The following is a 72,089-nucleotide window of genomic DNA, read 5'->3' as shown; positions in this document are numbered from 1 at the left end:
TTACAGAGAACACATTTCCTTTCAAAGCATTCCCTTGCCTGTCTGTTACTAGTCCTAGTAAATTTAAGGGGTTTGTGCGGAAAATTAAAATCTTCCATAACAAAAACCACGAGGGGGAGCTCATATCACCATGGTTTGTTTTCTTTTTTAATACACTGACCAAGTGATCCTCTGTGGTTTAAAGAATTAAGCATGAGGTTTTTTCTTTAGCAGTTACAGGTCTTCAGCCTTCTGCTTAACAAGACCCAATGAAAAGTTATCTGATGCGGACATTTCTGAATGTTACTTTTATATAGGGGAAGAATTAAACAGGTAAGATCCTTATTTTGTACAAAACCAGTAAAGAAAAGAAGGTACTGAAGCTCATTTGACTCAGCTGGTCTCTACTGAGTTCAGAAATTTTTCTTTCAAACTTCATTTAGGTTTAGTATTCTTTTTGTGTCACTGCACTGAAGAGGAAAATGTTCACAGGCAACAATTGTCGTTGATGTACTTTTGCATTATCATACGATCATAGAATGGCTTGAGTTGGAGAGGACCCTAAAGATCGTCTTGTTCAAACCACCTGCCATGAATGCCTCTCATTAGATCAGGCTGGTCAAAGCCTCATTCAACCTGGCCTTCCAGAGATGAGGGACATCCACAACTTATTTGGTGAACAGAAACATATGTAAAAGCAGAAGAAATCCATTCTCAAGGCCTCATGCTACAAAGAAAACATATTGCATTATCTGTTAATTAAATGTGAGCATAGTGTAAGACTGGGGAGCTTAGATCTATAGTGAATTTCTAGAGAACTGTCTCAGAATTATAAGATGGCACAGAGAATTTGCTGTTTGAAACATATATAATTAGGAGCTGTTATATGGAATTTGAGTATATTTATTAACCAGATAGCCACATATTTCCAGAGTAGATATAGCTAGAACATTTTATCCCTAGTTACAGGAAGTCATTCTACAAAAGTGGTAATAAGAGGAAGATAAAAAAATTGTATTATTTGGACAAGGAAAGTGATTGACAGACAATGTGGGAAAAATATTTACATCAAATTTTGCATAAAGTAAATACAGTCACTTGGATAAAATCATTGATAACAGAGATAAATGGGTAAGTGCTCAACTTTGTGTAGGGAAGATAGAGGTCAGATAACACCTGGATAACTTAGATGTTTGCAGCTGACTGGGTCTTTGGTGCTTCGTCCTGACTACTGCTCCTACAGTGCAGGCAGATAAAACCTCAGCAACAGGTATAAAGTCATAATTGTGGAGAAAGGGGTTCTGGAAGACTAAAAGCCCTTAACCAGTGCTTATTTTTGAAAGGAGGAGAAGCAAGCCCAGAACTTTAGTGTGCTATGCATAACTTCCATTCCTTCCAACTTGAGAATTTTTTAGAGAAATAATCAAATTTCACTATTAATGGTGAAGGAAAAAAAACCTAGCAGACGGTAACAGCTACTGTCTTCCAATCAATCTTACCCTGTTCTGCGGTATGCTAAGAGACCTTGCAGAGAGAGTAAGAGTAGATATCAAGTAAGTTTTTGGCACTGTTCTCTTTGTTGTTCTCACAAGCAATCAAGGGAAACATGCCATGTGCAAATATTTACAAATAAATGAAAAAATGTTTGGAATCTATTTCAAGAGTAGATGGCAGTGATGTGTTTCAGCATACAAAGAATTTTTTTGGCTTTTCACAGTCTTTGTTCTTGGTCCTCTACAGTTCAGAGCTTTTGGTGGTGGTCCTTATGTTGCTTCTGGCTTTACAGCTGAAACCAAACTGAGGGGGTGTGGCAGGGCTTTGCCAGTCAGGATTAGGTAACAAATCTGAGTGTGTATCAGTAATGTCATGTTGCTTTACAAAAGGCAAGAAGTGAAGAAATAAGATAGCTTTTGACATTTCAACTGTTGAAATCTCAGAGCTGCTACTGCTTACTGTTGTGGTGGAAAATCTCTCAAGAACAGGACTCAAGTAGTCTTGTTAGAAACTGATACTTCATATGCAGCTGGGTAAGTGCACAGTTGCAAACACACAGGTATAGATAAACTATTTAACATGTTTCATATATGTATTATGCCCCAAATTAGTAGTTTGTCCTGGGTAACAGCCAAGTAAGGTGAACAAATCCTTTAGCAGCAAATCCAAAGTTACTGGTAACAGAAATTATTTCATAAATAGGTTGTCAGTTACATAAATTTACTAGTTTTCTTCCAAACATTAGCTGTGACTGCATGCTTCCTAATGAGAGTCTAAGGTTGCACAGTAAAATTATTTTAAGACATAGAAGATTACTAGGAATAATTCATGATTAGGAATTGATTTCTGCAGCAGTTCATTTTTGTGAAATAACTATTTCATTATATATCCTCTTCTGTACTCTTCAGATGAGTGACTTGAAAAAAAATCCATTGTGATAAAGCAGTTATGGGATATATTTACCAGCACTTAGAAGGACTTCATTTGGTAGCAATATAAATTCTTAACTCTGGTGCAGGGAAATTGATGTTTTATGAAATTTGGACTACATACTCTTTCTACTCATAGCTTATTTAATATATTTCAGACCAAATACAACTTCAATGACTGGAAATAGAAAGGATCCTAATGGTTTCAGTGAGAGACAGGTTCTTTCCTCTTTATTTACAGATTTTGAGGTTCATCTTAAGTTTATATATGTTCTTCTTCACAGTGTTTTATAGCAAACCTGAAAAAATCTGACTGGTGGCACAGGTCTGTAGCAATTCAAGAATTCCCAAAATCATCTCTTCGGTTCATATTTTTATTAACTGCTAAAGGGACTAATCATGACACTGTTGTTTTCAGAGATCACTGGAAAGATATGGTTTTTACCTGTCAAATTTGATGATAACACAATCCTAGAAAATACAAAATTATCTTGGCTGATGAGTAGGGGAAGAATATTGGATTAAAATTATATATAATTCTAGATCTTGTTAATATATCTATTATGTAAAACATGAAAGCAAGAGAAGGAAAGAAACTGCAATATTTAACTAGAGTACAATGAGCCTCTAGAAATATTTTATTTGTAGTACCTTGCAACTTGAAGATTGCATAGGTGAAGCATTAATTGGTAATAGATTTCAAAATTATTAAAAATGCAACAGAAGCCTGTTTCAGTGCTTTATTCCATAGGAGAAAAATGAATCTTTTATAGATTAACACAAGTTTTCTTGTTCTTGCTGGAAATCCGTGTTTGTATCCTGTCCTACAGAGAAATGATTTGTGGTACCACAGTAAATTTCCTGGCATTTACAATTGGTTTCATTCTACTGGAGTGAATAGGTTTCAGAGCAGGGATAGAGAGAATTCTGTTGCCGAGGAGACTGAATGTCAACCATAGGAAAACCATACGGGGTATCTGAGTGGGGCAGCACATAATACCTGGCTTCAGTTCACAGATGCTGGCATTCAGTAATGTAACCAATGCCATTCAGGACTGTAACCAAGAGAAAAAAAAAGAACTTAGGAAGGACTTTAAATTGCTTTGTGAGGAGTGATTAAGGGCAGCCTTGTAATATGGTTATCAGCTGTGAACCTGCCTTCTGTTCAGAGGACACAGCGGAGAGCAGGTCCCAAAGGGAAATTGGTTGGGATAGGGGCTTTAACTGGCTGAACAGGCGGCGAGGGAGGACACAAACCCAGGTGCTGGCTGTCTTTACACACGCTGTGAATACACACAGTGGTTGCCCACGTGAATGTGTGGTGAGTGCTGTCACAATGAGAACTAACTATAGATGAACTGACAGTGGGCTGGGAGAGAAATTGCTTGCTGTTGCTGCCCACTGCTCGTGCTTCATAACTCCTGAGGATCAGCAGAGAGCAGCATGGGGTCTACACATTTCAATTTACACTCTAAACTAGTGTATGTAGCTACTTACCATTCACCCTGAGTAGAGCATTTCTACAATTAATTTGTTTTAAGTTGAATTAAAACTGCTTTAAACTTATAGCTGGGGGGTTGGACTTTTAAAATTGATAGAACAAAGTATAAATGCCCAGCTTCTTCCAGTTTATAATTTTATTTGTAACAGTAGACCAAAGAAACAAAAATTACCTTACTGTCCAATATTTGCTAGTCAACATCTGTGACTTTAATTAATGAACAAGTTATACTGGCCTAGAATATAGAGAACAAGGGCATTGCTATAATAATACCCCAAAGTATAAAAACTTCAACTCAAACTGAAGTCAAGCTCAGCAGCACTCAGCCACATCAATAAACAGCTAGAGTTTTGCAAAGGTGCATCCTATTCACACCTACAGAAATACTTATTTAGTTTTGCAACTTATAAAAAATGTAACTAAACACACATAAGGTAATGCAAACACAGCTAATTTTTCACATCTAAGTCTACACTTTGTATATAAAAAATATGCAGTACATGAAGTAGGTTTATACATATACACATAGGTATGTATTTTCAAATGTGCTGCTAGAATTCTATTAAAAAGAAAAATCTGACGCCAGTGAAAATGTCAGCTTTGGATTGTTTGTTGGTGTTGTTATGTTTTTTCATTGTTGTTGCTGTCCTGTGTTAGCTTTTTTCCTTTTCTTTTCTTCCTTTTTTTTTCTTTTTTCCTTCCAAGACTGGAAGACACTAATATTTGCATTTCAGTTTTCATGGTACTCCTGCTCATTGATGACAGATTTCTGATGATACTTTAAATATTCTAGTTGAAAAACATGGTAAAAGATAACTGACATTCAAATGACCATATGGAGATGGCACAATAAAATTATCACTTTATTGTGACAATGCAGTTTTTTGGCTTAAATATTTCATCTTAAACGCTTAAAAGCTTTTGTCTTGGAAGTTTCATCATCTTTCCAGAGCTGTCTCATTAAAGGTGTGCACAACTGTGTTTACATTGAAGGTGGATAGTAATATAATGTCCAAGGAACCGTTTTCTTAACTATTCCTGAAATGGGGATGTAGCTGCTGCAAAACTGTGCTTGTTTTGCAGAACTGTAAAGCTGTATTCTATGCAGAATAACACCTGGTGTTACCACCTAGTGGTTTTGACAGCTGGGTTGTGATTACTTGAGGGTATTTATTATTGCAGCTGGTTGGAGGTGTGTTTTTCACACTCCAGAAACACAGACCTATGACAGACCTTTTAATGTAGATTTAACTTTGAGTAAGTGACCTGACCACAGGTTTGCAACAAGTCAAGAGATAAGGCAAAACTCCATCAATTTCTGTACTCTCTGGTAGTCCCTTAACATCCCTTGCCCTTACATGTATTTACATCCCCTTGTGAGAGATCAGGTTTCATTCCAGACGTGTTTATGAGTTATACATTGAAACTAAACAAGAAGAGTCATAACACGAATTACTTCTGCTTGAGTATGTCACCATCTGACTGCTCAGATATAAGACCACATGCATTTTTCTCTGGGAGGATTCTGTGCTGTAACAGAGCTAATCAAACATGGAAGAGAAGAACTGAATGTATGAATGGCTTATTTCCTGGATTTATATAATTTCAATTGGTTGATATGCCATGTAAGAACCTGAATATCAACCTATGTGAATTTTATGTTTAGGAATTCATAACAGGTGAAATTTACTAGGATAAAGCATCAAACTGTGAAACATAAAGAGTTTGTTAACAGCAAAAGCTATGTTAACATGATATTTGGGGAAATAAAGCAACAAGATGCATTAGAATCAGAGAAAACAATCTAATTTTTGCAATAAGTCAGTGTTTTTATATTTTTCATAATACACAAATCTAAGAAGCAGAAGGAGTATGCTCTGCATATGTGTCTTACACATATATTACTGGTTAAAAACCAAACATTTTTACATAAAAATATTTTGGCAGTAAGTTATAAGAATGCAGGTGTCACCCTGTGATAAAAGGAATCTTGGTTGTGTGGCAGCATAAAAGGAAAAATTAAGGGCATGAATTGTGGCATTTTTTTTACTACCCAGATAAAGGAGTACTCCTGAGCAGTCTTGCTGGCCTGTCACTGAACTTCCTTCTAATACAGGGAATCAGAAGACATCTAAATTTGTTGTGGTTTGTATGTGTGTGTTTTTGACATTCCATTCATTGTTGCAAATAAGTGTGACGCAGAGGACAGAGAAGCTCAGCCAGATGAGACCTATTTGTCTTTTGTTTATAGCCAGTGGCCAATCCCCTTCCTCAGATGCTTGCTTAGGGTGGAGAGCAGCAAATAAAAAAATCATGTAAATGAAGTTAAGGGTTATGTAGATATCGGAATAGGTTTCTTTTGAAATGTAATGGAGCTGAGTTTTAGGTAAAAAACTTGTTTGGCTGGAGAAGAGGCAGAAGATTTAATAGCTCTGACAGTCAATATATTTTATTCAGCAGCAAATTTCTTACTGTGATTTGTTGGGAGGAAATGCTGGTCTCTAACTTCATTCTAATAAGGAGTTCATTCAACTGCTTCAGAACATTCTCAGTGTGCAACAAGGATAAATGAATTGAAATTCAGTCATGAAATCCAGTCTTGACTCTGACACCTGTCTGACTTTAGGGGACAGAAAATTTCTCTGATAGTGTTTGGGTGATGGGTGAAAATACTAGTGAAGGTCAGTCTTGTGAGTCACCTGATGCAGTGTCGAACTCAGTGCAGGCTAAACTGATGATTTCTGCTTGTTTTGCACGCTTGGGATCTATACAGGGGCATGGAGCATATCAGTCCTCCTTGTTTGGACTAACTCTTCCAGCTGAAGGAGCATGTCAGTCTATTTCTGATGATAGCTACCCATTTTTAAACTCACACATTATCCAACCAGCTGTCAGGTATTACAGAATCACAAAACTAGTTAGGTTGGAAAAGACCTCTGAGGTTATTGAGTCCAGCCTTTGACCAGACACCACCTTGTCAACCAGGCCATGGTGCTGAGTGCCACATCCAGTCTTAAACGGCTCCAGGGATGGTGATTCCACCTCCTCCCTGAGCATTCTGCCCCATATGCCTTAGTCATGTAAGTCTTTTTTGTTCATATCTTCTTGGCAGGATTTTTAAAATCCTGTTTGCTTTCCAGGGTTGTGGGAACTGCTTTTTTTTTGTTGATATTTTTTGGTGGGTTTTTGTGGATACAGTAAGTACAGAATTGTTCCATGCTTATTAGCTACTTAAAAGATGAGTAGTACTCAAATGATCCTCTTAATATACATGTTTTTAAGCAATGTCCTGTAAGGAAATTTCTTTCTTATTCTCATAAGCATGTGAATGGTTCCACTTTAGTCAATCTTAGTGTAAAATTACAATCTTTTACATCAATATATACAAATATATACAATTATATATACATACATACAGATGAATACGCAATAAAATAACTGCATTATATTAAGTCCAAGATGTAGCGCATCATAAAATGATTATTTTTTACTAATGCTAATAGCTAGTACATTTTACTCACTCAAGTATGTTAATTGATAGGGTGAGACTGTGAGTTACCTGTGTTTTACTTAAGAAAAACTGACATGTGAACACAGGCGCTTCGTAATGGTCAGCTCATAGGTAGCAAGTGGAACAAGATTTGAACCTACTGTGCTAGATGTACTGATTGAGTACAACACATGCAAAGAGTCCAGTGAAGGGAAGATGTGCAGGCTCACTGCATGTGCCACCTCTATATTTGCAGAAGCCTGGGATGTCCCAATGTCTGGTAGCCATAGAAAGCCGCTGCCTTGATCAGGCTGCCAGGAATGTGTAAAATCCTGTACAAATGGTCAAATTATTTTTTTCAATTTGTACAAAGTTTCTGGGGAAAAACAGATCTCTAGGGGGAAGATGATGCACATGGATTACATGTGGTAGCCCCCTAGTAAGTGTCATCTCCTTTTTAAGACTCAATGCTTTGAAATACTTTGAAAAAAAGATATACTCGTATATCTTATGAACTTGAAAAGCAGTTCTCTGTGTAAAAAGGGGGAAATATCTGACCTTTCTTAGGGGTAGGTAATTGATAGTTCCTAAAGGCTGCATTTTGTAAAAGTTTTTGGAAATTTCATGATAGTATCAGTTGTTTTCAGTTAAACGAATTGCGAGACATTGAGCAATATGAAAATATTTTTATCTGTTTGAAGCAATTAATACCTGAGAATTCAGTTTATGCAGTATTTATTGGTAAGGATGACACACTTCAGATATTGTAGTAATATCATTCAGTGAAAACTATTACCACTTGTGCTGCACATTCCAGGGAAGGATATTTTTTCATAATTTGACAGGTTCTTTTGTATGGCACATTCCTTAAAATAAATTACACTAGTAACAAGAGAGGCAAGTGCTAGTAATCTCCCATCCTCAAAGCAGTTTGTCAACAATCTGTGCAGAGAATGTTATAAATTAGGATGATGGAAACAAAACCTTACCCATCTATCTGATTTTCTTCAACAAAGAAATCATGCGTGTTTTGAAACCTCTGAGGATGCTTAAAAGTTTTCTGTTAAGCTTGCATCTGACTGAATTATTTATTTAGACTGACATGATTCTTTGATTCTATGACATAAAATTGTCTTTATATGATGAACTGCTGACCCTTCTTCTGATCTTCCTATTTCATATCATCCACTACCACGTATTACCATAAATTAATGCATATTAAAGCTTAGGGCAGGACTCTGCTCCTCACAGTGAATTGGAATTGTTTGCAATGGACTAGAGCCCTGACCAGTCTAAAGGAAACCCAATAGGATACAAGCGCTTGTCATAGGAGCATCTAACTCTTCGTCTGCCTCTCAAAGGTCTATCTGATTTGTTTGGGTGTTGGGGTTTTACATTTCTTCGTGGCAGGCTTCAGTGTAGTTTTGACAGTAGGAAACACAGTTATTGGTTAAATAATACTATTTTAGTAAGAAGACCTTTCTAACATAATGAAAACATTATCTTCCTTTGTAATTATAGCACAATCTTTAGTCTGTGTTTCCTCTTCCAAGGTTAGACATCTAAAATTAGTTAATTGCAGAACAACTTTAAGATTGGTCTGATTTTCACAGCTGGCAAATGTGATCTGTGTAGCCACTGCACGTTTCACAAGGCTCACTGAATTTCATGGTTGAAGAAAATGGAAGCACTGAGTTGACTCTGGAGTGGCCAGCAGTGACAAGGGCAGGTGCCTGTGGCAGTCTGATGGCTGGATTGGAACGGGAGCACAGGGGCTCTGCAGGCAGCTCTGCGGGGCTGTGCTCCAGCTGCCTCTAGGCAGGACAGCACAGGGGAAAGGAGAAACTTCTGCTTTCCTGGACTGGACAACTCAGTCACTGTTATCCCAGGAAACTCTTCACCATGACTGGTAATGTGTCCTTTAGGGACATCTGGCTTTAAAGTAGCTTGGTTAAGCACTGGGATCATACGCCAAGTACTTGACCATTGAATTCTTCGGTTTCCTATATGTCTAGATATGGCTGCATGACAGGTGGTTGCCAAGTGCAACCAAACACAGACAAACCTGACAGGATCCATATCCTGTAATTAAAGTTTCAGTGGCATTCCTGACAGTTCTTCTCCAACTTCTCTTATACCAAAGACCTGTTCCTCTGCTTACATGTAGGTCTTGTACTAGATATGAATCTCCTCTTACCTCTGTCTCTCACATTTTTTGACAGAAGTGATTCTATTCATCTGCAAGATATGAAGACAGATGGAAGTGGTTATGCAATGCATGGAGAGGGGACCCCTTCATGTTCTTAAAATAGTAGAAATTACATTAGAGGCAGAGAATACGAAAAAACTGATTTTGTCTCTTTTCTTCTTTAGATTGAATGAAAATATTTGGAAGATGCAAAAAAATAATAATTATGATAATTTCAAAAAGAGATTTTTTTTTATCAGAGAGAAGGAAAGATGTTATAGGAAACTAGCAATAAGAACAGAGAATAAAGTTTTAAATAATAGAAGAAGTAAAAGTAAGATATACTTCTGTTCAGGAGAAATGTTCTTCTCTTTTGTATGCTACTAGATTCAGGAAACAAGCACATCATAAAGTTTCCAGCACACTGCAGGTTCAAGCTCATGATGAGAAATTTAAACAGGGACTTTCTTATCTGGGTGTATATTTGCCATGTGAAAGCAGCTTCAAAACCTATTACCCTGTCCTGTGTGGCTCCTTTGGGATGAATGAAGGACAGTTTAAGCTGTGGTCTGGTCCATTGCAGAATACAGAAAGTGTTTAGTGAAGAATTCTAGTTAGTCCCTGACCATAATCTTTATTTTCAAGGCAGTTTGATCCCTATGAGGCTTGAGTTGCAAGTTCAGCAATGAGGTCTCTGGTGGCTCCTGTTGCACAGCAGTAGCTTTAACAGTAAACCGCCAGAGAAGCAAGTGAAGGAGTTGAAACCAAAGCAACGTCTTTTGCCTTCTCTTTTATGTCACCTTTCCTTAAGTAAAAGCAAAATAATGTAAGATGGTATTATCTACTTATTTCTCAAAAGAACTGTGAAGGGACTCTAAGTTGCTTTTGGAATACCTCTTTCTAACTCTATACACTAAAATTCTCTGTTAGCTAACACTTTCTTCAAATCTTGCTGGTTTTGCAGAGGTTTTTCCTTTATCAACTTATACATTATTTCCTTTTCTTTCCTTTGATTTTTCTAAAGTATAGAAAATTAAATTGAAATTTCATCAACATTAATAATGTTGAAATATTCTGTATTTAATATTTATTTATGGTTTTCCAAAAGTAAAGCTGACTCAGCCTTTAAATGGTGTTATGTGTAGGTCTCTAAGCCTATAGAACCTATGAAGGTATTTTTAAAGATAACTGGAATATAGGGCTATCTTGGTTTCTGTTTGTGGGTCTTAGTGCTGCTGGCCAGATTTTTATTGGTCAGTCTGGAATGTGTGAAGCTCAGTTTCTGCAGAGATCTCACTTTAGATGCCATTAAAATACTCTTTAGTAATTGCAGAAGACAAGAGCGTGCTTTCTAGATAAAATATCCTTCAGTCTTTGACTATGGCTGCAGCATTCCCTTTCAGAACCTGAGAATTTAATTTAAATATGAAAGCATTACCACTGTCATTAAATTCAAAATACATTTTAAAAGCCATTCACAGCTGTGGTGGCTGGTGAGCCTACGTTACAAGGGACAGAGAGTTTTCAGTAAGACAAGTCCCCAGTACCACAAGAACCGTTTTATGTTAGGGTGACCAAAAAGGCTTCTCCCGGGATGCTTGTTCTGTTATGTTAATCTGTCCCAGTCTGAATTCCCTGGTTGGCTGTCAGCCTCTACCCCTTGTCACTCCTCCAGAGCTTCTCCATTGGTCCCTGTTCCCTAGTCCCGCCTTTTCCCCGCCCCCAGATGAAACTGTGAGCTTCAGCATCACGTTGGTCTTTGCCTCTGCAACCTTTGACAGTGCAGCAGCAATAAATGCTCCTGCCAGAACGCACACAAATGCCCTTCTCGACTCCTTGCTACCGACTATAATACTGAACCCACCCGTGCTTCTGTGCGGGCACACGGGACCCCATGGAGCCACGACAGGGACAGTATTACACAGCTAACTTTTAAAATGCAGTCAGACTGTGTTACTCTTACAGGAATTTTTCTGCACTTTCGGATGCTATATTCATGTTACACTTATTCATAACAACTGCTGTTATCCACTTTTATATGCTGTCCCTTACTTTTTCAAAATTTCAGCTCTCATGGATAGAATTTTTTACAGCATTATGATATAGTTAAGTAGTATATTTAAAACTGCATAGTACAGAAACTCATGAAGAGTAGATTTTTTAATAAAAGATTGTGTTTTATTTAAATATCACTTTTTAAAAAAGTTTATCATGAAAGTAAGAAAAATTATAAAAATCGATGTCACTACTGGAATGGATGATTTAACAAATTGTTTGTTAAGAGCAAAAGTTTTTTTGTTGCTCTGGATTGCCTGTGAACAGTTTATATTTTTTTTCTTTTTTTACCCTCAAATTCCCTTGTTCAAGATTATCCACTGGTTCATCCTTAGTTTTAGTTTGACAGTTATCAGTTCACAATAACTATTTGAAATTAGAGCTGTCCTCACTTCTACTGAAGACAAAGTCACATGAGGTGTTTTTCCTGCTGTATCAGGGGGGAGAACGTGATGGCCTATTTGTGCTGAGAAAAACCCCAGGGGTCAGCAGAGCACATTTAACTGCCATACAGCTATAAAGTGGTATGAAATATAATATCCCACAGCTTTTAGTCCTGTAGTATAGTCAGCTAAAGCACTTAGACCTCGTCATGGCTAAATCCTAATTCAATGCAGCTGAGCATGCACCAGCTGTTATTTTTGGGTTTCAGAAATCAGGTGCTTTAGGAGGAGGGTCAGCCTGTCACCAAAAGCACTTACATTACAAATGCAGAATTAACTTTTCATAGGTGTTCTTGAGTGTTTAGTTGGAGACAATTTCACCTGTAGAAAAATAATACATTGGAATATTTCTTTTTGTAGTCCTCTGTGTAAGTAGTGAGGAAAGTGTGTATCAAGTCTGTTAATGGATTTGGGCTCATAAGAACATACTTTTCTTTATGCTTTAGGGGCAGATGAGAGGCAACCCTCTTTTAGTAACCTTTTAGTGGAAGAAATGTTCAGTAGAATTAATTTTCTTTTTTTCCTTTCTGATTTTATACTGTGTTGCTGAGCTGAATTGTCTTTTCTGCAGTTTCCATGCTGAGAAAAGAAGATTCCTTAAATTGGTAGAAACTTTGGCAAGTGTTTTTTCTAAACCTCTTTCTAAACCTTTTCTAAACCTCACTCCTCTTTCATATTAACAAGCACAGTATTTTATCTTCCATTCCAGAAAAATTAGTGTGACTTTATAACTTTGTGATTATTTTATGGTTTGTTTTACTTTTCCAGTCTGAGTTATGTAATCTTTAATCTCTTTTGGTTTAAATCCCTCACTAGTTTTGTTTAATGTTTTCCTGTTTCGAAGATTCTTTAGGAATGCTTTACTATATCTCCATTTTTGTCCACCTTTCTAATATTTTATGGCAATATTTTTTGGTCGTACATTGTAATAAATAATTACTTAAGGTTTTTGAATACACTTATTTTATTTCTCTCATGATACAAAATTAACCCTGCTTAAGTGGAGAAAAGTAAAATTAGCTATGTTCACAAATATTCAGCATTTAAATTTTAACTTTTGTTAAAGTATGATATATTCAGGAAGTAAGTTCTAATAGGATTATAATCTCAAATGTTATTCTGACCTTTTATAAATGAAAAGGTTATTTTCCTACCCTTGTAAATTTAAAACACCAGAACTGTTCTCTGGCACTGAGGTCAGTGGGCATGGCAGTGTCTATTATTGAACTGGATGTACCTTCCAAAACAGGGTGGCCACATTAAAACTGGATTATCCCATCTCCCAAACAGTGTTCATTGAAACAGAGAATCATGGGAGATGCTAGCTGTGCTGCAACCAGTGCCAGGGATTGTTCTAAACAATCGAACAGTGTAGGTAGCTGAGTTTCGAGGCTTTGTCTGGGAACTGGCACTTACAGAATCATTAGCTGCAGCCAAGGGGACTGAGAGAAACCATCTGATTTTGACTGGGGTAGAGTTAATTTTCTTCACAGTGGCTAGCATTTAGCTCTGTTTTGGATTTGTGCTGAAAACAGGGTTGATAACAGAAATTGTTATTGCTGACCAGGGCTTGCACAGAGCCAAGGTCTTCTCTGCTTTTCCGTATGGCCACACTGGTGAGGAAGTTGGGGGTGTCTGGGAGCTTGGGAGGGCAAACAGCCAGGACAGGTGACCCCAACTGACCAAAGGGATTTTCCAGACCATGTGACATCATGCTCAGTATATGAAGTGTAAGGAGGAAGAAGGGGTGTTTGGATTGATGGCATTTATGTTCCCAGGTCACCTTATGTGTAACTGGGCTCTGCTGTCCTGGAGATGGCTGAACACCTGCCTGCCCATGGGAAGCAGTGAATTAATTCCTTGTTTTGCTTTGCCTGTGTGTGTGGCTTTTGCTTTCCCTATTAAAGTGTCTTTATCTCAACTCATGGGTTTTCTCACTTTTACCCTTCCAATTGTCTCCCTGACCCTGGTGGTGGAGGAGTGGGCAAGCAGCTCTGTGGGGATTGGCTGCTGACTGGGGTTAAACCTTGTCACCATCCAAAACTACTGTCACTGGGGCATTGATCAGTGATGTTTTCCCCAGGAATATTGCCCAGAAACCTGAAGCTGTAGGAATGTCCAGTGGCCCTGTGGGCACTGAGCAGCTCAACAGCAAAAAAACCCTCTTGGGATCCACAAGTGAGATATTTTTCCCTCATTCTTTTGAGCCCTGCACTGTTGACAGTACACAGAGTTTGCCTAACCTGCAGAAGGTTTCACGAAGTAAAACAGTGGCAGCCACTTTTTGCCCAGAATAAAGTAGGAAGAAATACCGAATTTGTATGTCTTTTTTATGGAGCAGCCTAAAGGTAAGAGTATTACATACAATATTAGAGATGAATACAGTCTTCTTCTCTGTCTGAACAGATTTAAGTATTTCTTGCTCCAGGTAAGCAAATATCTTTCAGACTGTCTTACAGCTGCTCAAGTGATTGAATAGATACCATTTAGTCAGAATCTGTGAAAATAATATAAGATTTTTTTGGACAAGACAGAGAGAAATAAAAGGTGTATTAGTGATCCACTGGCATATAGAAAATTGTCCTCCAGCATCTTCACCAAAGACTCTTTTTGGCTAGTTATAATGCACTGTAAAACACAGATGCTGGAACAGTGGCTCTGAGCAGCTGTGTGCTTCTCAATTCCATCACTGTCTCCAATATCTTTGTGGTTAGGACAATTGCATGAGGAAAAAAAGAAAGGTAACCTTAATTTCTGTCAGGCAAGGCAGTGATTTAAATTTGATTCCTCTGCTTCTGGGGAAATGTTCCAACACCTTCAGCAAGAAAAGGAGATAGGAAGATGGTGAAACAGTGACCATTGTGTTTGCACAGGAAACCTGGACTTTGCTATGTTTTTGAAGGAGCTTTGGCATCATTTTGCAGAAAAAGGTCAAAGCTAATCCAAACTGGAAGGAGGCATATCTGTTTGACCAAACACTGTTCATCTCTGTCCTGAAAAGGACACTTCTATCCTCTGTCTTCAGCAGTGCTCATTGCTAACAGGATTTGCACATAGGGAATTGCATTTTGAGATGTCCATTTCTTTAAGAACAAAGAAGTTTCATCAGTAGGTGTGATTTGGTTTTGACTATTAGAATTGAAAAAAATACACAGACTACCAAAACCAAGGAAGGCTTCCTGTAAAACATGCAATTCATAAGTATTTATTGCTGGCTGCTTTATGTTATTCAAAAGCATTACAGATTTTGAGAACTGCCAGTGTAATAACATGTCTTTAGAACAGTCTTTTAATGTTATTTTGGGGCCTGAAGTAATCATTACAGCAGCATGAGGGTTACAGCTAACATGTCTAAATTAGGCCCAGCAGTCATTATCAGTCATTTCAGCATCTCCCCAGCTATTCTGTTGATCATACAGACAAGCTTTTAAAAAGACTGCCAATACTTAATAATTTCTGCAAAAGCACCTTGGGTGCTTTGATATTTCAATATCAATGGTCTCTTTTGTCTTTTGCAGGCTGAAGATGATTCAGCTGAAAGGTTTACATTTCAGTAATGATCTGGAGTTTGTTAAAGTGTTATAATACCATGAAGCTGTTTCACAACTTCACTGTCTGAACTGCTAAATTTTTAGGACAGCAAAAAAAAAAAAAAAAAAAAATCTGTGTATCCTGAGGAAGATTTTTGGCTTTTAAATGTACCTCTTCTTAAAAAAAGAACTTTTATTTTCACTTTTTTTCTCATTTTTTCACAAAGTCAAATAATAAAATGTCATTCTTTCAAAATATTCTTTAATTTCCTGGACAAAGTTTTTAAAGATATAGACTATGCCTTTTCCCCTTAAGAGGTCATAATGATGCAGTCTGTCTGAGAAATATAGTCTACATGATGTCTGCTACCAAATACATTACCCTTAGTTTTCAATTGCAGAGATTAAGGGTGAGTCATATTCAGTAGTACTAAAAATTATGCAGGAGGGATGAGAGCATGCAGAAATGCTGTATGATCTATTCAGACTTGGCATTTAATACGTGCACCTATCCTATGGGTTTCACACAAAGTGCATGCCAGCATAGAACCAGGTAAACAGCTAGTTTAATGCCATCAAAGCATAGTTTAATGCATCAAAGCAAAGAAAATGCCATCTAAGTAATAAAAAGTGGAAAGGAAGACACCATATGAGAATGGCAGAGAATGGAAACGAGTGGGGAGAAAGAACCCATCTGCTGGAGACCTCCCGGACTCTGCTCTGCACATCACCCTCCTCTCCCCTTGTCCTTCGCATGCCTGCACACACAGTGCTTCCCTTCCTGATGGTAGGGGTGATGAAGAAGTCATGGGCAGCTACAGGGGCAAAAGGGAGAGACGGAGTGCCACACTAGGATTGTGAGGCTTTGAGATGCATCGTGGCTTGTAGAGGTAGTAAAGTTTGTGTCAGTGGGGGAAGAAATTTGAGTAGATTTATGTAATTAATTTTCATGGTGTTGTGGCTAATACAAAACCTGTGTGTAATATATGAACTGTTTTCAATATCACTGGTCGATTCTATTTTGCATATGCTCTGCTTTGCAAGTAAATTGCACAGTTTGTGCTAAATTGCTTAAATTGTCCATATTTCAAACAGAAAAAGGTGAATAAGACAGTTGCAACCACAGAGGGATCCATTTTCTTTTTCAGCCAACGTAATGCTGGGAAGTTTAGTTCACGTATGCAGGAACTATCCAAAGGATGTATTCTGTCCTCAGTAGAAGATCTGAATAGTATGATGACATTGTAGATAATGCCCAAGGCCACAAATAATGATGAAAACTGTATCAGTGAATAATTGTTACAGTTTATGTTCTAACTTTTAAATGCTTGATATTCCAAGTTAAAGATCTTCTTTTAATATGCATGTAAGATTCTTAAGACAATATATAGAGAAGGATGGGAAGAGGGCTGCTATTTCAGGCATGGAATCTGCCTGGAGCACAGCACTCCAGCTTTTTTGGGCTTCTGCATAGTTCTGCATAGTTACTTTCAGAGACCACATATATTCAAATAGCATTCAAAGGTTCTGTAGCTTATCCCACCGGTCAGCTCAGCTCCTCTGCTCTTTTCCTTCTTGGTGTTGATGTAATGCACTGCCACACCTTCCTTTTCTGGTTTACCTGTCTCTTCCAATCTGTGACATTTAATCTCTGTCTCTATAACAATGTCAAAATCCACCTTTTTTCCATTCAGTACAATAGGACACTTCAGGTAGTGACACAGTGATACAACGAATCCTTTCTTGTTCATCTGCTGTGGTAGATCTCTTTAAAGTTCCTGAGCACGATTCAATTTTCTCTTCTGCCTCTTCAGCGAAATAGATGCTTGGGCTAGCTTGTGAGTGTCATGGCACAGTGAAGCAAAACAGACAATAGACAGAAAATTGCATGCAGGGTATATCTGTATCTTCAGTATCTTATGCATGAATTTAAAACTTCTCTTATGAATTTAAAACAACTATGCCACAGAAACAGTGCTTTGTGTTTGCTTATTTATTTAATTTAGAGCTGGATTTGAAGAGCAGATAGTTCTAAGAACAGGGACATGATTTCAGAAGAAAGCACTGTTTTGCCATTGCCTGCTGGGAATCCTGGTCTCACCACTCATTCTTTGGTCTTCACAAATAAACCATATGTTTTTGTTATCTTTGTGCAGCTGTGTCAGAACTATTCAACTAAACCATGGCCTGCCAAGTAAGCATGGGCTGTGTGGTATCGCACAATACTGCAAGCATGATCTCTTTTGCAGAACATACCTATGCCATGGCAGTGCTAAATGATACACTGTGCTTCATGCCAGTGCCTGAGATTTGTGTGACAAAACTTCTCTAACAGGAAAAAAAAAAAAAAAAAAGAAAAAACCTGGCAAGGACTACATGTCCAAAGTCTGTGCCCTCTACTTAGCAGCCCAAGGTAGTGACTACCACTAAAGATACACACAAGAGTGCGTAAAAGAGTGGGTAGGATAAGGATAACTGACCAATGTCAACTCATAAATCTGCAGCCATAAAAGCAAATAAGGTGAGCACATTGACTATAGTGGGAATTCCCTGTCTGGCTAGTCAGACACATTCAGCCCTGGATGAGGCTGTTCCAGTTCACCTCATGGGCTTGTCCACTCTGAAAACCAAATGTCCCAGCTCCTGTGAACAGAGAGTGGAGTTGTATAAGCAAGATAAGTTTGTCTCTTTTCATGCCAGAACAACCCTTCATCAGCCCCTTAGGGGCTTCAAGACACACTTTAGGTATAAAAATTTGATGGTTAGATAAGATTGATCATGGAACAGGAAGAATACTTTTGTTAAATGAATTCTGTTTTACTAAAACACTAAGAAACAGATTATGATATCACTTTGCTGCTATTAGTAGTTTTACAATTGTGTGGTGGAAACGTAGTAAAAAAAACGTATAAAATAATAAATTTAAGTCTTTTGGTTATCTCATATTTTTAAGCTAAAACTTATATTCCAAATTGCTTAACAGCTGTATTTCCTTAAAGTGTGGGCAATATTTTACAAAACATTATATTGTCTAGAGAAAGATTGTTGTCTGTCTGTCTAATCCTGATGGGTTAATAATCAAAAGCTGTAAAAAAAAAAAAAATCCTGTGAGGGCATTCCACGTCTCTTAGGCAGAGGAGTATTTTATAGTTCCCATTTACAGTATGTTATTTACTTTGAGGAGAGGTCAGATGGACTATTTGTGCTTTGCTGGATCACATACTTAGGCTATGTTTTCGTCAATAAGGAAATGCTGTTTTGACAGTCAGATTTGTATTCTCTTTATCATAACTGTGGTATGACACAATTTACATTTGCAGATAGACATAAACAAGAATAAGTGTAGGGAAATAAATAATGATTTAAAAATATCTCTTAGATTCAAACAGAATCTGAGTTTTGAGTCTGACTTCAACAAGGAAGGCATCTTGACTTCTGTCAAGAAAGACACTAGTTCTTCACAAAGCACTGATAAGCTGTCTCCTTCGGTTTATTGATTTGAATGCAGCTTTTGCATTTTCAGTTTAAGATAGTATTTTAACAATCCACATTTCTAAATCACTGGTGTTGAGACATCTGTGAGCATGTACCCACAAGGTATAACTCCAAGACTATTCGCGTCAGTGAGAATTTATCTGTTGCAACTTTTGTCATCATGTGGGCTCTGGGTCTTCCATAAACGTGAGGAGTATTTTTATCGTGTTGGAAAACGGAAATTAAGTTTAACACCTTACGGTGACCGCAGGGATTCACATTTGAGTGCTGCAGGGGGTGAGACATGTTTTCTACCCTACGGTGCTGCATAAGTTACCTGTGCGTTCGCAACATGCTGGGCCAGAGGGGATCCCTGTGCCCCTGCACCTCCATGAAGCAGCGGGGGCCCTGCCGGCTCGGTACCGCCCTGCTCTCTCCCGGGGGGCGCCGGCAGCCCGGGCCGGGACCTGCCCCGGCCAGGAGCCGCCACCTGCGGTCCGCCTCCCGGCCGTGCCCGGCCCCGCGGGGAGCCGGGGCGGAGCAGGACCCGGCCCGCCCCGCTGAGCCGCAGGTAGGGCAGCCGCCCACCCCGTTCCATCCCGTTCCGTCCGTGGTCGGAGTCTCGGTGCCCCCGGCGCTGGCCGATGGATCCCGAGGCGGTGGGGGACGAGCTGTCCCGCTTGCGAGCCCTTTTCCTGGCGTGCGACGCCAGCGGCTCGGGCCGCATCGAGCGGGAAGACTTCGCTGCTCTCTGCGCCGAGCTGCGGGTGCGGCCGGCCGAGGCCGAGGCCATCTTCCAGCGCCTCGACAGCGACCGCGACGGGGCCATCACCTTCCCGGAGTTCGCCCGTGGCTTCCGCGGCGCCACGCGGCGGCAACCCGGCGGCGAGCCGGGGGGTGAGGGCATGGAGGAGGCGGAGGCGCCAGCGGCGTGGGTCGCCGCGGGGCTGGAACAACCCTGGAAGGACTTCGAGGTGCGGCTCGGGGACGAGGCGAGGTACATCCCGAGGTAAGGTCCAGACCCGCCTGCTCCGTCCCACCCCGGCCGTGGGAGGGGGTGCGCGGCCCCGGGGTTGGTGGGGCTGAGCCTTCCCCTGGGCACCGCGGCCCCGCCGCCGAACCGGCCCTGCCGTCCTGCGGGGCGGGAGCGGCCCTCCTGGCGGAGCTGCCGCCGCTGATGCAATCCCAGCTGGGGATCGCCCGTGTAGCCTGACCCCTCGCCCCGTGCGCCTGCAGGTGTAGGGAGCCCTCCGCACACCTGCTTCCCGGCTGGGGTGGTTTCTAGCGCTGTTCTTCCAGCGTGCAGCCGCTCCTGGCTTCATCTGCTCTGCTCTGCCAGCGACCCACGTGGGAAAGTCAGCCTGCTAGAACACACGGCATGCAAAGTTCTGCCGGCTCCTCAGTAACTTTCTCCCCGAGCTATTCCCCGAGCAGCCGCCAGCATTTTTCTTCCACCCCTGTCGACCTTTTCCTGGTAAAGGCTGACCAACAACGTTGGGTTCACGTTAACGGTGTTGGTAAATACGGCCCTCGGTCTGATGAGCTCAGAAGTTTTGTGAGAGTCTTTGTCTTCGGTCTCAGTGAAGTGAAGACAACTGATGGTAGCTTCGTTTGAGATTAAACCCGTTTACCACGGGTCTGCCAGTACGGGGCTGGTTTCAGTGTACAGAGGCACATTTTGGTTAGTCGAAATAATCTGCCTGAAAGCTGAGGTGCTCAAAATTATTATGAAAATGTTGGCCGTAAAAAGTACAGTGTGATTCTGCTGCATTTTAAAACTGTAATTTATGATGGAAGACAAGTAATCTGAGTTTCAGGACTTGGCAGGTAGTCAAGAGAGTTAAAAAAAGTCATATACATGAATAGATCTCTATGTTGTCTCTATATAGCGCTCCTTAAATTCCTACCAATACCAATAATGTGTTTGGATAATGAGGTGGAATGTTTCTTCAGAGAAATTTTCAGTTACTTAATCTGGAGTCAATTTTTCTTTTCTTTTTGGATTAATACTGTTTAGTATTATTGGAGTGCCCCATTTCAGACAGATGAGTAGCTTCATACAGGTCTTCCTTAATTTGTTCATGGTGCTTTCCTTGTTACACACTTGCTTTCTACAGAAAGAGAACACGAACAAAAGACTGTTTGAAAGCTTGCAGACACAGTTAATAACCCGAAGTCAGAAACTCAGTAGGAGCTGAAAAAAAATCTGACTCGAACAGTGGTAACTTGTGAAAGCATCTGTCTCCTCTTGGTAATAGTTCTGTTTCAGTTATCTTGGTTACTGTTTGCAGCACCAGTTTCAGTACAGTCTAACTGATTGTCTAAAAGGATAATAGGAAGGGGAACAGCTTTAATTTGCTGCACTCTGCACGCACATCTGGTAGTTTTGCTAAATTCATCATGACATAATGTAATTTGTGTTATGATTCTTTTACATAAACACTGAAAAAAGTTGTTTTGATAGTTAAATACTATCAGGTGGGCAGTATTTTGATGTAAATGTTTCCTATTTAGGTTCAGATTTGAACATCCTTCATAGTTGTCTTATTTTTTAGGTGTGTGTCAGTGTCAGTTGAAGAACAGTACACCCTTTGTTTTTTCTCTCTCCTGTCCTGAAGTGCTAAAAGCAGATCTGCTTTACAGCTCAACCTTTTTTCCATTTGTAGCCCACACCTTTTTTTGTTGAAACAGATGTGTAAGGATTTTTTCATGTGAGTAGTCCCACTAAAATCCTTAGGACCATTTACATGAGTAATGAATATATTGTAATTGATTGAGGAGTCTTAAGCAGTAGAATATAACAAAATCAAGTAAAGTGCAAGCAGGACTTCAAAAAAGTTTTTGTTTAAATTATTTAATTTGTTTTAGTTGTTTGTCACTTCATATTTTATTCAGGAAAAGGCAGTATTTTGAAAACTAGACCTGGCTTGGAACACACCTGGATCTTCAGTACTATAAAAGAGTTGGTGTCCTTATGTTGTGTTTTATTGCTCTTCATATATTTGTTGTAACATTAACATTTGTGAAAAAAGTAATTTCAAAAGAGAAACTCCTCAAAGCTGGATGAGTGCAGCTGGTAGTCCAGATTTTTTAATCTCAGTTGTGGTTTTTATCTCGATCATTTTGGGGTTCAGTTCCTCCAAATGCTCTGCCTTGTGGCCACAGACTAGCAAGACACTGGGACATGTTCTGTGATGCTATTGGGGTTTATACAGAGAGAAACAAGGTGTAGTAAATGGAGGTAATGAGATAAAACCAGGGCTGAAGTCAGGAGAAAATGCCCCAGTAAACACCTGTGGTCTCTGTCACGCCTTAGCTTGGTTCCCATGGGAATCAAAGGGAAAATTTTCACAGTACACGTGGTTCTGTCTCCGTTTCAGAAACTGAAAGTTCAGTTTCTGTGAGACTGAACTTTTGAAAGTATAAATAAGCCTCCAAAATGAGGTGTGAAACTCAGTAACAGATCTATACCCTGACCCAGTCCTCAGTGTAGTAGCAGGCATTTGATGCAAAATTATTTACTGCCAGGTACTAAAATAAGCATGTATTACAATGAGCATATTTTGAATTTAATTCATTTTAGAAAAAGTTAATTTTATTATGGGATGGATCATAACTCTGCAGTTTGGTGTATCAGTTGCACAGTCCTTTTAGATTACTTTAAAAGATTCAAGTCTGCCGAAGCTGTGGTTGTATTGTTTGCAGTTAAACAGGCAGAGTAACATTAAAGAGTTTTTCTTTACAGCCTTGTTCCTTTCCTCCTCACCTGAATAAATTTTTTGGACTAAATTCAGTTAGATTTCTTGGGAAGGTGGTTACTGTGAGTCAAAGTATTGTTTGCCTTAGCCTTTACTTGTGCTTGGTAGGCAATTGGCCTCTAGGAAAAAAAAGGTGGAAAGTCTTTACAGGCTGATAACCTAATGTGTGAAGTCAGACTTTAGTGGAATTGTACAGAGGGGTTTTGTTGTTGTTGTTGTTTTTGTCCGTTTGGTTGTCTTTTTTTGATTTTTCATTTCATTTAAAGTGCAGCTAGCCTTCCTCATTGTTACATTTAAACAGGAATAATGAGTAATTAAATATAAAATCATGCAAGGCCTTTAGTTTATATGTATATATAGTGAATTGCTAGCTGGAGATCTGTTTTATTGAGAAGTCAGCCGTGTTCGTTAGTTTATTCCTCTAAGAAGTATTTCCAATGGTGCAGGAGTGGACAGCAAAGAAATCTACCCTTTTGGTGTTCCAGGCAGTGAGTGCTTCAGTGCCACACTGGAAGGGTTTAGCCCTTGACCGTGTTACTGGATGTTGCATTCTTTGTTGTGGCCAATCTCAGTTTGAATTTCAGGGGCAAGACTGAAAGGTTCCCTTCATGCTCCTAATAGACAGACGTTCCTTTTAAGCATGTGGGAATGTCTCCTAATGGCAATCCTTTTCCACTCCTCAGCTTGAGCAAAGAATGATCTGACATCTTCTGACACTACAAGAGAAAAACCGTACTTATCAATGCTATGACGCTTACTTCTCTCTCTAAATTACAGGCAAAAAACTTCCTGGAAAACACATTTTTAAATTTTAATGTCAAAGACTTCAGTCAGAAAGCACAAAGACTTGTGATTGTTAAAAAAGAATGAGCCCTACCAGGCGACTTTTGTGCAATATTTGGCAAAATGGATAATCTTATTGGAAAATGAACTAAATTAATTAGATCATGAATGGGTGGATGAATCTGAAGGAGAAAGTTTGTATCCCCATTTTGAGTTAAATTCTGCTGCCTCTGAGAGGTCTCATACTCCATTGCTTTGCTTTTTAGTCTTTGGGTCTCTTTTATTTTTGTGCCTGGTACTTTCAGCCAAGCTGACTATTCATCAGACTCTGATTTCAGTGCTTCCTGACTCTGAGATTTTATGCATCATACAATTCCAAAGTCTCCTAATGTGATTATGATAACGGTGTGCCCCCAGTCATGTCATCTGGAGCTGTATAGAAAATGTGGGTCTGTGGGGTGTGATAAAGTGAGAAAAGCATGCTGTTCTTAACATGAGCTACTTAAACTGTGAAGACGGGCGATGCTCATGGGATATACTGCTGTACTACAGCAAAAAAGAGAAGCTCTGCTGCATAAAAAACCCGTCCAAAACCTGTCATGTTCTTGCTGTCATGAACCAGGATGGATTTTTGCCAAAGTCAATATAGAGCACAGTATTAACTTCTGTCAGCGATTTGTGTTTGCTTCCATGAGATGATGAGCCATGGTGTCAGAACTGGAGAGGTTTCCTTGGAAGTTGAAGCATGTTCCCTGGAGAGGGAAAAAAGGCAAATCCTGAGGAAAAACGAATGCTGTGTCCTTTTTTGCCACAGTGCTGGAGAGGGGATCTCTTCTGTAAGAATGTTGTCTTGTCTTTTGATACATCTCATGACAGGAGTTTGAGAGATATGCTCTGCTGGGAATGTAATGGATGTCTTTCTGTGAGCTAGAAGCCTTTCTGAGCTACCTTTCTGATTTTTGCTTTAATCAAAACAGTATCTGTGCCACTTAAGCGCTGTAGCATTCATTCTCCTGATATTTTTCCTGGTATCATTATGTGATCATTTGCCATAATGCCTTTGAGGCAGTCTCCTTTTCCACAGACTTCATCTTTCCTTGCCTGTCCCACAGTTTTTTCCACTGTGTCTCCACTGGCTCTAAATCACACCACTAAGGGAACAGCATTCATGCTTTGGAAACATTAAAAATGTTTTCTCTGTGAATCAGACCTTAGCTAGGCTGTGTCATCTGGGGGTTACAGGTTTGATCATCTTCTTTTAATGCATCCTGTTTCTGAAGGGGTAGATATAGAAAAATAAAAAGTAGTATTAAAAAAAACACATAGTGCTTCAAATTGACAAATACTTTGAATTTTACACTATGCTAAAATTCTGTGTAATCTTTTTCCTTAAGGCACTCAATCTAGGAGAAAGTGTTAGGCACTCAACTGTGACAAAATTAGATCCTTTCGAATCTGTATCAGATTTGGTTGTTCTTTTCTGCTTACTGATATGGTAGCACATCCAATGTGTCTGCTTTTCAGAAAAAGGTACTTCTTAATCTCTTGGAGGCACACACAAGCTGTTGGTTTCCAGTGTAAGGACAATCATCAGATGCATAATGCTTGAGCTTTGTTTTGCTCTGACCACCCAGCTCAGACCTTCCTGGCTCAGACAATCTTATGCTTCATCTCTTCATGTCCATACTAGAACAGAACTGCTACAAGTGATCCGAGCAGTTTTACAAGCTGACCTACAGTGGAAAGAAGTAATTAAAATAGTGTTCTAAAACCAAATACCACCCTTAGGGTCAGACTGAGGGGCCTGTGTAACATAGCATAGTCTTTCTGGTGACTACATAGGGAGCACATATAAGATACTGAGCAGCTCCGGAGTTGAAAAATTATTTGTTGAAAAATTCCATCATCTTCCTCTGAACTGCATTTGGAGTGTGGATTATTAGGAAAATGGTCACTGTACAATCAGCAAACCAGAAATAATGCTATGAATTGATAAGGATTAATACAATCGTGTGGATTAAAGGAAATTATGACACAATATAATCTAAATATCTGTTATCTCCAAGATCAGTGTTGTGGGGTTTTTGGTCTGGGTCCTCTGCCCACCCTCCAACCGCCCCCCCCCCCCCCCCCCCCGCCGCCTTCTGCTCCTGTTGTATTCAACCATGGTACTTTAAATCTATCATATTAGAACTTGGATTATATTCAGAGAAGTTTTATTTTCTTTACACGGTTCTTGCAGGAACTCTCTGAAACCATGTGAATACTGTAACTTTGCTTAAGCTAACTCATGTGAAGCTGTGCAAATATTGACTAATTACTCTTACTAAGTACTAATTTTACAGATGGTTTATGCCATAAAACTTTTGAGATGAGGTAAGGTAAAGCCAAAGCAGTACTTGGCCACAATGCTATACTTTTTGTGGATACTAGTGTTTTGTGTTTGTACTTTGCAGAAGCAACAGAAATAAGTGCATGCACGATGGGTAGTGTAACCACAGTGCCAGATCAACAAAGTGACAGACTTTCATACCATATATTAAAAAATGCTCTTTCTATGCATTAGTATTTGTGACTGTCTACAGTTCTGTGAGTGTGGCACTTAAAGGTGTGCAGCTAAATACACTGAAAAGTGAATTTAGGATTTCAAGGAAAACCAGTTTTAAAGGTCAAATGCAAGCATTTGAGATGAATTTTGCTGAAATATCTTGTCCAGCAAAAGGAGAGACTATTTAGAGTTTAAGTCACCTTGGTGAAATCCATTTGTAAAATCTTCTTTGATAATTAATTAAGACATTAAATAAGACATCCTGCATCATTGCTGTAGATGCACTTACATAAGTATCTCTGAGAGTTTCAGTGACCAGTTGTGATCTTTCCAGGCCCTTTCCAGAATCCTGCATGGTTATGGTTGTATGGATATTGTTTGACACCTTAAGCTTAAGTACTGCTTCCTAAAACAGTGCCTCTGAGATATTTTGAATCCAGCTGTGTGGTAGCTGGTTATTGGGCTAAGAAGGAATATGAAATATAAAAGTTTTTTTTAGTGCCAGAGGGAGAATAAAACCTCACTGTAACTACTTTGAGTTTCTGACTACTGCATGCTAAAGCAGGCTTAGCTGGGCAGCAGAGGCTCAGTGTCACAGACATACTGATTTCTAGGTTCAATTCAGGTATGTGTATTTCTGGATCACAGAATATTCTGAGTTGGAAGGGACCAACAAGAATGGTCAAGGCCAACTCTTAAGTGAATGATCCATACAGGGATTAGACCCACAACCTGGTGTTAGCATCATGATCTAGGTTTGTATATACTTTGAAAAGAATCACAGAATAGTTGTGGTTGGAAGGAACCTCTGGAGATCATCCCGTCCAACCTCCCTGCCAAGACAGGATCAGCTAGAGCAGGTTACATAGGAATCTGTCCAGGTGTGTTTTGAATATCTCCAGAGAAGGAGACTCCTCAACATCCTTGGGCAGCCTGTTCCAGTGCTCTGCCATACTCAATGTAAAGAGACTTTTCCTCATGTTGAGGTGGAACTTCCTGTGTTTTAGTTTATGGCCGTTGCTTCTTGTTCTGCCTGTGGCGCAGTTAAAATTTCGGAGCCGCCATTAATCACTGAGTTGTTCAACAATTCTATCACCACCCGGCAAGCAGGGATTAACATAGCTGCCGCCTTCTCACGTTTTGAAGCGAGATTGTAAAGTCTAGTCGCAATATCATCCCAAACTGATTTAGTAAGAAGAAGTTCAAAGTCAACATCAGGGCAATTACGGAAAACCCAAAGCAATAAATCTTTCACTTCTTTGCTGGGAAGAGGCTCAGAATGTAACTTCAGTAAGGCATCTAACTTATTATAAACATCCCTCTGTTCTTTTGAAATATTCTCACCCATCTCTTTACCTCCCCGGCCCCTGCCTTCACTCAACGTTGAAGACAGTTTTCCTACCGGCGTGCTTGGGAGAAATCGGCACGTTGATGGGCACCATGGAAAAGAGTCTGGCACCATCCTCTTTGCACCTGCCTTTGAGATATTGATACCTCCTCTCAGTCTTCTCTTCTCCAAACAGGCCCAGGCATCCTCATAAGAGGGATGCTCCAGACCCCAAATCATCCTAAGGACCCTCTGCTGGACCCTGTCCAGTAGCTCCTTGTCTTTCTTGTACTGAGGACCCCAGAGCTCCATGTACGGCCTCAGCAGGGCCAAATAGAGGCACAACTCCCTCAACTTTCTGGCCACACTCTTCATGATGCACCCCAGGATACCATTGGCCCTCCTGGCCACAAGGGCACTGCCAGCTCATGGACAGCTTGTGATCCACCAAGAGTCCCAGGTCCTTCTCCACAGAGCCGCTCTGTAGGAGCAACCCCCGGCCTGTGCTGGCACTTGGGGCTGTTCCTCCCCAGGTGCAGGACCTGGCACCTGCCCCTGTTGAACTCATTAAGTTTCTCTCTGCCCAACTCTCCAGCCTATCAGGGTCCCACGGAATGGCAGCAGAACCTTCAGGTGGATCAGCCACTCCCCCAGTTTAGTGCCACCAGCACACTTGCTGAGGGTGCATCCTATCCCTTCCTCCAGGTCATTGATAAACAAGCTGAACAACACTGGTCCTGGTATTGATCCTGGAGGATGCCACTGACTACAGGCCTCCAGGTGCATTCTGGGAATGTCATTAACATTTTTTAAAGGCAAATCATTAGCTGAATAAATATACATTTGAGGAGTTCTTTAATATTACATTATTTATACATAGTTTGTAGCTTATGATGATCAGATAAATCTGTTCGTTATTGTTACTGTTTGTGAGCCTCAACATTACTCTGTTTAAAATACATTTTGAAAAAGAAATTGTGTGAATACATGGGAAGATATATAACTTATTAAATACAGGTAAGCATTATCCTTCGTAAAGGAAATTCTTTGCAAGACAGAAACATGTATGTACGCAAATTTCTCAGGCATTAGTAAATCTTTATCTCTTTGTGCTGGTCTTATGTTTCTGTATCTCAAAATGAATGTCAGCATTTCAGCTGGGAACAGGTTTTACAGTGTCCTGAAATAGTTAAATTGTTTAAAATGGGAATTTGAGCTATAGTAACAGTTTTAGTACTGTTTTAATAAAGTAAGTTAGACCTTCAGAGGAGAAATCACATACAAGAAGCAGAGTGCTGCAGTGTTGATAATCAAAGCTGTGGAATTGCTTCAAGTGGGAAAAAGTGAAGAGAGTATACACTATTGCTGATATCATGTGTATGGTGAAGGTATTAAATAGCACTGCCTCCACTGAAGATAGGAGAACTTCAGCTGTCTAACAAGGAGGATTGTTTAATCAGAGTTCAGACTTTCATTAGCAACAAAAAGAGGGCATCTTTTTGTGATGTTAGATATGGTGTTAGACTTGAACTTGCAAAACATTATTTTTAGTTGTATTTCTGCTTCTGATGTCTGTTTCCTTATTACTGGCCTGCCTCCTCCGCCTTTCTAGATTTGATCTTCTTCCTTCTTTTCCATTCAGTTTTTAAGTTCTTGAATACCTGTTCATATTTTAGCATTTAGTCTATGTCAATCACATTCAGTTTTCCTTAGGACTGCTAAATACTGTTACAGAATCTTTTCTGTAATTTTTAGGCATATTGCCTAATGTAGTCCAGGAGTTGGAACCTAGCATGTAAAACAAAGGTTTACATGACATACTTGTTGCATGAAAAGAAATCAGTGCTATTTATGTAGTAGACTTTGTAATAATGCTATTCTTTTTATCTTGTAAAGACTCTTTACTCTGACAATTAAAACAGTATGCAATCTATGTAAATGAGTCCAGATTAAATGGAAATCAGAATTTACTATACCTGCATCGAGGCAGCTTTTCAATATGAATTTCAGGAGAGCTTTTAACAACTACAGTATCTACAGAAATGTTTTCTTTCTTCTTTATGAGATATATCTGTCATTTTTCATGTGAGAGTAATATACAGAATTAACTTCTTAAAATGACAAATTTATTTGGTTACAGACCAGAATAATTTGTCTGAAACTAGAGAGCTGTATTCTTATTTTGCCTGCAGCCTACCTCCCTCTACCCTCTTTCCATTTTAACTTAGGTAGTAGGCATTCATACCCATTTTCAATTCTTATGCAACTTCCGGAAATCTTAGGCTTCTTCACAGATTATGATTAACATTAGAGCAACCAAGAAACTTGATACACATTGTGGGTTACTCCAGTGGCATTCTCTTCACTACACTATGAATAGAAGTAAAAAAATATATAATTAAGCAAAAATTTTTTGCAGTAGCTGTATTAAAACAGAGAAGTGGAAATGGTAAATATAATTTAAAAGAATTTAGACATACTGTACTGAGTGTTCAATGCCCATATCTAGCTTGCTAAATTTTAAAAATAGGCGAAGAGGGGAATATCTTAATTTGTAGTAAGTTTTTCAAACTTGTAATATAATATTGTTCCAAGTAAGTGCATTAAAATGTCCATATCTCTCTTTTCCAGACAAGAGCAGGTCAGTGTTCTGTATCAAAACATACACATAGCAGAACCAAGATTAATCCAGCCATATGAACATGTCATTAAGAACTTCATCCAAGAGATCAAACTTCAAAGCACAGAGATGGAAACTTTGGCCATAGCGGTAAAAAGGTATTGTGAATGGTGTTTCAGTTCTGCAGTTTCTTTTTTTGCTCTTCTCATGCTTCATTTGATTAAACTAGTGAGAGTTAATGCCAAAGTATGCCTTGCAAAGTATTTCCATAAACTGAGTTCAAAGTTAGTTTGTATGCACACACTAGTCCATAAGCACATGTAGCAGCATGCAAATGATTACCTGTTCATACTTTTGAGAAATTATGGATCAAATTTTTGCAGACTCTGTTGTTAGGTTAAATGCTTAAAACATTTTGACTCCTCTTCCTTGACTGCAGCTTGGAGTTTTGTCATACATGTCCCTTATGCTTTCATTTTAGAAACTGTATTTTTGCTTTGTGAGCTTCAAGGAGTGTATTTACCTGTTTTAACTACTTGGCAGATGTTACAGTCTCACGTCATTACTGCCAAAACCAAACAGATTAGCTCAGGACAGAGATCTCATGTGTGGGTGATGCAAGTTGCTTTTGAAGTCTCTTCATAGGATAATGAGAGGCACTTTTTATCTTTGTAACTTAATTTAAAAAATGCAGATGTGATGTATTTCATGCTAATCATTAGCTTGCAGCTATTATTTAAAATCTAATTTGCCAGTATCTTAAAAATAATTTGGGATTTAGGTTCCCAGCCACACCAGTTTCAAGGTCTGGGCAATGTTAAACTGTTTCTATGTCTGTCTGTATAATTTGTTTCAGTTGAGGCAGACAGATGTGTTTCACACAGTGTTTCTTTCAAGTCAGAGGGCAGTTCCTGAGAGAATATTTTCTTTTATATTTTAGAGCTCAGGACAAAGCAGCAGTTCAACTCAGTGAGCTAGAGGAAGAGATGGAACTACGGATACAGGCTGCAGAGCATAAAGTTAAAAAGGAAGTGAGTATTTTATATTTACAGAATTTCATAATCACCAAACTCTCAGTGGTTTTAAGCAGGATTGATGGCCAGCTGTGTTTTTGATCCTGATGCGCTGACTCAAAGCTGCTGTAGGCAGGGCCTGGATGACAAAAAGCTATCCATGAGATAAGAAATGAATGATCTTAATGCCTCCCCAAAGAGGAATATCTGCTTAGGTATAATAAACCCAAGAAAAAAAAGTCTTTCCCCTTTTGTGGGAACATACTGGCCAAGAAGAGACCACTTCTGAGACCAATATTGGAAACAGATTGGAGAAAATGATATTTCAGCACAAAAGTATGGAATCTAGTTCTCCTAGTAAATTAATTTATGTAGAATTTAATGCTTGGATTATTTGGTCCTGCTTTGTAGATCTTCCTGCAGTAATTATCATTTTTTCCCTCTGTTCTCCTACAACTACATTTTAGAGAGCTATAGACTTAAGAGAGGGTAACTGTGGTAACAATGTGTGAGGGCCTGGGCCTCCCAAACTTGATGGGAAGTTCTGTTTTGATCTGCTTAATTTTAGCTGTTTCAACCCACCTGCAGTCTATATGAAAAAGTGTAAAATTCCTCTTCCCTTACCCAGAGAAAGATATATTAGAGCCACATGTGACTGCATAATTCAAAGGAGCAAGACCAGCTGCCTGCTTCATTTTGAATTGTTACTACATTCATTTAAGATAAGCTGAACTTTATATGGGCATAAGAATAACAGTTTGTCAAAGTGTTCTAATGTGGACATAAGAAATGCATTAATTAAAACATATACTATGGGCATAACTGTTGCTCTGTAGGAGACACACAATATACTGAACATAGATATATATTTGCTATGGCTACTTTCATCAGAGTATTTGAAGACCAGAAGCAACAAAATGCTGTCTGCCAACTTGCTGATTTTAAGTCGTTCACAGTATTTGATATGTGAAGGTAAATGGTATTTTGATAGATTTGCTTTAAATAGCGTCCTTTCCTATACAAGAGAAAACAGTCCTACCACACTATAAAAGCCTATTGTGTTCCTAGAAACAAAATATAATGGCATGAAAATGTTAAAGATATCACCCCTGAAAAAAAAAAAAAAAAAAAAAGTGTGTTATAGTATGTTTAACTAGTGGTAATGCAGCTCTCAGTAGAGATAATTTTTTTTTTCCAGAGAAACTGAGTAGTTAATGTTTAGAAAACAAATACATTTTCTCTGAAAAATTACTGTTCTTAAAAAAGGATAAATCACTGAAAAAAAGCCCTGAATAATCTTTTTGACTGCTTTAAAAATATGACTGGGATGTGTGCGTTTGCTTCCTTTGAGAACATCTACAGTTATGTACTAGCATTATGCAAAAATCCATCTTCTGTGGATTATCTACATCTAGTCTGTATTCTCAATCACTGTTTGCATCTAGCTGTAGGTATGAAATATGGGCTGTTGTTTCTCACAAGGCTTTTTTCATTTTCACTCTCCAGTGTTCCTTGTAGCTCCTAGCTCCACATGCCACACCTACTAAAACGCCCTGAGAGTAAATGTTAAGTTATTTACTTTGTGGGAATGTACTAAGCCATTAATCTTAATGCCTGTAATCAAGGCTATTGTTAGAGTGATCTCACTCATGCCACCGGGACACCTGCCTCTGCATAAGCCTATCCTGTATTTTGTTTCTTCAAGGGAAGCAAATAGTTACCAAACAATACTTAGGAGTCTATGTAGGGGAATCCAGCTTAAATTGATTACTTTGATTATTTTTTAACACATGAATGTCAGCATCACCTACTGGAAGTTCTAATTCTGAATTCTAAGCAAAGTGCATGCCTGCGCCTTCCATGTGAAAACTCAGCCTGCCTCATTGGCACTGCTTGTCACTGCTGCATTCTGATTTCTTGTGTTGTGAAACTGAAGTCCTTGGGGAGTGACTGGAGTGAATGAAACACATACCAATCTATAGCACTCCGCACACACTATTCTTCTCATTGTGGTTTGTGTATCCTCTTTGCAAAATCTGTCTGTTTTGATTAAAATAAATTTCAAAATACTGTACTTGGTTTGATATTTAAGGGTATACAAGGGAATACCTCCCTTTGATATAAGGGGTATTCAAGGGAAAGAGAGAGTTTTACCCACAAAAGGGCATTCACCACTGAATATACCTGTGGGCAGTACTTGGTGCAATCTCTAAACACAGGCAAAATGGTGACCATCCTGATGCATCTCCCCATTTGACACTGAGGAAAACAAAGACAGCATGTCTGGAAGCTCCCACAGCTCAGCTTCCTCCCTGGACCTGAAATAATGGAAAACAGGGACAACCCAAAACCTGGAAAGATAGTTTGTGTGAATAAGGAGTTGTGCTGCCAAGATGCTGACTGCAGTGGTGGTGGCAGTACCAGTGCAGACTCCTTCTCTCTGGGACCGTGGTGATGGCAACAGTGCAGGTGCAGGGGCTCTCTCTCTGTGGTGATGGCAGCAGCTGTGGGACAGTGGCTGCAACAGTAGCTCTGTCCTTGTGCCCAGCTGCTGTTCAGTCCTGACTCCAGTCTGGCACACACTGCCATGTGCCCTGGCAAAAGATGGCACTGCTTCCCTTTCCATCCGTGTCATTTTTCTTGCTGAGACTCCCCGCCCCCCTCCCATTGGTGATGTGGGTGGTATTGAATAGACAGCAGTGAATCCACCCCCTTCTCTCTGTACCCAGGACAGTACTATTTGAAACTAGAGGTGCTGTCGTCTGCTTGCCTTTTACTGACATGGGCCTCTAACATTCCAACACTTGCAAGCAAAAAAACTTAAAAGGAAAAAGAAGTGGAAAAGTAAGTGACATTGAGAATGTTAAGCACAGGAATCATGAATAAAAAACAGTGGATGGACCCATATCTTTGCTTCCATGTCACCATTTTATTTCTATGAGTGTTTTATAAGTGGACTGCAATAACAGAATTAGAATCTGTGGATCTTAAGGAAGGGACAGAATGGAAAGACACATTTGTCTAAGGGGAAAGTATGTACTTTCCAAACCGATGAATTAATTTTTAATAAACATTTGAAACCTGTCTCAACTTCTAATGAGATTGAAAATATTGCAGGAGAAGCAAAAAGCTGAAGAAGCCCTAAATGAGCTGAAGCGCCAGTATGATGCTGAAGTTGGGGATCTTCAGGTGACAATAAAAAAACTTAAAAAGGTAAGTGAGTGAAATCTGGTGAGTTTTTAAAGTGTTTTAAGAGGTTTTGACCTTACGAAATGCCTCCAAGATGGATAATCATAGTTGTAGGTTTCTAATTTAATGTGTATTAGTAAATGGCAACTGCAGGTAATTTTTACTTTGTGGTGTTGTTCTGTGCTTTTGTATTCATGCTGTCTAATTTATTGAAATACTTAGGAAAGGGAGCAACTATTACCTTAGTTCTGTGCCTTAACAATTTCTAGGTCCATCAGGTTATTGTCATAGCAGTTACCTAGACTTGTCTTTGATCCATTAGAAATAGTCCAATATATTGCCGCCAAGTATTTGCAATTTATAGATAAAGATGCAATTGGCAACCCAGATATAATAATTTACAGTAGTATAGTACCTTTTAGAACCCAAATGCAATCTGATCTTTTAATTTAATTGGTAAGGTAAACTGAAATCTCGATATGAATGATGTTTTGGGATATTTTGTAATTTGGGTTTAATTTTAACATTGGTTTTTGCTGTTAGTTTTATCAGATTTATAGTGAGCAATTTTTTGGTTTTGGATATTATTTTTGTTTTTTTGTTTTTAATTGCACTTAAAAGAGCATTTGTAGAAATGGAAATTTCTCACAAGAAACATGAGAGCTTCTTGTACAAATACTACATATCTGAGGTAGTAATAATTTTTTAATTTTTTTTTAAAGTTTTTTAAGTGGGGATACACCTGTTAATGTCATAATAACTGGCTTCTGTATAACTAGTGATGAATATTTTATACCTAAAGAGTGCAAAATGCTTATTCATTTCTTAAAATGCAAGTGATTTTTGAAATAATGCTGTCTATTAGGACATTTGGAAAAAATCTTTAAGTTTTAAAACCTTTAGTAGCTGTAAAAGGGTTATTTATTGTGATTTCCATAAGTTTTTTATTATTGAATCAGAACAATCTAATACATTAATTGTGCATTTTTTTTATCCTTCAAGCTGGAGGAGCAATCCAAATATGTCAATCACAGGGAAGATGTAGTTGAACTGAAAAAAAGAATACATGATATGTTGTTGGTAAGGGATTATTATCATTAATATATTAATTTAGCCTCAGTTTTAGTATCTGCAATACAGATTGTTATAGTTGTGGGAATTTGGGTTTTGGTTTTTGTTGGGTTTTTTTGGTTTATTTTTTATATTTAGTACTGGTAAGCTATTTTAAAGTTGTTGGTAAGTGTATGGGGATCTTTTAAGTTGAAAAAGTACCTGTTTAAATGTATACATATTCTATGTAGGACATTTAGAAATAGCTTGAGATGATATAGCCCCCTTTTTGTGTAACTGAATGGAAAAATAAAAACTGAGAGGTTCTTGCATGTTGCTTTGTTGATTTCTCTGTTGACTTAGTGTTCTTTCATTTTCTTTGCCTCTCTATGCCAAAATTTTATAGTGTTTAATTTTTATTTAACTTTGATGTTTTTTATTTTACTATTATAATACATCAATATTTTGTGGAGGTGACTATGACAGCTAACATCTAATATCTTCCTTTTTTGAAGGAAAATCAGAGACTTAAGAAAGATCTTTTAGAAGCGCAGACAAATATAGCTTTTCTACAGAGTGAATTAGATACCTTGAAAAGCGAGTATGCAGATCAGTCTTTGAACACTGAGAGGTAAGTTACTTCTACATAATAATATTTTCACCGGGAAAAAAAATCTATTTTCTGATGTAATTATTATGTATGCAGTTGGCAACTGTTATTTTCTAAATTTGCCTTGAAGTATAGGTATATGTTTGACACTGTGCCATCACTGCTGTTCACTTCTCTTGTTAGGTTTCTGAAAGAATAAGTTCTGGATATGATGCAAACTCTCATAATCTTGCAAGAATATCCATTGATTTTAGTGGGACTTAATTAGGAATAAAACAACAGTACAGCACCAGGCAATTTTTTTTCCCCATGGCTTGCACTCACATGAATGTCTGTATGAATATTAGGGAGAATAGTTTTGGAAGCCTTCCATGTCAATCTGAACCTTTTTTTTTTCTAAAGTGAATGAAAGCTACTTCTAGTTACTCATTTAAAGGAGCATAAAAGGCAGTTTCATGTGTGGTTATGTTCAGATAATACAAATTGCATTTCAAGGGAAAAGGGGGCAGTTCCTATGATTATTTTGTATGTCTTTTATTTTTCATTCACAGTCTTTGTTGAGTTATAATGGCAGAGATTAATGAAGTGACCAAGAGATCTTCCTTTGCATAAAACTGCTCTCAGCATATTTCAGCATAAATGTAAACTCTGCCAAAGCAATATTGTAAAAATATAAGAAGAATATCTTGTAAAGTATAAGTTCATTTAAATTTGGTGTTTGTTTTTGTTTTTTTTTTTTTTTCCAGAGACCTAGAAATTATCCGTGAGTATACTGAAGACAGAGATAATCTGGAAAGACAAATTGAAATACTTCAGTAAGTTTTCAGTAATTCAATTTTTTATTATCAAACTTTGTCCCAACATATTTGGGATAAATGTTTTTGTATGCAAAAGACCAGGTTGAAATTTGGGAAAAAGTATCAAGTGAAAATACTGAAATGGCCTCATTATCATAGAAGGTGCTGTTCTTAACTGTCCTAAATGTTACTGTGATATTAACTCTACTGTGGTACTGACCCACTAACATTTCAGTTGGTTTCTTTTCATTTCTTTTAGCCCCACTTTAATTTCTTTCTGATAAACTGAGTGAGATTTGATTCTATCCATGCTATCATAAAAATTATTGCCTGGCTCCTTTTTTTATTGGCTTTACTTCTCCAGTAACTCCCGCTCTTATTGTGGTCTGGAAAGTACTAAGAGTGTGCTGTATTATACAATAGGTGCACAAATTTTTGCTTTCAAGAAGGGTCTCAATGAATAGATTTTTTTTATATCTTTAGCTAATTTCCTTATCCTAAACAAATTCTTTTGAGCAGATGAATTGTATTTGTCTTTAGAATCACCTCAGCAATATTTAAAGGGAAGTAATTTTGTACCAAAATGGCTGGGCTAGTTGTTTTGTTGTGGTTTGTTTCTTTTTCTTTTTTTTCGGTGACCATTCCTACAGTATCTTTTTTTCCACTCAGCTGACCAAAGACCATGCTGCAGAAGTGAAAATGGGCTTCCTGGGCTGCCACTGAAGGCTAAAATTCAGTGTTTTTTTCAGACAATTTGTTTGAGTATCTGTCAGCATGTTCCTAGTTTCATGTTACTCATTAGTATTTACCAAAGACAAAAAAGGGGTCTTTTAGAAGTATTTAAAAAATTTCTCTTTGTGAGAAGCTACATAGTTTTTAATGTTTTCTTTAGTCCTGCAAGTTAAACTGTGTTTCTTTGTTAGATCAGCTAATAGAAAGTTACATGACAGCAACGATGGTTTAAGAAGTGCACTTGAAAACAGTTTCAGCAAGTACAACAGATCATTGGTATGTATTTATGATTTTTGTATTTTGTCAAAGAAGATGTAAGAATCAACACAGCAAATTTAAGTTGGTATTTCAGTGGGTACTCAGAAAATTGAGTTTTATTCAGGGGACAAGAGTGGGAATACTCTTGTGTAGTTGAATTTTGTTAGATTTTAGTTACATTTTGTGAAATAATGGAAGTTTTGTTAGAGCATAACTGCTTTCTGAGATGCTTTGGAAAGTAATAATTTTTAATATATGCTGTAATATTTAATGAGGTGAATAAATCAAGAGTTTCTCTTGAGCTAAAAGGAATGTATTTGTATTGTGTATATGGGAGTGCCCTACCATTGACAACACACTTTCTCAGAAAACTGCCCTTTTTTAGTAGTAGGATCTTAACCTAGCTTGAACTTTTGTCCAGGCAAGTCACTGGGAAAATGAATAGCATGGACTACTGTTAAGGACCTTAGTCAGAACCTTTTGGGTCTCAGAACTGCACAGGAGTCTCTTGTAATAAATGTCACCTGACATCCTCCAAAGTAGAGAAAGGAAGGCTTGAAAGTAACAAAAATCCTATTCTACCCTGTCATTTTGCTGTCCTGTGAAACCTGTTAAGCTCTTAAAACTAATGGCTGGGCCTCATGAGGAAAGCAGATAGCTTTTTTAGAAGGATGGGACGAGATAATGGGCCCACAAAGAAAACACTGGGCAGGAAAGAGGAAAATAGTGGTCAGGTCACTGCTTGTTTCCAGTATTCCTTACCAAGGAATGTGAGTGGTTTTTGCTGATACAAGTTACCAGAGATTCACTACAGATGCAACAGCGGATACCATTTCCTACTGTCATGCCTAGAACTTTAAATGAGCGTATTACAGAGAAGACAGAGGGAGCTGTTCCCAGTGAATGAATGTGTGGAGGCACAGCAGAATGTACAAAATACTTCGTCACATGCAATTAGTTGAGACCTTTCCTCCACTATCTCTCTCAAGATCTAGGGGGTAGCGCTACTGAAACTAGCTCAGCCAGTGACACTTCCCGTTTTTTTTAGTAGTCAGCATGCCATGTTCTAAATACTACTTTTCAAAGCTTAGCATTTCAGAGTCTTCAGGTGTAGTCAATGAAATCATCCTCTTGGAAATTCTATTGTCTTTTGTAGTTGAATGTGTCTGGTAGGTTCAGTATAAAGGCAGTGGTGAAGCCTAAATGCTATAGGTAATAGGCCTTTTGACCCTCAGTCATATATAAAGTATGAGGTTTAACTGAATTTAAGTAGCTAAATATAAATATATATAATATAAAGAAATATATATTAAATACATCCAATTTGTAATTTTGATGATGCGCAGTTTTTCCTTAACAAGTCTAGATACTCACACTGTGTTCATCAAAGTTATTATGCATTTATTATGTATCTCTTGCAGCGCTTAGCAAACACCTCACCCGGAAGTACCATTTCTAGAGGCAGTCCTAAATTTAATGGTGAACATTCTCCTTTAAACCCACGGTATGACAGGTAAGCCAGACTTGTTTCTGTTAATTTGAAAATTACTTGTCTTAGAAGAGCAGATTACTGTTAAGTAAGAGAGAATATGTCTGATTTAGAAGTAATGTGTGACCATAGCATATGATCCAAAGTATCCTGAAGTCAATATGAATTTTTTCAATTACTTCAGAAAGCTCGGGATAGCTCTTTTCAGCGCGAGCCATAAACTTATGGAGAGTTCAGACGGCCTCTTGTTTGGTCTTGGCCTCTTGATTCTAGTTTGATTCTCAGTCTCTTTGTCTCCAAGAGACTATAAAACTCTTCTGAGGGGCTTTGTTAGCCTTACTCAGTACTTGGAGAAATAAAACATTTTTGGGTTTATGTTCAGCTTGTGTGCCTTTTTCCCCATGTAGTAATTATTACAAATGTGGGCCTAATTCTTCAAAAGAATAAACAACCTCATCTCACACTGACATGCAGGAGTAGTGAATGCACTTGGATATTAATGGGGAAAGAGTACAAAAATAGTAAGTTATCTAAATGCAAGTGTTAAATGGTCAGAGATACTTATTTTTGTACTTACTAGATACGGATCATCGATCAGAACTTCCTCTGATCATTTCAGAGACTCACTGAAGACACTGGGTATTGGAGCCAATCTCAAATGCTATCAGTCATGCTATTCCTTCACACTTGGTTTTTTAAACAGTTAGATCTATCAGCAAAAATGTGTGTCCCTACTCAATTGATAGATTATTTTGTCTTCTTTTTATTTCAGTGGTACTCCAAGCCATAGAGAGATCTCTGATAGAGGTCTTAGTATTCTGTGTTTTACATTTTGCCAGAGAGAACAATATCTTGAATGGGGATTAAATTGACTTCTGCTTCATACTCGTAATATTCATTCAGTGGTGTCACTCTTACTCTGCTGTTTCCATGGGAGATGTGTTTGCTGGGTGTAAAGGTTTGCTTGTCACAAGCTGTTTCCTTCTTCTGAATGCACATAAACCCAATTCCCTGGTGTTGGACCCTCTGCAAAATTTTAGCGGCATCCACTCTGAGTTGCATATTACGTTGAGTAATTTTCTGAGGAAGTAACTAAAACCTCTCTGGAGGCTTAGTGATGTCATTCTCTATGAATATTTATTAGGACCTGCCACATGGTGCAATCCTTGCATTTCCACAAAAGTGAGAAATACAAGCTACTTTAGAAGAAAGTTTATGTGGTAGGAATAAAGCTTAATCTTAACAGATATGACTTGACAGTATCAAAAGACAGAAAAAGATGTGAATGTCCCAAAACCTGTTTGTTTTCAGTACTTTGTCTCCTGACATCAGATCAGCATTAAGAGGTATTGGTTTGCATACTAGCATGTTTTAAGCAATTTGTGGTAAAAAGTACAATTTTTCTTTTTTTTATCTGTAAGATTAATCTCGGTCTAACTTGCTTTAAGCGTATACGAAATTCCCAGCATTGAATTAATGGTTCAGTGAAGTTGAAAATTGCCTACTAAAAAGCTTTATTTCAGGAAATGCCTGACAAGCTTAACTTTGTTATAGCATGCACTCTTCCTCAGTATTTCAGTGATTTGGTATAGGCCGGTAGATGCATGAATCCAAAGAGCATGTATGCTTTGGTATTCTACAGCAAAGATCACATGCATTCATGTAATTATTCATTAGCCTGAAAGGGTATAAATTAGATGGTTCTGAAGGTTATTGCATGGGACAATAATGCCACTGCCATTTGGCCAATTGCAGGGAGGAATTCGACTCATAACAACTTCATAATTTGGTGATTTTCCCCAGTGTTCTCTTCTGGGCTGTGCCATCACATGGGGAGCCCCTTGGGACCGAGCTGTTTTTACAAGGAGTGATGTTCTTGTCTGTTTTAGCAGTTCAGTGCATCACATCCATTTCCAGCAGGGCTAAGCCAGACCCTCTCTTCTCTGCTATGACTTGGAGACCTTTAGTGCCTCACTTTAGTTGGTGCCTGTCCCTGTCTTGCTGCAGGAGCATGATAATGATTGTAGCTGTTGCAAACTTTTTTATAAGATTAGTTATTTTGAGACTCACTCTATTAACCTTTCTTTTCTGTGGTTTTATTTACAAAAATAAAACCTTTTTTTTTTTTTTCTGTAAGCCATACTGGCATTGCAGCATTCTTTTAAGTAGTTTTATATACTATATCATCCAGAATGGAAAAAAAAAAGATTTTTGAAGGAAGGTTGAGGGAAAAGAGAGGAATTGTGTGTAAAATTTTAGGTTTTAGGTTTGCCTACCAGAGTATAAGAAAATTTTTCAGTAACTTCTTCCACCTTACTGATCTCCTGAACTTGACTACTCTCTCTTCTATATTTATAGCAGTTCCTTATTGGCATGAGTGCCTTTGTGAGCAAATGCATTCATTTAAATGAGGTACTGTATGTTAAGGTTGTTTTATGTCTTAGAATAGGCTAAAATTAGCTAAACCATTGTATATAATTTTCTTCTTTTTATGTCTTTGTAGTACATCACTTTCTGAATGTTTTTTTAGATAGGCTTTTTTTAATTAACATTAACAGTCATAATTACTGAGACTTGGAAAGTCACCATCAGTAACATAGATTAAATAATTTAATCTGAGCATCCCAAGTCATATGATTGAGAAAGAAATTCTTTATAAAGGCAAGATAGGGATTGGCATAAGTCTTAAACTTAGCATTAGCATTTCTAAGAATTGATTGTTCAGAAGGGCTCAGATTTTTTTGGGAAGAACAGTTATTTATTATTGGAATTTATTATATGGAATAATTCTTTTCTCGCCCTCCAATATTTTCTTTTTAGGTCATCTTATTCGTCTTGTGTTGATGAAGATTATGATTCTTTAGCCCTTTGTGATCCTATGCAGAGGATAAACTGTGAAGTTGACAGCTTACCTGAGAGCTGTTTTGACAGTGGTTTGTCTACCTTGAGAGATTCAAATGAGTATGATTCAGAAGTGGAATACAGACATCAAAGGATTTTTCAAAGGTCACAGTGTATGCAAGAAGGCTTTGGTGGTGATGCTTCTGATACCGATGTAAGTGCCAGATTTACTTCTTCTCTGAGAAAGACATTTGATTGGAGACAAAATTAGCTTCCTGTTTTTAAAAGAAAGTGGATCTTTGTCCACAGGCTGGTTAAAAGTAAATATTTGGGTCATATACATTTAAATGAAATTAGTGAAAATGTTTTGGAGAATGTAAAAATATTTAGTTCTCTTTTTTGTTTTTACATTTTTTGATACATTTTTGAGGTAATAACTTCATTTTTGAAGTTTACATGGTTTTTGAAGGTTGTTAAACCGTATGCAGAAAGCATCTCACTTTCTAATGATAAAAAAGCAGATGGAAGTAAAATAAGCTTCCATTCATGACCTCTTATTGCTCTGTGCCAGTGGAGGAAAAAAGCATGTATGAGATAGAATACTGTTAGTGCACACATTGACTTAGGCTAAATCTTGGAGAATTTAAAAATCTAAGAAGGTGTTACTGTGTCCGTTTATTGTTGGTAACATTGAAAAAGTTACTGAGGACTATATAGCAAAATTAGTATCGAGCACAGTAGAATATGGGGTTTTTTTAAGGCAAACCATTTCTTGTGCATTTAGGCATTAGTATCTGTTTGTGGAGACTTTGCTATGAGTAGTGTTGATTACAGCTGTGCTCTACTTAATTTAGCTTGAGTAGCAGTAGCATAGAGAGTAATGTCTTTGGGGAAGTTTTTAATGTTAGCAAAAAATAAGCTTTGAAATAAAGTATTGTCACAATTGTTTATTCTGACTGTGTTTTAATTTGAAATTTTCATATAGAAAATAATTTGCTCTATTAGAGTACTGAAAGAATGGATGCTGAACAGTAAACATGTTAAAAGACAAAATGTAGATTATAGTAAACAGCAAAAATGAATAAGAACAGAATAATCACAGTATTTTGATTAGAATTGCACAGCTGTATCTGGTAATTTATCTCTGTTTAATCCAAACTTTTAAAATGTTTTAATCAGTCTTAGCTGTGCCTTTCCAAAAAAGCATACTTTTCTCACCAGAGAACTAACTCATACTTTCAGGTTCCAGAGATCAGGGATGAAGAAGCGTACAGTCCTGCTAACAGCGCTGCAGTTTTCGACTGGAAGCCCTCACGACCAGTTAGTCGAAGTGGCTCAGTTGCTTCAACAAGGAAATACATATCTGCTCTCACCCCTGAGGTAACCAGTTCTTCAGGGGAAAATTGGAAAAGAATGATACAGGGGTTTTTTTTATGAGTTGTTACAGAGGGATTCTTTTTATTTTCAGTCAGATGCAAATGAATGCACTCCAAAATACCCCAGTTCAGAGAAGGCTTACAAGATTGTTCTTGCTGGAGATGCAGCAGTGGGAAAATCCAGTTTCCTTATGAGACTTTGCAAGAATGAATTTCAAGGCAATACCAGTGCAACTCTGGGTATAGTTGGTGTTCTTCTTAAAATATTCAAAGGAATGTCCTTGTTATTTTGCAGTGAAGTGGGTGAAAAGCTTACTTTTGTGATTGCTTGCTGGGATTTCCTGGATATACACACGTGGTTTCTTAGGATGTGAGATCTAATTGAGTACTAAAGCTTAATAATAACAGCTGTTTGTAGTGGACAATAGGATACTGGTCTAATTTAGTTTTTCTTTACGAAGAAAATGCTTTCTGAACAACATAAAACACCAGTAAAGGAATGCCAGTGTAAGGAACTTCCAGTGTGTGTATGAACTTTCTTGCATTTTTCATTGCTTTCTTGTTTTCTCAACACTTCCGTCTTTCCTTAGTATTTCATTCTATCCTTTGATGTCTTTCATACTATTTTTTGTTGCCATTTCTTCAAAGTGTTATTGAAGCTTTGGTTTAAATACAGCTAGAAGGATTTCTGACTGACTTCTTGTGTATATTAGTATAGTTGTCAGTTAACAAACTTCTTAACGATTCCAAAGACTGAATTTGTCTTCCAGTCAAATCATACTTATATATGTGTTTTATTGCCTCCGAGTCAGGATTTTCATTCTAATTTATCTTTTTCTTCCTTGGTATTTGAAATAAAGTCTTTTATAAAACACTTTCATTTCTTTTTAAAAACTGTTTAGCACAATAAAGCAGAGGGAGATCTTATTTGTTGTTCAGAATGCAATTCATATCAATTCTTCTGGGAAAAGAAATACATTCAGGGGATTATTGCAGTTAAGAAGTATGTGCATGACTGACTGAAATCTTATAACCTATTAAAAGAGATGAATTTTTGAAAAACTGTTTATAGCTGCTACCTTTTAATTTTCTGCAGTTTTTTAAAGGTTATTGATGGGTTTTGTTAGACTATACACATGATTCTTTTCAGGTGTGGATTTTCAAATGAAAAGGCTAATTGTTGATGGAGAGCCTACAGTGCTACAACTGTGGGACACGGCTGGGCAGGAGAGGTTAGTGATCCTCTGCACTTACTAATTTGAACTCTTTTGTTTGTAAAAGTCGTTTGCCTTTTTTCACCTAGCTGAAAAAACCTATCAGTTGTCCATATGTAAATGTCTATAAACAGATGCAATTTTTCTGTGCTGAGACCTCAAGACAGGTGGAATGCTTTTGTGTTAGCTTTGGTGATGCTTCAGGTAATTTTTTCTCTCCATAGAAAGAAGTAGCTGAGGTTCACCACAGGATTAATTAATTAAATCCATGTGTCCCTCTTTGTCAATGCAAAACGATGGAGTAGATGCACATGGTTGCTTCTGTTTTTAGTCTCTAGCTTTCTTTGTTCTTAGACACCTGTATTTTTAAGCAGGTTTTTTTCTTAGAGATTCCCTGCCCTTCCCTTCCTCCCTGTCTCCTATTCTTTCCTTGAAAATCCTGGTCCTGATTTGCATTGTATTTGGTATAAAAAACTTCTTTCCAAAGACTTTAGAATTTTACCAAAAGTATCTTTGCAGATTGCTGAATGTATATCCAAGATTCTTCAAATTACTGTGCAAAGTTTCCTCAAAATCCTATGACATCTTTACTTGAGAGCCATTACTTCTTTACTGTCAGCTTTTAAGGCTTATTTAGAGGTTGATCTAGTGCCGTGGAAGTCAGTTTCATATGTTCGTTCACCAAGATTTGTGTTGGGCTGTATGTAGGTTGGGGTCCAAACAGTTTCCTCCCACAGAATAAATTTGTGAAGGATATTTTAATATCCAGTGTAAATACCTAGTTGCTGTACTTGGTCAAGTAGATTGTATAAAGTTTATGACAAAGATGACTGTAGTTGATCAAGAAGTCCTGGTATAATTTTACTGGTTTCCTGTCTTTTTCAAAGGAGGTAAAGTAAGCCAATCAGTTTAGGACGTTACGTGTAGGTGGATCATCGAATCATAGAACCATTAAGGTTGGAAAAGACCTCTAAGCTTATGGGGTCCAACTTTTAACCTAGTACTGCTGTGTTTACCTCTAAAGTGCCACATCCACGCATGCCTGTTGAACACTTCCAGGAATGGAGATTCTGCCACTTCCGTGGACAGCTCATTCCAATGCCCAACCAACCTTTCAGAGAAGAAATTTTTGCTATTATCTAATCTAAACCTCCCCTGGCACAATTTGAGAATAGATTAGCTGTAATAGATCCACTGTAGATTGTTTTGGTATACAAAATATTGATTGTTGTTTAGGACAGAATCCTGTTGATCCTTAAGGAGCATTTGTAGACCAGCACCAGCAGTTTTCAAGAACTCATAGTGTTACATGGAGAGAATTGTACTCAGTAGTGAAATTAAATAATGCTGTGTTCTTAGTGATGTTAAACAGAACTATTTTTTGATAATGTGGCCTTATGCAAATCTTTTTTTTTCTTCTGAAAGATTTCGAAGTATTGCTAAATCATACTTCAGAAGAGCAGATGGTGTCTTACTACTATATGATGTAACGTGTGAAAAAAGTTTTATTAATGTGAGAGAATGGGTGGATATGATTGAGGTAAGACCCTTAAATATATACAACTCATAAACTATGTTTCATTGCATTGTTAGCCTTATTATTTATAAAATTTTATTGTCTGTAAGTTGTAATTTGAAATGAATGTGGCAGCACATTTCAGATACCTGTTTTTGGATGGCTTGAGTGTTCCTTGGAGTCTTTGCATTTTAAACCAATATATTAGATTCTGTAAATTAGCTATAGTTCAAGTGAAATTTTCAGTATTTCTTTCTACTTGTACTTCTTGTTTGTTTATTTGAATAGGAATTTACATTTAGTGCAAGGGGTTTTTCTCTCATGCCGGAGGTGCTTAATAGGAGGGAAAGTGGCAAGCAAAATATTGAGTTCATCTTCTGTGAAAGTGTTTTCTATTTGTCATGGTATAGGAGTTGGTTACTTTTCCTATAGTGATTTTGTCATACAGCATTTGGATGCAGTAACTAATTCCATTAGATTAACTTAACAAATTAAATTCCTTTTTGAGAAACAGGGCTTATGGGAATTGAAGAACATCTTTGCAGGCTGATAGTTAAGCTGACTGCTTACATTTTGAGTGGTTTATAAAAAGTTCTTGGCATAGCTTTCATAATTTGTAAATTTTTTCTACTAGTGTGCACGACTTTGTGGAAGGGAAAGTGGTATGATGTGATGATGATAGCCACTTCTTTGTATTCTGAGTGTTCGAGCAATAAGGAAATAAAATTCTCTTTATAGGATGCAACTCATGAGAATATTCCAATTATGATGGTGGGAAACAAGGCTGATCTCCGTCAAGCTGTTACAGAACAAGGGCAAAAATGTGTGCCTATAAACTATGGAGAAAAGCTGGCTATGGTAAGGTCCAAGTGTACCTCATTAATATGAAATGGTCTTAGGAATTTTAAGCTGAAAACCATGTGAAAAACTAGTAAACAAAAGTAATTTTCTGGTCATTTGTCCAAGTCAAGTAATGAAGATTCATGGATACTTTTCATTAAACTACTATGTTTTGATTGTGTTTGCTGGGTTAAATCACATCTCAGTGTCTGCTGAGCTGAACTTCATTATTGGCTGTGAAAGACTTCTCAGTCTTTTTTGTATAAAAGTGGATGGGCAGAAGACTGCATTTTTCTGCTGCTGAACAGAAGTTGCCAGTTCAAATATGAAGCACACTATTGACTGGTTTATGTCTGTCCAGCTTTTGGGTGGAGTATTTTCATCTTCAAGAGACCCTTGTATTCCTGCCACATGTGAAAGAAAAATAAAGAAAAAAGGACTTATTGCTATAAATAGAAGTGTGGACAAGGATTTTTTGCATGTATTTATATGGGGGATAAGATGCACACATCCTGTATTTTGTAGAATAATAGGGAGAGTCTTAAGGGTCTTGAGTGGCTGAGTGCTTGCAGAATTTATGGATTAAACTGGGGCAGAAACCATGTCTGTTGCTTATGGAATAATGTTTTTCGTTAACCTAGAATAACCAGATGCTGTAGTTTGAGTAGCTAGCAAGTTAGGTTAAGTAACCTATCCTGGAAAGTCTCTTTCTATTTTGCAGTCCTGTGAACAAGAAGATTGACTTTGGACATTAAGTTTATAATATGTTTTTTATTCAGTTCATTAATTCAGAATATACTGAATATAAACCAGATATAATTAAAAAACAATTACTGTTTTATTTCACAGTACTAAAGAGAATGTGTTGGACAATGAAGAGCACTAGAAGAAATCCTGCTCATTTAAATGTGTCATCATTCTCTGTGTTCTCATTCAGGAAACAATTTGTAATTAAATGTACCTGTTCACATGGGAACCATCTCAGATCAGTTAGCTTAACATTTTGTTTTTACTCACAGACTTACAATGCGCTATTCTGTGAAACAAGTGCTAAAGATGGATCTAATATTGTAGAAGCAGTTCTTCATCTTGCTCGGTAAGTAGCTGTGTTTCTGTTTTCACATAAACACAGTATATTTTATAAAAAGGACATTGTGTGTGAATATACATACAAAGATACACACATAGATTTAAAATTGTACCAATGTTAAAAAAAAATTAAAAGAATACTCTGTTAAATCATTATAGAAAAATGCAAGATGGGATTTATTCTCAGTTTAATGAAGTAACATTTTTGCTTGAAAATGTTACAAAGCTATCTCAATAATTAATATTTAAACTAGGACTCAGTTATGGAGCCTGCAATTTTAAAACCTGTTTGCTGAATGAATTTTAATTTTAATCCTACATGGATTTATTTTCCTAACTCTTTCATAATTTATTTTGAAATGTAATAATTCTATGTGTAATTATTTTTTAATTCTTTCACACATATTAGTATATATTCAGTTTTATTACCAACCATTCTAATTACACATATTTTCTTTGGTGTTCCCTTCTGTAAATTATTTACAAGATAGAAATTCTGTTTGTGTTCATTTAGCACCCTGGCATTTCTATGATAATGTGTGAGCCAAATATTACAGTTCTACTACCTTTTCAAACCATTTTTGGTTAAAGTATGATTTTGAAAGGCTAGTGGTCTGTAATCCATAATCAGTCATACGGGCACAGCTTTTAAGTGTGCATTTATAAAAAGCATCCAACAATGTGCATTTTTTTCTATGCAAGTAAATTAATACTTGAAACTGAAGCTATTTGGTTTTATACTTAGAGCTATGAAATACTCTTTTTCTATAATAAAATATTAAAGTAGGAAAAAATTCTCAAAAGAAAAGGAAAGGTAAATCAGAACACAGGGGAGTTATTAGATATTTAAAAAATTATATTTTTATCACTATGATTTGCATAGAAATATAAAAATGATTCCCAAATTGGAATGTGAGACATGTTGATTCTGTGCTAAATTCCATAGTATTAGCCATACGATAGATAGATGGTGATGAGCTCTTTGACATATAGTGGGAAAAGTGGAAGAGTGAACATGAAGAGAAACATGATAATTGAGCACATTTTTTGTTTAGTTGTGGTTTGTTTTTTTTTTTACAGTGAGGTGCGAAAACGAAGTGATACTCAAGATGATACAAGATCAGTAACCAGCCTGGCTGGGGCACCTGTCAAAAAGTCGGCCATCACAAAAAACTGTTGCAATGTTTAAACGACAGATGATTTTCCTCACCTAAGTAACTTGTACATTTAAAAAGCCAGAAACCAAACTGAAATATTTCAGTAATGTTTTCTTTTTATTATGGATTTATACATTTGGATATTTAGAAATTACACATAATGTTCAAAATCCAGACTCTACTTTCTACTCATTCAAATTTGTGAAATTGCTTCACCTCATAGACTCTGTTTTCACTTTTCTTAAGTAATATAATTAATTGCAATGAGCTCAGAATCAATGCCACAGTAGTCATTGCATACAATATTGTAGTATGTATTAATGTCTCTACCTGCATGTTTCTTTATGACATCAGTATTTCTTACATACAGAACTTAGTAATATCCAGTATCACTCAGAAGTAAAGAAAAAATTAGAGCTTCAATTCATTTAATCTCTTTTTGATCATGTCTGCTTATCTAGTTTTTGACAGCCTTAAGTATATGTTGAAACATTTCATAAGAAAAATCCAAACCATTAAAAGGTGGCCTAGGTCCAAGTAATCCCTAAGTTTAGGGGAACCAGAATGGTCTCTTGTCAGGAGAAGACAGTGGCAGGTGCATGGCATTCTGTTGTAGTTCCTCAAAAGTTGGCTAGTTAGAATGTATTTCATTTTGAGTGTTGGGGTTTGATTAAGAACGGAGAAGTAGACTTTACACCTGTCCTACACAGTTCAGAGGTGAAAGAAACATTTGTCTGGACTATTACAGTTAAAAATTCCAGAGAGAATGTAACACCTGTGATATGTAGGATTGCTAAAATTTAGGCTAGATCATTATTGGTATTACAGAGTGATATGAATTGTAATCTTCCCCTTGTTTTTCAAATATCTTCCATTCAGGTTATAATAGGATTGATTCTGAAGGATTGTAATAGCACATAGGAGTCTGATTTAATGGATATTTTTAATGCATTTTTTAAAGTTTCAGTTCTGCAGATGAAAGAATTGCTGCACATGCACAAGCTTTTGTATAAATTGTTCATTAAAAGAGAACCCTGGAATGAACAGCAACCACATACCTTAATCAGAGTTCCTTCACCTGATTTTAGAAAAGTTCTGAGAAACTTAGTAGGGTCAGCATCTCTAAAAACTGAGTTATTACTCCTTGAAGTAGTCCGCAAGAGTTCTACAGTGTAGTGAAAAATTATGGACACAGTTAGCAGTCATAATCCAGTTCCTTTTAGCGTTCACTGATTTTGATCAAAATAGGATAGGACCTTTTCAGAGCCAGCAAACTGTTGTCTCCTCTGTTTCCATTAATAAAACATCTCCAGGCTGAAGCCTAATTCAGTAAATCAGACTTGGGTTAAGTTTTATCAACTGATGGAGAACCCATATGACTAGCAGCTCTTGCTGCGTTTTATCAGCCCTCTATGTGAACACTGTATAGCCTGTACTGTGTTACCTCTTGTATAAAATGTGGAGGTCTAAAAAACAGGATGGTTCATAATTTACAAAAAAAATAGTTTAAACTAGGAAAAGTATTGTTTTTAGGCATCCTTTCAAACCTCTAATCAGAGCAGCTAATCCTCAAGTAATTACCAGAAAATTTTTTAACACGAGAGAGAAATCTAATGCCAGAACGAATAAGACATTTTATTTCACTATACAGTAGTTCACACGTAGAAGACAAAACATGTTTGGTGGGGGTTTTTTTTAAGTACTAAGAGAATCTTCGCATGCTACCTAATTCCATGCAGGAGATTACAGGGTTGTAGCATCTTCTCACACAGCAGTACAGGAGGCCTTACTGTAGTTCTGAGACTTATGTGGAGCAGGTGGCAGAGAATGTGGGGCACGCAGGTGTATCAGGAATATGCCTGATCACATACATATTGTTTGCTGTTAACCCTATATTATTTTTTATAAAAAATATATCGCTTCAGTTAGCTTCTTTGAGAAGAAAAGCCACGGTTAACTGACTGCACTGATGAGGGCCTATTCTGTGGTCTTGTGTGAACCCTTCCCTCTGTCCATGTGAGTGAATGGAAGTAAAATTAATTTGGGATGTGTTTGCAGATAATTCTTCCTGCAGCTGTAGGAAGAAGAGAGGAAAATGATCCAGTGCTTGGTTTCTGAAGTGTGAACCTTCAGCATGCAGACATTTGCATTTTATCAGGATAAGATCATGATTATAAGCTGTTACTTATATTCCAAAACATTTCTCGTTCAGTAACTTGGAGAGCCTAGACTGGGGATCAGTGTTCTATGTGTGTTTTCTGAGCTACTGTGTTTGACCACCTCTGTGGTCTTGTAAATGCAGTAAATGAGGTGAAATGTTTGCCTAAACATTATTGACACACCTGCATGAGTGAAGTGTTTCTGCTGGATACAGAGAACCACATAAAGTTGTTTGCAGGAAGGATTTCTGGAAGTGGTTTTGTCCAACCTTCCAAGGACACAAGCAGAGACGGACTTTTGCCAGCCCTATATTTGGTTATCCGTGGGTTTGGCTAGCCAGCCTGTGAAAATGACCCAAGGCAGAGGTACTACCACCATTCTGGGAAGCATGTTCTCATACTTGTCCTCTTTTTCTGGATAAACATTTCTCTTCATATCCAACCTCAGTTTCCCAAATGACTACAAATTTATGACCGTTTTCCCCCATAATATCACCTCCTGCTATTAACAAGAGTTTGACTACAATCTTGGTTGCTTCCCTTTCAGTGTCCATAGATCTCCCTTGGCCTTCTCTCCACCAGTGTAACAACATCAGGGGTATCTCTTGCAAATGTGGGTTCCACATCCCAGAATTAGCAGCATGTGTGCATGTGTAGTAATTGCTTTCATATCTAATATTTTTATCATACAGAGGGTGCCATGTGAATGTCCATGCTTGTAGTGAGGCTGGTTGAAGGATGTGAGTTCAGGGACCTACCTTCACAGCAGTTTTTCCATATCTACAGGCCACTGATGTTTTAGGTACTTCTGTTTTTAATTTATTTTAATGACCAAAATCTATCTTATGTTATTTAGCCAAATTAGTAAAGCTGAATCCATTTATTAAGCTCTGTAATTGTTTTGTGTTATGGAAAACAACTTTAATTTGAAGCAGTGTTGTTTTTAAAATAAGATTCAGGGTTGAAGATTGTTAACTGTTAACAAAGTTTTACCTTGGAGTAATTTTATGATCAACGTCTAGATGACTTAAAAAGCACTACTAAATGGGGATATAGCTATAGCTCAGTTGGAACTTGTTTTAGAAATCCTGTGATGGTCAGCTCCATCATGTCTTGAATGCTTGCATAGTACCATGTTGAATTCATGTTAAAGCAAAAGAACTTGGAAAAACATTTAAATCTAGAAATTAAAGCATGTATTTATACATGGAAAAAATGAATGCATAAATTTTTCTGTTGTTTTGCTTTAAAAGGTTACCTTGTCTTCAGCCTAAATGGTAAAATGGCAAACATCAGCTTTATGCTCTGAAATGGTTGCACTATTGTCCTTTGAATGTTTTTATGGTTTTTATTTAATACATAAGAACTATTCATTTAATCGCACAAATTTATTTTTTTAGTTAGTGGAAGTGTTCCCTTAATACATGTATTTATTTGAAAAGGAAAGGTCTTCTATGTTTTTCCTCATGATCTGTAAATAAATTATTTTTATTCACTTGACATGGAAACATTATCTTGTGTTTTTGACCCATTTTAATTGTAATGTATTACACATTTCTGAGGCAATAATTTCTGTGACATGCTCCAAAAATGCTTTGATCAGGTAAATTCTTGTAACCACTTTGTGCCTGTTTAGGATATATTAGTGGCTTAATAAGACAAGCTGCAGCTTCTAAGTTCTCTTATGGCCTTACATTGGTTAAGTATTTTTCTGTGTAACTACTTTTGTATTGACTAGAAAATCCTCTGTTAGGAAAAAAAATTACGGTTATAAATCTGTGTAGGATGTTAAAACATACTTTAAGGAAAATATCTATGGGCCACTCCTGCAAGGAATGTTGTTTAGCTGTGCATACATGCAGATCTCCAAATAAAGTAATAGGTTCTGTGCTAGTGCAAGCAATCCATATACAGATCCTTTTAAAGAGGTTTTCTTTTTTTTCCTCTATCCACTGCTGTACAGCAGTGGTAGGGTAGCTTTTTAGGTAAAAATACTGCAGTCAACAATCCCCAATTCATAAACCAAAGGGAGAAATATATTCATATAGTCATGGCATTTCATTATATTATAAAGAGACATATTTCCAAGATGTTTCTAGCTGTATTAGAAAATTATAAAAATTGACCAATAAGTCATGTACAGTTTCAATGGCCTTTACCACTACCTCTGCCGGACTTGATAGAGTGTGTAATACTCTCTCTCCAACCCTGTCTGAGCTACTTATGGGTTAGAGAAGCTTTTTAAAGCACCAATTATTTTGTTATTTCTCTTCCACTGTGTTACTATCAGTCCTAATCCTTTCTTACTGGTATGCTTAGGACTGGTAGTATCAATCTTCATCATTATTAATTTTTTTTAAATAACTTGTTTTTTGAGAAAACTTGCTGTAAAAGAAAATCTGACTTAATATATGAAGTGTTACTGACTTTCTACAAAGAAGTCCTTTTTCTACAATTCTGTTCCTTGGGTTATGGCTTCAGATAGTTGGACTAATAGGAAATTAGTCATTAGGTGGCGGAGTAACAAAACCAAGCTGTGGAGGTTTACCACTGAATATGAAAGGAAATATGTAAAATGTAAGTGTATTTTCATACTAGTATGAGGAAGAAATTGTGCCCATTGTGTGTTCATCTTTTATTAAAAGTGTGTATATTCTATAAGGTTCTAAATTGTGAAAAGTTTTTAAAAATTCTATATTGTTTACTGGTAACACTGGTGTTAGTGCAGCTTATTCCTCCTCAAATCAACTGATTACTTAATTTACTGTGAGTTTGTATATATATGCTTAAAATGGATGCCTTTCCTGTATTACAAATTACTGCATAATGAAATATGCTTCAATAGCCATTTTTCTTCAGTGTACTTTCTTTTTGTCAATGCTTGTGAGCAGCAGTCCAGCATAGCATCTGTGACCTGTCAGCTTAATGTTGTTACAGTTCATCAACTTCTGCAGCCAGTTGCATGCAAGAGTGATGCAACCAACCACTGGTATCTAGCTGCCTCCAAATTTTTAGCCTCAATGAACAGTCATCAGCTTTGAGCTGAGAGATGTCCCTCACTGTGATTCCCAAATAAATCTTGCTGTACCTCTTTACAGAGATGCTCTAGCCACTCTGTCTCTAAGCACTAACATATGATATTGGTAAAGTAAGAAAGAAAAGTAGCCCAAAATAACAAGCCTACTGCAAATATGCTTGATATAGGGCTCTAGGCATCAAATAAAAAATACTTAGGGGTACATATGTCAAAGACAGAAGATGCCCCAAAATGCAAATTAAAAGCTGCATCAGGTAAAATTGGCCAATTTAAATGTTGCCATGGAATCACAGATCCTATAGGTTGGAAAGCACCTGCAAGATTGAGTCCGTCGGGACTAGCGTGAGACCAAGACCGGTTACTCTAAGCTCACATGACTTCACTAGTGCTTGGATCTGGAGCTAAAGCATGAATGTGTGCTGCTTTCCAAAGCAGAGCAATAAGCCCTGGAAGGGCTGGGATGGGATGGGCGTGAGGAGTGTGTCCCTATGAAAACCTGATTTCCTTTCTTTTAGAAAACAAAAATACTAAGACATCAAATTTAATCTTCGTGTTAGTTTTCCTCTTTAGGTATTTTTCCCTTTTATTTTTGTAACTTATTCTTCACTGGCCACAAAACCAGTAAGAATTAAAATATGGTTTTGCTTTCTTTATTGTTTGCAAAATTAGAAATTATTGTTGAAATGGAAACATTTAGCAATATTTAACACCTGATGTTATCAACATGTAATTGGAAACAATTTTTATAATCTTACATTGGGGGCTATATCTTCCTACTGATACTATAGTCAACAAGGAATTCTTGTTCATAAACTAGTGTTGTAATTCAAGGAAAATTAGATGTGCAGCAATAAAAACTGGTCTTTCTGCAAGAAAAAATACACACCTGGTAGTTTTCTGTTTACACTTTTCTGTTACTCTCTGCCAATAATCACACATTTGCTAAGAACTTGCTGTTGCTTTCATTTTGAAAAAGGCATTTAAAAAAATCTTGCTTAAAAATAGGAAACAAAGGAAAGACACAGTCAAGGCTGTAGTCCTTAAAAGAATGGAGAAAATAATCAATGAGTTGCTTATTTTTCCTGCTCCCCAGAACCAAATGAGAATGTCCATGAGGACGAAAATTTTAAGTGTTTGCACCAGAATAAAAGATCAATGACAAAATGTAAGATACAGGAAAAAAAGATGGGAACTGTATTTAGTACACAATACTGACTGCCTCATGTTAGTTTTTCCTGAGAGTAGCTTTCCACTTCAGTCTGTATGCATTCTTGTGGAGTGTTTCCTTTTTTGTAGTTTTTAGGGAATTGTTCTTTTCATGTCACAAACATATTTTTAGAAAGATAACTGTAGTTGGAGTTGTTGGAGAAGATCTTCAGGCATTTTGCAGTAAATTTATCGAAGTTCTCTTTATCAACTGAATTAAGTCAAAGTGCCTGAGATTTGCAATGGTTCCACAAAACAAACTCACTTAATGTCTATATACTGAATAGATGCACATTCCAAGATAAAATAATGAAGCAAATTAACTCTGTGAAAGATGTCAAACTAAAACCAGGTCTGTGAGAGCAGATGGTACTGTATTAAACTATGTATGTAAGTGATGGAAATAAAAATAGAAGCTATTAATTGAGTGAAATGTTTTAGGTTAATCTAAACCCCAAACTGTGAGTTACAGTAACAGTTTGTGAAGTAGTTCATATTTCCAAAATACTTCTGCTAGTCTTTATGCTAAAGTGAAGGCATTGTTCTGGCACTATCAGAGCTGTAACATAAACTTGGCCATAGCTGAGTTGTGGGCTACAAGAATCCAAACTTCACCATACACAGCCCGTGCCACCTCTGTAACTCTTGCCATTCTTATTCATTATACTTGATCAAACTGGTGGAAATCTGTACCAAAGCTGCACAGATGAAATAAATTCAACTAAGAGATTTCTGCAAATGCGCAAGAATACGTGCACTTCTTCCACATTTGTTTACAAGTTATCTGAAGTGACCAAACATGAATGATAGTGTAAGGCTAAGCAGTGACTAGTAAACTTGCTTTGTACAGCAATGTTCCAATTCTGGAAAATCAGGTTTAGGGAGGTATATACTTATATATAAGTATACAAATAAATACTAGAATATATACTCTTTATTATATTCTAATACATATTATATATTAGAATATATACTCCTCATTTATATACAAAAATGCACATATATATATGAAATAATGACTACTGTCTTTCCCTTAAAAATATTAAAATCGTAGATCACAGGAGCCTTCCTGTAGTGGGTTTCATGTAAGATAATGGTGACATCAGTCTTCTTGTCATCTTTTTCTCTCAGTGTATGTCTGCTCTATATCAGCTTTGTGTCTTGCTAAACATGTACCAGCAACTACTTTTGCTTTTGAAACCCAGAGAATTTTTATTGTTTCATTGCGAAGTGTTGTGGGCTACTTTGCACATAGAGTCACAGAATCATTTAGGTTAGAAAAGACCATGAAGATCATCAGTCCACCCATTAACCCAGCAGTGCCATCACTAAACCATGTCCCTAAGTGCCACATCTATGTGTCTTTTAAATCCTTCCAGGCTGGCAACTCAGCCAGGTCCCCTGGGAAGGCTGCTGTAACAATTTTTGTATGCCATTCTGTGTTTACCTGAGAATGTGCATCAACATTTGAGAATAGGAGTGCCTCGAGATTTCAAGATTTACATGTATAATTTACATGGCAAGGTGGTCTTAAGGGACAAATAGTGTCTTTTCTAAAGACTACATGGCCCATTTGAGCATTAAAGTTCTCACAGAATAGCTATGCTTTTTGAAGAGGAGCATGAATAATTGTAGCCTCAAAGTGCTGTGATGGACATAAAATCTGTCCTTCTTAAGTGGGGAAGATACACAGATCATTTTGTGTGCATAATGGAGAGATAGTTTTGGGATTTTTTCCTGCTAAAGAAATACTTGTGTCTTTTTATATATATATATATATATTTTTTTTTTTTTTCCCTCAGTGTATTTACAAATAATTAAGTACTAGGGTGGATAGGAGTCTTGCAGTCTGTGTGTAGTTGCTTTCCCAGAGAGCATGATGACAAATCAAGGTTTTGAGTGAGTTCAAAATAAATATGACACTTTGAGTGAATGAAACAAATAGGTGCTGTAGAGTGTGAAATATCTTTGGTGATTAGCTACTGGTAGGATTTTTTTGAATAAAAGTAGTAATATTTTACTTCCAAAGAATACATTTGAAGCTACATAGGGAGCCTTAAAGCCCAACCAGTGAAGCATGGACATACTTATATAACTTTGAATGAAAGACATATAAACAGGTTTAACCTCAATCTTTTTTTTTAAATGCAAGTTCTATAAACATTTTGTTAGGTCATAATATTTTGTTAAATTCTGTATTTTCCTTACTTCTATCTTAAAATCGAGCTTTAAGATTTAGGCAACTGAGTACTTTATATATCAAGAATTTAAAATAATTTCTTTTTCAAGGAAAGTAATTTATCAAAAAAAAAAAAAGCAAATACTTGAAGACCAAAAGTCAGTCTGTGCAGCGCATGGAAAAAGACTTTCTGTTCTGCTTCCAAGTTCAGGATTTTTCTCATTCTTATTTTCATATTTTTGTCTTTAACTTTGTCCTGTGTCTCCACTGTCTGTCCATCCTACACTCTCACTATCCTATTTCCATCCTTTTCCACACCCTTCCATTCATCCACATGCAATTATTCAGATTTTCTGATTTTCTTTCACACATAGCTATTTCTTTGCTAACTTCCATCCCTTCTGTTTAACAATGCAAGGACTTTGTCTCCTGACCCTCCCAGACCTGTGTCTGCTCTGCCTCATGGAAAACTTTTTCAGGCATGTGATAGTTTCTTTGCCATGTATATAAAAAAGGAGCTTAGGTGGTAGACACTTTCTCTGAGATATTTCAGGTAGGGAAATGTGTTTTTATCACTACTTCTTTTCAGATCAGGAGTTACTGGTGGAGTGGAAAAGTGCAGTGCAGGAACCTTGAAGAGTGCATGTGTGTGTCCCAGAGATGGATTATAAGTTAAATAGCGGGTTAGTATTTAGCACACTCTGTTATGCCAGGTTCATTGCAGAACTGTCATTTGCTAATGACAGAAGAAATAGTTTGCTGTGTTCACCTGGAGCATTGTAGTCCTGGGTTAACCAAAAAGAGGAATGCATTCTGCTTGTCAGAGAACAAGTGCATGAAAATCCAGAAGTTGTTGGCAATCTGAAAGACTAAAAGTGCATGAACATGATTTTTTTTTTTACTATTAATCTGACTCAAAAGAGAATTTTACTGAATCTAGCTGCAGAAGACAAAATAAAAAAAAATGTTGTGTCCTCAGGACTGACTGATCTGTAAGACCTGGGTGTGTTCTCTGATCACGTTCCCCATAAAGAACACACTTGTTTACTGGTGAAACAGATAGGTTTAAGATTTTGCATCAAGAGACTGCATCAAAGGGTATAATTTTCATCATGTTTTGCAATATGGACAAGGTCCCATCAGAATAAAAATCTGTAAGCTAAACAAAAAGAACCTAAGTCACAAAATATTGGAAATTTGGAGCTACAATATTAAGGACTATCAAACAACTTGTCTACCATATAGCACACTTTTTATAAAAAAATAAAGTTCAGCTTTTAGCAATCATTAAAGCAGTCATTTATTCCCATTGAAATTTTGGGCAATCTTGCAAATATGCAATTTGTGGAATGAAGGCAATGATGCACAATTATGATTTACACTTCTTATTGTTGAAATGTCTGACATTGTTTATTGTGAAAGTCCACAGTAGTGTAAACACTGTCACATTCATAAGGTTTCATAGCTAAATTAGACCAATTTTTTATTTAACTAATTGTTATGTATTATAGTTTTATTGCTTTCAGCTTTTCTGAAATGCTTGTCATGCACAATTTTATTGCAACATTAAAGTATTGCTGATGGAAATTGCATTGCACTACACCTTCCATTTGCAGAAGTATGTATTTATTTACATTCAAATACCTTGTTTACCCAAATGATATTTTAAGGCTAAGGTTAATTAAGATTTCAGTCTCATAAAATTCTGTCACAGTTCAGTGATACCCAGCTGATCACTTACCTTGAGAGCAAAGAGGCCTTTTGCAGCAACAGCTCTCTTCCCCATTGCATGTCCTATGTCGTCACTAGAGGGCAGCAATGTCCAACATAAAACTATTTTACCCCTTAGTTTTGGCTCCTGTTGCAAAAGCTAACAGGCAAAGCCCCCACTGCAGAAACACATACAGTCCAAACGTGGGTTTGTATAGCAGAACATTCGCCCTATGTTAGTTAAATTCAGTTCTGTTTTCAGTAGAACAGCCTTTCTGAGTATTACTTGCTTGCAAAAACTGCCCCAAGGCTAAAACTTCACATTCAAGAATCTTACACCACCTTCCCACCCTCCTTCCCACCCCCAACACATTGGGGTTTTGCTATAGATTGGTTCGGCTGTTCTCTTATTGGAGTATGTGGTGCAGCAGATACTTCGGTGACTATGAGCGCCAGCTGCTGCCTTGCCAAAATGCTTGGATGAATTTCATTATTTGATTTCTTTCATTTGTCTTTTAGGTTACTATTATAATGAAAAAAAAACATTGCTTGGGGCAATTTTCTGTAATGACAAGAATTTCATTATAGCTTTGCGTGGAGGGAAAAAGCCACATTCTACCACCTCTAACTGACATTTCACAGTGAGGAATGTGTGCTGCATTTTGTGTCCTAGACTATTTTGTGGGCTTGAGAGATTACTTCTTGTAAGAGTCTCTTTGTATGTGTATCTTGCTAGCCTGACTATGTTAATTTTGAGTAAGCAAATAATAGAAAGGTAAGATGTAGAAGACTTTCACTTAGAGACTATCCTGATTAGAGTTTTTGGTAGTGTAGGGGCATGCATTAATTGACAATTAACTCAATTCAACTCAAACAACTGTAAATGTTAAGACTGGCTAGTCCCAAGGTATTTATTTATTCATTGCTCCATTTCATCAATGCAGAAATGTTTGTTCTTTACCCTGCTGATCAGCCTAGGGTAATGAACAAATGTTTGCAGTTGGAAACAAATAAGCTCCACGCTAGCCTTACTGTGTGCAATGGAAAACACTTGCAAACATAGGAAACATTACTCATTAAGTGGTGAACCTCTGACCCTGGAACAAATACACTGACCTGATGCTACAGTAGCTTTTGCCTTTACTGTGGAGGCCGTGGGCTGAGGTGAGAACTAGCCCACCAGTGCTCCCACAGCCCCTGACAGTGAGCTCTAGGCATACAGCCTGTGGCTGTGGAGAGCTTGATGTCCCATGGAATCATAGTATCCTTGAATTAAAAATTTCCATATTCTGTAAACAAAAGGTGCCCCAATCACCTTTCTGGGCACCTATAAGGTCCCAACCCTGCAAGGTGCTGGCCAGCACTGGTGGAGGATTGCTGAGGATCTGGGAGCATCCTGGGAGCTGGAGAGTGAGGGTGAAGCAGGACCTTGGCTCTGGGGACTGACTCAAAGTTCCCCTTCAGCAGAGGGGCTGCTGGGTGGGAGTGGGAGGGTGGAGCAGCAGGGCTATGCCCCCAGCTAGTATAAAATGTTGTCCCCTGGCCTGAGTGGTGTGATGAGGTGGTGGCTGCTGATACCTACTGCTGGAGATAAGCCCCAGGGTGTATTTTTTTGAGCCAACCCCCTCCCATATTGTGTGTAGAGGCCCTTTGTGTGGGGGAAGAGAGAGCAAACATTGCTCTGTTGCAGGCTAGTGAGGCTGTGGTGAGGATGGAGAAGAAATTAATGTAGTGAATGAAATAATTTCATAATTAATGAAAGGGAATAGGTTCAGAGGCCTGGGGAGGGATGGGAACTGAAACCACAAAGTGGGTGAGTGGAGACCTCAAGAGAGTGCTCTTTATATGGACAGCATCCAACAGCACCTATTTTTGAGAGGATATCAGGGCTGTAGACTCTAAGCATGCTCTTCTGCAGTGCTATGTGAATTGCATAAAGAAGGATAAAGTTTTATGCTCAGCCAGCCTGTTATGGCATGTGGCCTTGCTGTACGCTGGTTGTTGATGCTGCCTGAGTTCCTGTACACCATGTGGGGAGCAGGGCTCAGCCCTTCTGTGGGACTCTGCTGTACAGTTTTGTATATGCTCACATTGGTTTACATAAGTTTTGGGTTTTTTTTTTACAACAGAGAATTTCAAGATAATTTCATGTCCGTGATCTGGAAGAGCCCCAGACCTGACATCACTTACCTCTCTGAAGGACATGGTGGCTGCAGCTGCTGAGAGCTGGGAGCTGGGGCATTCAGGCTTAAGTACTTGATAGACCTCTCCAGTCACCCTGGGAAGCAAGTGCCAAAACATCATACAAGCTTGGGCATAAGCTTGACTTGAAGGTAGGGTCTAATCCCAAATTAGATGGTAGCTGAGTAGAAGTTGTGTTAGAGATCCCTTGGACCCCCCGAGGAGTTTGTAAAACGGTGGATGCTGAAGCTACTGTGAGGTGATGATGTTTCCAGAGACAAAATGGGCTGTGAATTATTACTTTTCCTTTGCCTGAACTTAAGCCATAAGAAAAAAGGAATTTTTAAAAAAAAAATTTATTTTTTTACATGGCTCATAGAAGGCTTTAATTTCTGGCTTGTTCTCTGTTGTTTTTGGGAGGAGTTGAGTGAGATATTATTTTGAACATTATTTTGAAGCAAATCTACGTGTATCCCTTGTGGAGATTTGATGTCAAATGGCATATATATATATATATATATATATAAAAATATATGCGTGTGTGTGCGCCTCTTAATATATTTCTATATATATACACACACACACTTTTTCCCAAAATGAGTTGCTTATGAGGTTTCAAAAGCCATGTTTCTATGATTGTTTTTGTGTTGCTTCAGTAACTCTGAAGCATTTATCCATGTAATAGCATGGGCTTCTGCTCCACTGGTTATATAGAACTCATGCCTCAGTAACTTTGTTTGATAGGATTCAGATGAAATGCTGCTTAGTATATTTTGTGTTTAAAAGCTTATGTTTAGCAAATAAAAAAAGCAGGCATTTAAAAAGACATAATCAGGTTGAATGAATAGGCTAATTAAGTTTAAACATATATATTAAAATGACTGAACCACTTGTTTTTAATTGATGTAAATGTTGCTTTCTCTTGTGTTACAATTGAAATGTGAATTATTGGCAAGTATAGTTTTTGTAAATGGAGAGATCTTAATTCCTGTAAAAATAAAAAAATACCAATTGGCAGTGTATTTTAGGAATTGATTATGAAAGTTGTTTTAGGAAGGCAAATATCCATGTGACTTTGTTACAGAGTCTTCACAAGATGATAGTGGAACAGTTACTATAGGGCATAGTGATGCTAATCTAAATTAGCCTACAAGAGCAAGCTTAACCTTTATATTACCAGTACTCCAAAATAATTAAACCCACAGAGTAGAATTGGCTGTCCTAGCAGATGAGTGAACCTCCATCAGATTCCTCAAGTATGGCAAGGCAGAAGGGTTGTCTTTCAAATGAGTTCCATACATAGGCAGTCTAAGAGCTTAAACTCCAAACCTAGAATTCAATCCAGACTTGAAACAACTGATTGCACCTAGGGAAAGAGGGATGTGACAGGTATTTGGGCAACTGTTTTTTACTGCTGGACTCAGTAGGATCTATTAGATAATGTCTAAAGGATTGTTAAATTCACTTGGCTTATCCCCTCAAAACCTGGTAAGTAAGAGACTAAGAATACCTGGGAGGGTTTTTTCCTAACAAGCAAATGACTATCAGTTAGAGAAGTTATCGGGAGAAACATGACAAATCATGGCTATTACACTATCTCCAGAGTACTCTCCAGAGTCTGTAAGATGTAGCTGTCTGCCAAAAATGGCTAGAAATCTACACTTTTGATTTGCTTCATCCCTTTTTAACTAGCAGGAAATGTACTGCTCAGTGGCTAAGGAATTGACTGGATGGCCATGCTCAAAGAATTGCAGTCAGTGGCTCAATGTCCAAATGGAGAGCAGTGATGAGTGGTGTCCTTAGGGGTTGGTATTGGACCAGTGCTTTTTAACAGCTTTGTTGGCAACATGTACAGTGGGGTGGAGTGCACCCCAACAACACCAAGCTGTGTGGTGTGGTTGATACACTGGAGAGAAAGGATGCTATCCAGAGGGACTGAGACAGGTTTGAGAGATGGGCTCGTGAACCTCATGAAGATTGACGAGGTTAAGTGTAACGTCCTGTCAGGAAAATCCCAAGCACAAATACAGACTGGGCAGAGAATAAATTTAGAGCAGTCCTGATGAAAATGACATGGGGGTGCTGGTGGATGACAGGTTGGACATGAGCTGGCATCCCAGAAAATCAGTCATATCCTGGGTTGTATCCGAAGCAGTGTGGCCATTAGGGCAAGGAAGGGGATTCTATTCCTCTGCTCTGCCATGGTGAGACCCCACGTGCAGTGCTTCATCCAGTTCTGGGGTTCCCAGCATAGGAAGGACATTGGAGCAAGTTCAGAGGAGGGCCATGAAGATGATCAGACAGCTGGAGTACCTCTCCTATGAAAACGGGCAGAAAGAGCTGTGACTGTTCAGTCAGGAGAACAAATGGCTCCAGGTTGATATTATAGCAGCCTTTTGGTATTTAAAGGGGGGGCTACAAGAGACCTGGAGATGAACTTTTTTACAAGGGCTTGTAATGATAGGACAAGGGAGAATGGCTTCAAACAGAAAGTGACTTGACTTAGATCAGATAAAGGAGTTTTTAATAATGTGGTGCTGAGGCATTAGTTCAGGTTGTCAAGAGAATTTGTGGGTGACCTGGATGTGTTCAAGGCCAGACTGGATGGAATTTTGGGCCACCTGGTCTAGTGGAAGGTGTCTCTGCCCATGGAAGATGCGTTAGAAGTACATAAACTTTAAGGTCCTTCCAACCCAAACCATTCTATGATTCTGTGAAATATTGACATCAGATGTTTGCTATTCCTTTTTTCAGTGGTAATCTTGGAACCACAGGTTCAAGGACTTTTCCATTCATGATTCAGGAAATTTCCACAAGATGTGCATGTATATTTGAGCTATGGAAATTAATCCTTTGCCTATGTACCATCAGTAAGTAAATTTTCACACTTGGAGAAGAGAACTTCCTGTTTGGTCACTTAACTCTGCAGAAAAATGACTCTTCCTTATTTGGTCTTGTGGATTTTTCTTTTAGTGTGTGCAAAAAGGTAAAGCAATTCTAGCATTTTAAAAGTCTTTGCAAGACAGCTTTAACTGGAATGCTGAAAATCTAAACTTAATGTATAATTTGTTTTTATATGATCATTTATTTCAGTGTGTGTCCCCTGTGTCCCCAGCCCCCCACACTATTTACAGCTTCAATATGAAGCTACACTGATAAGTGAAGTATAGAGCATGAACCACTGTCTCTATTGCAAAACTCTGGTTTATTTTGAGAAAGCCCTAGGCTGTGTGCCTCTGTCCAAGTAGTTTTTCCTGTTCTGTGGGTAAGTCAGGTATTGGTGAGGCTGAGTCCATATCAGTCAAGCTCACCAAACAGCTGCCTAAGCTAAGGGTTTCTTAATTAAAGCATGATTACCTTCAATGAGAGACAGCTGAATTCCCAGAAGTGAGGAGGCAGAACCATATGGGTTGTGGAGCTGGTCTCTACTATCTGTTGGAAACATGTAAAATGTATAATGGAGGAACATAAGATCTAAAATAAATTGTCTGAAATGAATTATTCTGAATAGTAAGCCGTCCTCAATGGTGAACACCATTTGTTTAGAAGAAAAAAAGGGTTTTTAACCTTGCTTAGAGTGCAAGTATATGTTGTGAGCCATTTAGACTGCTGGAGCAGTGGTCTGGGTGTTGTAGTTTGATTTGGTTAATCTTTTCTCTTCCATTGTTTAGGGGGATCAAGGGAACCCAACAGGGGCAAAAAGCCTGTAATATTCATTGTTCCCATGTCAGCCTTGGGTTCACCTTGCACAAGAAGAAATTCTTACATTTTATTGCTTATGTTGTAGTTACATAAGTAACTAGAGATACGGTGTTACTTGAATCACTAGGGTTAGCTGGAAAACATGGGCATGTTGATACCCAAAATTCCTGTAGCTGATCCCTGACTGAGGTAAGAGCAAAATATTTCTTGAAAAATACTTGCAGAAGATAGAACAACCAAGTGTAGACTTAATATTTTCATCCTAGGTGTTATAGCTCTGTGTGGTAGAAGACTTAGTTATTTTTTGGTTTTAAAAGAAGATATTGCAAGATGGATAGTATTATCTCTGATAAATAAGTGGATATTCTCATAAGAATCCCATGTCAATAATACAGAATGACAAGTTGCTGGCTGAAGGGATTTGGGAATGTCAAGGAAAGCTAGAGCTTTCGAAGAATTAAAATACAAACCTCAGTCTAAGCTTGGACAAAAGAAGGTTTCTCTGGTTTCCAACTATTTTTTTTTTCAAATCTGTGTACTTGTATCAAAAAAGAAAATGTAACTTGATTATTTTCTTATATTCTGCAGAACGTATGCAGTGATGTGGCAAGTACTGTTAAACAAACCACCTGATATAAATGGGTAATTTCCCTTTTTTTTTGTTTGACAGCTTAATGCAATCTTCCTTTTTCTTGCAACGCAAAAAAGTAGAACTGAAGTGGAAGTTGTTGTAAAGGAGGAGAAGAAGAATATGTATCAGAGTCATTACATCTGTACATGGTGAAAAATATGTAAAATCATACTTGCATGTGATGTGTTACTGCATCAATATCCAACATGGAATATTCAAAGTTACTTTTACAAAATTATTTGATAGTTTTCTGTGATTCTTTTTTTCATTGAGATTGCTGTGGATGCGGATCTTACTATGTGGTAGTGATAAGATGCAATCTTTGTATTGATTTTTTGAGGAGTACCAAAACTCATGTAGTCCTTTTCCTTTCCCCTTCCCTTTTTCCTTCACTTTCCCTTTTCCCTTCCCCTTGCCTGTGAAATTCCCCAGACAGAACCTTTCCAACAGCGATGAAGCACGTTTTTCACTTGTACGACAGCAACACTCTAACTCCCTGAGACAGGAGAAACCACCATGAAACAAAATCAGATCAGTTGGATTCTCTATTCTCCCCCCAACAGAGAGAAGGCAGTAGGGCAGAAGGTCAAAAAAAGAGTGAATGGAGACAATAGGTAAGAGGCTCTGGATGTGGAAGGCCAGTCAATGGATGATGAGGGTGGATGAAGACCCAGGTCCACTGGAGGCATTACCAGTGTCTGAAAGACCTACATTTCATATCGCAAACACTTCCACAATGAAAAAAAGACAGGATGTAGTTGCAGGCAATTGCCTGTAAGTGGGAATGGAGTGCAGTATGCTTTGTGAACCTGGGGCCAAGGTTAAGGACATCACCAGGAGACTTCCTGGTAAGACCCTTGGGCTACTGCCCATTACTAGTCTGCCGCAGAGGTAATGATGAAGTTGCAATGCATAGGTTTTGGGTGATCAAAACAGCCTTCAGGATGTTCAGATGATTGGGATGGAATGATTACACCAATGCACAAAGGAAGGGCTGTGAATGTCACCTATCTGGGTTTATGTAAGGCCTTTGACGTGGTTCCCCACGACATCCTTCTCTCTAGATTGGAGAAATGATTTAATGAGTGGACTCTTTAGTGGATGAGGAGTTGGTTGAATTGAGTTGGGTCCCCAGAGGGTAGTGGTTGATGGCTCAGTATCCTTATAAACATCAGTGACAAGTGGTGTCCCTCAGATGTCCATATTGGGAACTGTACTGTTTAATGACTTAAACAATGACATAGAAAAAGGGAGCAAGCGCACCTCCAGCAAGTTTGCAAATGACATCATGACAGCTTAGTGGTGCTGTTCAAACTCCTGATAGATGGGATGCCATCCAGAAGTGCATGGACAAGTTGTGGAGTGGGACCATGGGAATCGCATGAGGTTTAATAAGACCAAGTGCAAGGTGCTGCACCTGGGTCAGGGCAACCCCCAGTACCAACACAGGCTGGGGGATGAATAGATTTGCTGAGAAGGACTTGGGGGTGCTGGTGGGTGAGAGGCTGGACATGACCCAGCCATGTGCACTCACAGCCCAGAGAGCCAAATGTGTGTGGGCAGCAGGCGAGGGAAAGGATTCTGCCCCTCTGCTCTGGTGAGACCCCACCTGGAACACTGCATCCAGCTCTGGGGTCCCCAGCATGGGAAGGACATGGACCTGTTGGAGCAAGTCCAGAGGAGGGCCATGAAGATGATCAGATGGCTGATCTCATAAAAGCTGAGAGAGTTGGGATTGTTCAGCCTGAAGAAGGCTCCAGGGGGATGTCATTGCTGCCTGTTGGAACTGGAAGGGGTTCTAGGAAAGATGAGACAGACTTTCTATCAGAGTCTATTGCATTAGGACAAGGGACAATGGTTTTAAATGAAAAACAAGTTGAATTTGAATAGATAAAAGGAAGACGTTTTTTTGCAATGAGGATGGTGAAACATGGGCACAGGTCACCTAGGAAAGTGGTGAATGCTCCATCCCTGGAAATACTCATAGTCCAGTTGGATCGAGCTCTGAGCACCCTGATCTAGTTGAAGATGTCCCTGCTTATGGCAGGAAAGTTGGACTAGATGATCTTTAAAGGCCCTTCCAACCCTAATCATACTATGATTTCTTTATTTGATGACTGTCTTTCCTACAGAATGTGTATGTCAGTACTGTACTCATATTCAAAAGAGATTAAAAGGCTTTCATTTGGTGAATTTTCAGGAAGCTCCTAAGATATAGGCTACTGAAAGTTAAGGAAATTCACCAGATAAATAGCATGTTTCATCCCTACTCTACTGTGTCTTTTTGAGATAGAGGATTTATTTCTGTTTGGTTTTGGGTGGGGGGTTGTGGTTTATATATATATATATATATGTATATGTAATTTTTTTTTTTTTAATAGCAGGCTGTGTAGAGTTGTTTTGAATTTGCAACTGAAACACTGTTGCCAACACACTCATGTTTTGGCTATCACTGAGTAGTCCTCACCCAGCATCAAGGGTTTCCCTTTTTCTGACTCTCCTCTCTCACTTTCCCCTGCCAGGGACTAGGCTGGACCTGGGCAGGAAGCTGGCAGGAGAGCTGACCCCGAAAAACCAAAGGGATATTTTATGCCATATAATATCACAGTCAGCAATGAGAGCAATAAAATGAAAGGAGGAGGGATTAGGAACATTTGTGGGTTTGGATTGTGTCTTCCCAAGTAATCACTGTGTGTGCTAAGGCTCTGCTTTGCAGGAGGTGGCTATACATCTTCTAGCCCATGGGAAACAGTGAAACTATTCTGCTTCCACATGCAATTTTTCTTCCCCTATTAAGCTGTCTGTTTTAATCCGTGAATATTCTTGTCTCCGTTCTGTTTTCTTCTCTTTCCAGGGGATAAGGAAGTGACTGGCTGGATGTGCAGGTATTTGCCCTACCCACCACAGGATTTTTTGTTGCACAACGGGGCTTAAGAGGTTCAGGATAACATCAGATTTGATTGTAGTTTGGATTTATAGCTGTTATAACTGCTTAGCTGTTTATTGGCAGGCTCTCATGCTTGCCATGAGGCTCATTTACTTTATGTTGGAGCCTGTGGCTTGCTGAAGACTGGTTTTGGTTTTTTGCTGTTTGATGTGCTGCTTATCATTTTACTTTACCATGCCTAGTAACATTTTGGTAACATGTTCCCATGTGCCTGGGCTGGTATATGACCCCGGCAATGCTTCCATTCCTGTACTGCTATACCAGACATGAATGGACTCAGTTGCGAACTAGAGCAAAAACCCCTGAAGGGATTATGGCTCATGAATAAACCCATGCTGGAGCAGGCACACCCTCAGAGGAACTGCAAGCCATGGAGGATTCATGCTGGCACAAGTGCAATGTGTGGATGTTGTTGCAACGGTAACTCTATTACCCGGTCTAAAGGGAAAAGGGGTGCAGATTGCAATGGATATACAATTAACCTTAACATTTATACATGTTGCAACCCATGGCTCGAGTTGTATGTTATAGGAAATGATATAGCAGGAACAACCCAAGTGAATGGAGGACCAGCCTCAGAAGGAATTGGGCCAGTGAGCTGGTAACAGCCTGAGCTGTCTTTGCTTCTCAACAACACAAGCCTTGTATTCTACTCTGATCTTTTGTAATAGAGGGAACCCCATCTATGGGCTGAACAAACTCAATGGACTTTTATAATCTTTTTCCTATTTTCACTTCATCCTAAAGGAGAGTGAGTGAGCAAGCAGCTGTCTGCATATTTGTCTATTGGCTGGGATTAAACCACCACACTTACTTGTCTGTTACAACATACATTAAAAAAAAAAATTTCTCCTCAGATCTGTGTGTCACTTGTCCCTTTTAGAACCCTAGAGTTCTCCCTTTTAGGAAGCTAGAAAGAAATACCCTATTGGATGCTATTGGAGACAGAATCTTAGCCTAAATGGACCTTCCATGTGACCCAGTAGAGTTTTTTTCTGTTATTGATAGAGAAATTCTCTTTCTTGATCTCCTTTATGTTTTAATTCAAGTATGTTACTTGAATTGTTCTGGTATGTTCTGGTATCTTTTCAGCAGGAAGATATGTTGAGTTAAAAACTTACACTAGGACTTAGTTTGAATGATTTCTCTGATAGTATGTGAGAAATCACTCAAATTCCTCACAGTTTATAAATGGATACTGAATGAGTTATTTATGCAGAAACTTCAATTTTGGCTTGAGATGCTTTAAATTACAGTTAATCAAAGGGTAAAAACACCATCAAAGAGAAATTGCTTATGTTTGCAAATGAGCTTTATGATGACTGTGGAATGAGAATTTGAAAAGAATTGTTAAGAAGCCCCGCTAAGAGTTGTACAATTTTATAGATATGATTAAAAATATACCTCCTTCTCTATCCTGTAGTTTAAAAAGGACCAACACTGAACAGCATGACTAACACCTTTAAAATCAAGCTAGCTGTAGTACTAAGGACCATCCATAAATGGATGGGAAGTCAATGAAACTTAAATCATCTTATCTTTCTTTTCCACTTGTTTTGGTTCTGAATAAATAACTCTTCAGTTTAGAGTACCTATGGTAAGGACCTTAGCCACTCTTGAATTATGCTCATAGCTGACAGAACATACAGAATATCTTTCATACCAGAGAAGGATAGCAAATTTTAGACAGCAAACGTTGAAATATGATAGCAAATCTTTTTTCCTTGTAAGAATATGGCATTGTCATTTAATCCCAGTGTCTGATTCTACTGACTATCCTTTTTGTCATGAAAAAGAGATATACAAGGTCTAGCCAAACAATTATATATATATATCGACTTGAAATCAAATTTTCTAACATTTTTATGCCCTTTTTGTCCCTGTTTACATCAAGAAGAAAAGATTATTTTGTGGTAAAAAGTGTCTGAAATCCAAGCTCTTTGAGAGACAAAGCTCAGGCTGATGTGTGGAATTCTTTTCTACTTCAGTATGAGAGTTGTAGAGCTGAGTTGATTTTTTTTAGGTGTTCATTTATCTATATTATTGTTTTTAAAAGGAGGTTGGTAAGTTACAGAGATTTTAGGTAGTTTTTTTCTACTACATCAGGTTAAACAATAAGCTTTATGTACACTTGCCAAGATAATCCTTCTTTGTCGCTTGCTTGTTCAAATATCTTGGTTGAAGAGAGAGGGATTTAGCCTTTTGGATTGAGTGTAAGCATGTCTGTTGACCTGGATTTAGAAATATCTGGTAACTAAGGCATAGAGTATCATACCTTAAGCTCACTCAAACAATGGTGTCAGTATTCAGTGGTTCAGAATTGTGTTAAAAGGCAAAACCCAATAAATAAATAAATAAATGAATAAAAGAGGAAAGGAACTGCTGGGCATGAGGTAAATTTTCTGATTCATGTTTTAGCAAATAGGGCAGTGTTGCTATCAGTGACAGCAGAACACATACTGCGGCAGTCATTGAAACAGAAATTCCATGTTGGTGGGTTATCTCTTTCAAATATGAAAGAAAAAATTAAGTAGTGTTTGAAAATAGTAATTTTTTCTAGCTGAAAAACTGATTGCATGTGAGAGCATTGATTTACTTCCAATTGGGAATTATGTCTTTGGTGTGGTAAATAATCCTAGACTCTCTTGCAGAGATACACATTTAATTGACACCAGCTCGTGGCTGCTTCTCTCGTTACTCTAATTTCTCTAAGTACAGAGAAGAGTAACCTTTCAGAAAATGTGTAATATGGTGATATCTGATGACAACTACAGGAAAGTAACAGAATAAGTAACAAGTCAGGCCTTAACAGATCAACAGATGATCTATGATTGTAACTTTGAAACATGGATTGTTTGCAGTACCATCCCCTTGATGCATTCTAAATTGTAGGTAGAAACATTCACATGGTCAAAACCTTCACTGCTCTCACTCTGTAGTCTCTAGGTCTTTTCACATTTCCCATGACACTACTTAATTGCTGTACTTATATATGATCCACTGATATATTTGACTTGTACTGATATACTTAAAGGCTCTTTTTTTAC

At 37.8% G+C, this 72,089-nt stretch overlaps 1 protein-coding gene and 1 long non-coding RNA gene across 3 annotated transcripts in view; both read left to right on the top strand.

Annotated features, from left to right (window-relative positions):
* The window catches only part of LOC138103563 (uncharacterized), a 19,394-nt gene extending 3,604 nt beyond the window's left edge, over positions 1-15,790 (top strand). Inside the window, exons 4-5 of one of the 2 annotated variants that reach the window (XR_011147753.1) lie at positions 211-312; positions 15,598-15,790. This is a non-coding gene — a long non-coding RNA (uncharacterized lncRNA). Of the gene's footprint in view, positions 1-210; positions 313-422; positions 2,320-15,597 lie in introns of those variants that run through there. The other variant, XR_011147754.1, reaches the window with a different exon arrangement.
* Positions 15,791-19,727: 3,937 nt separating this feature from the next.
* RASEF (RAS and EF-hand domain containing) lies at positions 19,728-52,949 on the top strand. The gene is made up of 17 exons (XM_069001941.1): positions 19,728-20,092; positions 30,131-30,277; positions 31,060-31,150; positions 34,250-34,345; positions 35,324-35,401; positions 35,887-36,002; positions 36,728-36,796; positions 37,702-37,786; positions 39,190-39,281; positions 42,078-42,312; positions 43,341-43,478; positions 43,567-43,714; positions 44,625-44,706; positions 46,114-46,228; positions 46,943-47,062; positions 48,064-48,140; positions 49,214-52,949. The coding sequence occupies exons 1-17, from the start codon at positions 19,728-19,730 to the stop codon at positions 49,320-49,322; spliced, it is 2,163 nt and encodes a 720-aa protein (XP_068858042.1). The 3' UTR covers positions 49,323-52,949.
* The last annotated feature ends 19,140 nt before the right edge of the window (positions 52,950-72,089 follow it).

Source organism: Aphelocoma coerulescens (genome assembly GCF_041296385.1).
Source record: "Aphelocoma coerulescens isolate FSJ_1873_10779 chromosome Z unlocalized genomic scaffold, UR_Acoe_1.0 ChrZ, whole genome shotgun sequence".
Classification (NCBI taxonomy): Eukaryota; Metazoa; Chordata; class Aves; order Passeriformes; family Corvidae; genus Aphelocoma; species Aphelocoma coerulescens.
This window is presented reverse-complemented; position numbering and strand designations above follow the sequence as displayed.

Bases quoted from the DNA above. Each gene is read 5' to 3' on its own strand.
- RASEF (XM_069001941.1), top strand. From the start codon at position 19,728: ATGGATCCCGAGGCGGTGGGGGACGAGCTGTCCCGCTTGCGAGCCCTT. The intron at 31,151-34,249 runs GTGAGTATTTTA...AAAATATTGCAG, and splicing joins AGCATAAAGTTAAAAAGGAA to GAGAAGCAAAAAGCTGAAGA. The intron at 47,063-48,063 runs GTAAGGTCCAAG...TTTTACTCACAG, and splicing joins ATGGAGAAAAGCTGGCTATG to ACTTACAATGCGCTATTCTG.